General features: G+C 38.3%; 2 long non-coding RNA genes across 5 annotated transcripts; one reads left to right on the top strand and one right to left on the bottom strand.

Annotated features, from left to right (window-relative positions):
* The first annotated feature begins 27,509 nt into the window (after positions 1–27,509).
* Positions 27,510–58,208, top strand: LOC306652567. 4 transcript variants are annotated; one of them, XR_013761470.1, is made up of 8 exons: positions 27,510–28,349; positions 37,928–38,026; positions 39,393–39,422; positions 39,898–39,971; positions 41,133–41,184; positions 43,021–43,119; positions 53,701–53,840; positions 57,202–58,208. It is a non-coding gene; the product is annotated as an uncharacterized lncRNA (long non-coding RNA). The 4 variants fall into 4 exon arrangements; XR_013761469.1 differs by lacking the exon at positions 39,393–39,422; XR_013761472.1 differs by lacking the exons at positions 27,510–28,349; positions 37,928–38,026; positions 39,393–39,422 and having other exon boundaries at positions 39,434–39,971.
* A 3,860-nt stretch (positions 58,209–62,068) lies between these two features.
* Positions 62,069–64,991, bottom strand: LOC306652562. The gene is made up of 3 exons (XR_013761457.1): positions 64,883–64,991; positions 64,138–64,231; positions 62,069–62,168 (listed from the first exon to the last, which is right to left on the bottom strand). It is a non-coding gene; the product is annotated as an uncharacterized lncRNA (long non-coding RNA).
* Between the last annotated feature and the right edge of the window lie 7,098 nt (positions 64,992–72,089).

The following is a 72,089-nucleotide window of genomic DNA, read 5'->3' as shown; positions in this document are numbered from 1 at the left end:
TATTGGGACATAGGAGCGCTTGTGTCAAAAGTCAAAAACAGTAACCTTTAATAGCCTCTTCCTTAGGCAGATAGCGCTATTTAGCTACTGTAATACCATTAGAATATATTATGTATTTAATCATATAACTTAAATGTTTGTCCTATAAGAGCAATTGAGTAAATATATCCACCCTTTCTTTTTAGTACTTTTATGATTATTCTAGTAATTTTATGTTTGTAACACTTGTTACTTTTAGTTCAATGATAAGTGCATTGTTTTTTTGTAAAAATAAAAGTTCATCACAGTGGAAATTATTTTTGATTAGTCAGGTTTTTGTTGTTGTTTCAGTGGTTCTAGTATATCTTGTACTTTTCATATAGTTCAAAATTTATTAAGGCCCTTGCTCAAAGATAGGTAACTTAGCTGTAAGTATGTATTGTATGTTTGAGGAGAAGGTTAAAGACATGCTTGTAGTAACTGGTTGCTCTGCTGCCTCATCTTCTGCCTCTGAGAAATGAAAGTTTTTACAATGCCACTGAACTGAAAAAAAATTAATTTCTGAATGGGTTTCATGAGTACATGACATTCTAGAAGCTGACTTGTCTCTGAATTCTCAAAGATATATTTCCATCCCATATGCCTCTTAGAAACAAAACTTCAGACTGGGGTGAGGCAGTCACCTTCAGAGTCCTCTCTTTAGAAGCTCAACTAGCTAGTTAAACCAGTTTTGTAATGTATTTATCACTGAGGATGACTTTGGAAACTTACTTCATTCATCATACTTTAGGTAACATGTTTTTCCCCAAATACCATTCTTTCCTATTTCAGGTCATCTTAGCAGATTTTCAATATGCTTTCTTACTGTTTCTTTTCTCAAAATGCAATTCAGTGGTTCTTTGCAACTGAGCCTCATACCTCTTTAACAACAAAGGAGTTTTGTTTTGTTTTGTTTTACTCCTTTCAGAGAATGACCTATAAGTCATGTACATATGAGACTACAAAAACCTTTTTTGTTTATTTTTCACACCCAGTGTTTAATTTTTGACTTGGCATTTTTGCTGTAGTGATTTTTAGAATAAGGACAGTGACTTGCCTAAAGCGTTTTTTTTTTTTGTTTGTTTGTTTCTTTGTATTACTTTGGAGCAAAGAATAGCATTCAAGTGAAGAGATACAGGTTCTCCTTCTCACTGTCTTTGCTTTTTTAAAAATTTTGAATTAGGATCTCACTAAGTTGCCAAGGCTGGCCCTAAACCTGTGATCCTCCTGCCTCAGCCTCCCAAGTCATGGGATTACAGATGTGTGCTCCCCACCTGGCCTCTAGCTGCCATTTTAACTGTGTGGGAAAGGTGAAGGGACTCTTCTCTGGCCTCATTTTCCTTATCTATAAAATGAGGGTTGATGGAGCCAGGACTGTGGTAATTATTCTACAGACCCCTTGCGAGTCTATTATTGTTGAAGGACCACTCTGGAAGAATTTACAACTATAATACTCCAATTAGCTGCCTCTTCTGATTTATTCCCTATTAATCACTCAATCAGTTTTAACTATATCACTTTTACAATTTTAATAATGTACTTCTACACAAGAAAAAACCTTTTACACTAATAGAAGGTATTTATAATGCACAGATATATATTCTAAATTTGTCAGATTTTATTCTTTAAGCCAAAATTCTAGCACTATTCCAGAGAAGGAATACAAAGATGAAGACAACCTACAGTCTTTAGCTTCAGGATGCCTGTGGGCTCACACATATTATTAAAAGAATATGCTCTGTGCACTAGGACAAAAGGACTTGCACCATGAGATGGACATAGCTGGAAAGCTGGATTTAGAGAGTTGAGGATAAACAAACTGTACTGAAAGCTCTTGCTGACATTGTAAGGGATCCTCATATATTAGCAACAAGAACATTGCAGATTGTTTTCACAGCATTTTTTTTTTGTGTGTGTGTGTGTGTGTTTCTTTATTATCACAGTGACTGGATACTTCACACTCTTCCACTCAAGTGTCTTGGAGAAATGCTCTGGACATTAATATAACCAACATTAATAGTCAATCTTGCACCATTTTTAGGTTGACCATTTTAGGATGGTAATATAAAGCATATATTTTATAAATTATTTTCACCTTAAACTCTCCCATATCTGAAAAATCCAGATCCCTTCAGTTGAGTGCATATTTATACAGCCTCTGTGTTTCACCAGTGACTGTGCTGGTACTGTCTCTGCCCTCTCAGAACCTACCATCTGAAGTGAGAATTTAATAATAGCCATGGTCGCTGGGTGCAATGATGAATGCCTGTAATCATAGCAACTCAGGAAGCTGAGGCAGGAGGATTGAGAGTTCAAATCAAGCTTCAGAAAAAAGTGAGGTGCTAAGCAAATCAGTGAGACACTTTCACTAAATAAAATACATAATAAGGCTGGGGATGTGGCTCATGGTTGGGTGCCCCTGAGTTCAATCTCCAGTACAACCCACCAGCCCATAAAGCTATTACCTCACTCTCAGAATGGAATGGAAAGTGAAAATGAAAGTTAAAAAGTATCTTTATAAGACAACTTTATAATGTCTTTTAATTATTTCCTGTCTTCTACTACTTTTGGTGGTGTTATGTTCTTCTTTTTCTAGAGCTTTTATGATGTCTTTTAAAACTTTTATTCCTCAAGACCAGTGATTCGTAATCTGGAATTCATGGAGGAACTTCAGTTGACCAGCACTATCCACTGCAGTTCACCTGCCAGACGGGGTGTGTGTGTGTGTGTGTGTGTGTGTGTGTGTGTGTGTGTGTGTGTGTGTGCGCACACGCATTCTTCTTGTGGGAATGATCTGTCGCTTCAGTCAGTCCCTGATTAGGTGAACTCCTTTTACTTAATAAGTTGAACACTGAGTTAATCAAGCTAAATGACCCTACTGTGTTTTTTCCAGGGCTGGGGTGCAGAATACCACTGCCAAGATATCACTAGCACCCCCTGCTGGATTGAAATACATCTGCATGGTCTCCTGCAGTGGCTGGATCAAGTTCTCACCCAGATGGGTTCACCTCATACTCCTATTTCATCAGTGTCTTAAGTGGCCCAAGGTTTCTACCTCTGAAAACAATTGAGCCTTGCATGTACTTGAAGGATGGACCTGATGGAGAGCTGACAAAGAGCCTCAATAATACTTGACCTCTGTGACCAACTGTTGGATTCAATAATTCAAAAACCCTTGATGACATACTGTTGATATCAAGAACCTGTCCACTTTACATTGTAATATTCTCTTGTAAAATAACTAAAATACAGACTTTTAGCAGGACTCTGCATAGTTAAGGATGAGATGGCCAAGCCAGGGACAGATTATGTATCAGAAAAGAGTGGTCCTAAGAGGCCTTTTGTGTTTGGTGCCTTAGGATTTATTTGGCATAAATTTAGCATTACTGGTTGGTCTTTCTGAAGTGTGTTTTTATCAAGGTTAGAGCCCATGTTGAATCTTCTTTCATGGGTTTTTATAATTTTAAAACTATTTGTTTAGTTATGGTTTTTGTTTGTTTTTAAGTAAAGATAAATGTGATATACATAGTAATCTTTCTAAAATTGTATGCTGACCATACTGCTGTCAGAATGATGTTAGGTATGTGCTCTTTGCTAAATATATTTGTACAGAATATTTGAAAGTGAAGAGTTGATTATACTAGTGAATTCAGGAGTATTTGAGATGGGGAGGAAAGGGGAAATGACAATGCAAATGTAGAATATATTGTAAAATTCAGTTTGTTGACTTAAAGAAAAAAAAACTGATGTCTCAATTTGGCTGTGTTTCAATTTTTTTTAGAGATTTTATTTATTTTTTCTTTCTGCATTTAATCCTTTCCCCAGAAAGCATAATGCAGCTGGTTAATCCACATAACTGTGAGAGGAAATGAGTAATTCCTGCTATTCTGAAATTGACAAACTATGTATTTCAATACCAGTTATGTAGAGTGTTTGGATTTAACAAGCAGTTTTATGGAGTTTACAATACAGAAATAGGCTTTCATTGTCAAACAAATTGTCAAACCTAGTAACTGTTAAATATTTGGAGAATTTTAAAGAATATCACTGTTTAAATCCATTTCAAACTTTTTAAATTTTTTGTACTATGGTTTGTTTTTCTTCTGTTATATTTTTTATTCACTTATGCTGTCATACATTGAGTACATTTGTTCCAAAACTAGTGCGTTTTTTCTAATGGAAATTTTAAATAAACTTTCCATTATTCCTTATTTTGATTAAAAATTGGTGATTTCCTTTCACCACATATTAGATTTTAGGGTAAGATTTGCTATTCTTTTGAAAGGTTATTTTTTCTTCCTTAGATATTCTCTGCTAATTAAATCAAACCAGCAAAGTTACTCATAAAGAGGAATCATGTAAAGAGCAAAGATCCTTGAAGTCAGAAAAGACAAGACAGGTAGAACTCAAAAAATTGAGAGAAAACTAGAACTAGCAGAATCTAAATGTACACATCTCTCAATGTGCAGAAATCCAGAAGGAACAGTTATTGGTTGGTGCCATTCTATCGACAGAAGGAACCGATTTCCAACCTCAGATGAAGCTAATGGTGAGAAGGCTGTTATGGGGGGGGTAAGGTGCTGATAATAAAAAAGGCCTACTGACATTTAAAGAAATACTTAAAAAATAGAAATACCTGACTGGAAAGAATGCAAAGGAGCTTGGTTCTACAGGTATTTGTGGAAGGTCCCTGTACCTTTAAAGTTTTTGATGAACACAGTGGAAAATCTTGTCCCCCAGAAGCTTATGAAAGGAAGAAAGCAAGGTATTGATGGGTGTCTACTGGGCTGCAGGCAGGAGCAAGTGGTTGCTAAGCACTGTCTCTCATGCTCACAGAAGCACATGAGATACTACTCTGACCTCCTCTCCTATTAGTCAACTTTATATTACTGCAACATATATTGAGATGATCAGCTTATAAAGAGGAAATGTGCCTTTTAGCTCACAGTTTTGGTGATTGCAGTCCAGGATCAGGCAGACCCTCTGCATTGGGGCCCCTGGTGAGGGGCAAGAACTTATGTGTGTCGTGCAGAAAAACCACTCATTTATGGCCAAGCAGCAAAGAAGAAGGGGAAGTGATAGATGTTCCACTGTCCCCTTCCAGTGCACACTACCACCAGTGACATACACTCATGACGCCCCACCTCTAAGATCCCACCCACCCTAAAAGCACCACCTGGGTACCACAGCTTCCATCACAACAGAACTTCAGGGGGACAGTTATCCAAACTGTAACCATGCCTGTTTTTATTTTTTTAAAACCAACCCAGAAGGTGAATAACTTGTCCAAACTTATTGTGTGGGAATTGGAATATCAGTAGGATTTGACTTTTAAATCCAGGGTTAATTTTATATCCTACATTTATTAATGTGCAGCCATAGAAAATTACAAAATAAGACAGAATAAAGAACAAAGAAGTAGTCCTGACTTGGGTGAGTGGAGATCAGTAAAGTTTTACAAAGAAAGTCATTATCACTGAGCTTTGAAGGATGGGAAGCATTTTGATAATGGGAAATATTTCTGGGCAGAAGGTGGATCTGAGTAAAAGTGTTTACTTTTTTTCAGACAGTATTTCGTTTGCTATTGTCTGTTATGTCTCAGTATATGCACCCCAATTTCTAAAAACTGGTCTCCAATCTGAAATTTATCATACCATGTAGTATGATGTCCCCTCTTTGTGTGGTCAAAGCAGAAGCTGGCTTTTTGAAAATTAGGATTGAAAATGAGGGAGGAAGTTTTGTCTCTGCATGGCTGAAGATATAATAAAATGTGGGAAGTGTCCCCTACCACCACTTTTTATGCCTGGAAAGAAGGAAGAAGGGAAAGGAGTCTTAGGGCAACCAGGTTCCTAGGTCTAGGGTTTAAAAAGAACTCCCCCATGTCTGTTTTTACTTTGCATACACACCAGAATCTTTATTAATAATCCCCTGTTGCTTAATGTAGTTTGATTTAGGTTTTTGATATCGGTAAGCAAATGAGTTTTAAATAATAAAGTATGAAAATATTTGACTTTTTTTTCAAGATAGGTTCTTTTTACTTTTAACTAAAACAATACTTGTTCCCTAAAAGTTTTTAAAGTACCAGATTAACAAAAAGAACACACTAAAAGTTGCCTGCCTATCCCATAGATAAATTGATTTATCCTTAAACTGAGTGAGTATGATGACCTGGCACAAGGTTAGTGTGTTGGGGAGAATGCAGGTGTACAAGTTTCTATCATCTCCTTAGCATAGAGATGGTGATTGCTCCCTTTATTAAATACCGATCCTGTGATCCTCCATGATAAAAGGAGAAAAAAAGGGAACAATTCCTCCATCCTGCCGTCAGGCAGTCTGCACTCTGATGGGAAATAGGCAAGAGAATGAAGTCACAGTGCCATGATAACCAGGGCCACCGAGGGTGCACAACACAGTGGAGAAGAGCAACTGACCAAAGAGCTCACTGGGTGTTGTGCAGGCCAAGGGCTTGTGGGAGAAATGTCTACCAGGCAGAAAATGCAAAGACCCAACCAGGAGACCTGGGTACAGTTGGGTAATGAGTTTAGCTGGAGTGTAGGGCAGTGGGGAAGGAGCCAGGTTGTTTGGGATCTTTGGTATGTTATACTAAGGAATGGAATATTTTTATTTTCCCTTAAGATTTTAGCTCCTAGATGATTGAGACTAAACCAGCCAGGGACCAGGAGAGAACCTGTAGTGAAGCCATCACAGAAGAAGCAGGAAGGATCTGACAGAGCAAGAAAGAGTCATTGCAGAAGCCAAGGGAAGAGTTTCAAATGGAAGTTTTCATCAGCAGCATGACCACCACAGGACAAAGAAGAATGAGAATCTAGAAAAGGTTTCAACTTAATAACTAGGAATAATTTAAGGACCTATAAAATTTTTGAGGGATTTCCCAAAGGCAAATGGCGAGGGTTTGAAAGTCTGGACTGAAATAAATGGAAGTAGAGTGATTTGATGTAGCAGTTCATTGGTGAGAAGAAGATGGAGGATACTCTGTGGTGACTTGCAGAGATGTGTGAAGAGGGAAAGTTGTGTTGGAATCAGGAGCTGTAAACACACCTGTAGCCCACTGGTAACAAGCCAAAACACAGCCCAGCATCTGTAAATGCAGCTGAGGTCAGGTGATGGGCATTGAAGTGGATTCAATGCCCAGAGATATATAGGCTGGAACTGGGGGTCAGACAAAAGGAAAATGTGGTCAAATCCCCAGGGTTGAGGATGGACAAGGTAGTCCTAGGGAAATTCTGTCAGACACATGCCCATTATTGCAATGGTTGCCCATTGTCCAGGCTAAGAGTCAAAGTAGGGTCTCCAAGGCAGAAGGGGTGAGAGCAAAGGGCACATTCACTGTGAGCAGCCACAGCCGTCCACTGCAATTTTCCCTCAGAGACATCTGGGAATGCAAGAACTTCGAAGATAATCAGCTGCATGCCAAACCTTCACAAGAGTTGCTTACATGTAGCAGAATTGTGAAAGTCACTGGAGGAGAAAAAACTCTAGGAACCAAGAGGACAGCTCAGAGGGGTAGAGTGTTGACGTTCATCTCTATACCACTAGATGGCGCCAGGCACTTGGTGAAGAATGAATGAATGATATGGTGTAGTCTGGTGGACACTGAAGCCATTGAGGTCAATACAGAAAACACTGTGAAGGTTTCGGGAGAATCGAGGTAAGAGAGGGACAGCACCAGAGTAGTGAAGAGACAAAAATTAAGCCACCCAAGAATCCAGAAGAACTTGGGTCTGAAAAGGAAGACGAATGGGAAAGAAAGCCAGGGAGAGTAAGTAACAGTCATCAATTCACCTGGGGGTTGGACAGAGGACAATGGGAAATTCTTTCATTGTTCTTCTATCATCTGTGTCTTTTAAAAATCCCCTATACCCCAGGATTTGGAAGGATTTCTGAAGAATTTCTATTTCAGTTAAGTGAGTCTGTAATACTGTTAAATAAAAGGAAGTCAAGAGAAAGGGAGCAGGTGTGCGGAAAGAAAATGAGCTGGATGAAGCACCCTGATGAAGAATTTCCAGGGTGGGGCTGGGGCTCGGGCTTAGTGGTGGAGCACTCACCTGGCATGTGTGAGGCACTGAGTTTGATCATCAGCACCACATAAAAATAAATAATTAAGGGTATTGTGTCCATCTACAATTTAAAAAAGAAAAAAATAGTATTCCAGGCTGTCCAGACTGGGATGAAGGATGTAGGTCAGTGGTAGAGAGCTCACATGAGCCCTGGGTTTCCTCCCAGAACCTCAAAACAAAATAAACCAAAAACCCTCATTAGTTGTTTCCCCAGATATATTAGCATATCCATAATAATGCCCGAATAATGACACACTGAGCAAGAAGGATGAATGAGAGACAGTAAGAGCTTCTGGGAAAAGAGAAGGAGAGAAAGGTGGTGACAGCAAACAAGATCTTTGGCTCATTAGCTCTGGGGTGCAGGGACAGTCCCCTGATCCTCCAAAGCTCATTGAGTTTCTAGCAGCTGTTGAAAGAACGATAAATCTCTGAAAAGCATTGCCAGTTCCTGGGACCATGGACTTGGAATATATGGTGTTTCTTGGGTGGTATAATATCAGTAGACTCTCTTAGAACCATAGGTATTTCTTAAAATATTCTTTAATTTATTGTCTGCCTTTTCTTTTACTAGCAGAATTTAGGAAACAAGTAATTTGCCAAGTGCCTTGAAAATGTGCCACATTGGGGTCACATTACCACACCCTGTCACCCAGCACAGAAGAGGGACTGCCCACCACAAGGGCAATGGGTTCCTTTGTTGCATTTACATCTTTTTTTCTTCTGGGACAAATGGGATTGTATGAACTGTAGGCATTTTTCTACAAATATTATTTTTTACTGAGTCTGATAAATGTGTATCAAGTACAGTTTTGTAATTCTTGAGTCACTTTGAATGCTGCAGTTGCCAAAAGGCAACCTGTGGCCTACAGTTTCCAAGACCTGGAACTGAAAAATATCTTTGGAGATCTGAAAGCTCAGTGTCAGCAACAGAATACAAAAGGCCATAATCCATTCTGCCTAAATGTTGTATGATAAATAGACAGGGACCTGTTACGTTTAAAAGCTTGAGAGTGATGTTTTTAAGGAATGCTTTGTGAAAAGCTGACAATCAGTAAAAGAAAGAAAGAAAAGAAAGAAAGAAAGAAAGAAAGAAAGAGAGGGAGGGAGAGAGAAAATTAGAGGGGGGAGAAGAAAAAAAGAAAAGAAAGGAAAAGAAAAAGAAAAAAAAAAAAAAACCTTGCTGGATGTGGTGGTGTATGCCTGTGATCCCGAGTGGCTTAGGAGGCTGAGGCAGGCAGATCCCTAGTTCAAAAATAGCCTCAGTGGAGGTGAGAAGCTAAGCAACTCAGTGAGACCCTATCTCTAAATAAAATACAAAAAAAGGGCTGGGGATGTGGCTTAGCAGTGGAGTACCACTGAGTTCAATGCCCTGTACCAAAAGATAAAAAAAAAAAAAACCTTGATCCAAAAGATAAAGTGCCATCACTCTCTCTATTTCCATAGACTAAGTTTCAAAAATGGAAAAGAAAGGGAATAAAAAAGAAAAAAAAAAAAACAAAAGAAGTTACATTGGCACTTCTTTTCATTCTAGAGCTAGCCATATTGAGGATATTTCATCTTTCCCTTGGTCTTGGGTCAGATAGAGACTGAAGAATATGTGCCTACACCTGGCTTCCACCCCAGCCCACAGATTTATAATTATGTTGCAGATGTGATGATTCAGAGGAGGCACTTCAATTACACACACTAGCTTTTTAATTCCAGTACTACCACTTTCTAGCTGCACCATCTCAGGCAAATGAATTAATGTCTGTGTTTCAGCCTTGTCTGTAAAATGGAAAAATAATAGTCACCCTCTCATTGGTCATTGTGCGGTTAGACTGGTGTGAGGCACATTGAATACCTGGTCCTGAGCCACATGGTATGCACTCAATATTGGTTTGGCTACAGTGGCAACAATGATCTAGAGGCCCAGCGAGCACTCAGTATATGGAGGTGCTTGGTTCTCAGTATCTGTGGGACATGGAATACAGCTCCCTCAACCGCCCCCAATAGAACTTTCTAAATTGCAAAAATAGCAGTGAAAAGCATTATTGTGAAGGGAGGGAGGGAACAGGCAGTTAAATAAGTATACTTTCAGGGTGCTAATAAATACTGATTTTCATTTATACTACATTCCATACAGACCAGCTGCTTGTTAGGACATCTCTTACCTTTGTCGTTTCCAATATTAAAATCATTTCTTGGTACAGGGTGGACCTCAGTGGTGTGGCAGTTTTCTGGCATGTGCCAGGCTCCAAGTTCCACCCCCATCTCCACACACATACAAAAAGAAAGACAAGGACAAAGAAAGCCCTAAAGTCATTTCTTTATTCCTGGTTTGGTCCTGGGTTGTTCTACCTTGAATGCCACACCTGATCTCACACCCCAAACTGCCACCATCAGTCAAAGGATTCAAGCTGATCTTCAGCTCTCTTATCCCCTTTCCACATCATCTGCTGAAGGATGTACAGATAATCCTGTCAACCCACTGGGAACTGGCAGCCAGAATATCCTTCTTCATCCCACCATCCTTCCCTTTCTGTGTTGTTCCCCATCCCACATTCCTATTTATTACTTTGTAGGCAAGGATTCATTTGTGAGGTGTCCTTTTATCTAAGCTGGTCAGGATGTAGAAGTCTATGCTACTTCTGGAAGTGCATGCTCTGTAACTGGGTGAACTGGCAGCCACTTTGCCTTGGGTCTCTACTTAAATACACAGAACATTCCACTTTCCCTAGTCATCGTGTTTTAATAACTCACTGATATAAAAAAATCCATTAACTCACTTCCCTACCAATTTTCCTACCCCACCCCCTCACTTGCCTACATATATTTAGAAACTTAAATTAGCACAGGTCCTTTTCAGAGGAAGAAGACAAGATAAGCCAATTTAATATTTGTAATGTGTGTGAATCTACTTAAGCATAAGGCAGTAAATGTAAAACCACTAAGATATTTCTTTGAAGCCCATCCACATATGACAGTAAAACATTGTAATATTTGCATTAGCAAGACTAATACTGATGAGTTGTGACATGGATCTAGCTTTAAGATGGGGGAATGGTTCCACATTTATTCTAGATGTCAGTTTCTATCACTAGAGACACTCAACATAAGGAGAGAGAAACAGCTTTGAGTCCAAGGGATCTGTATCTGTGTTCAAATCCTTCCTCCTGTACTTCCTCCCTGGGCAATTTCTGGAAAGTTTTCCTGAAATTTTGAATCCTGACATATACAAATATATGTATGTGTATATATATATATATATATATATATATTTGAAAATTCACTGTAAATCCCTTCAAATTTAAAAATATTAGAAGTGGAGTATAAAAATATCCTTCAATAAACCTGTTTTTTTAATTTAAAAAATGAAGTCTATCAAATTACCTTAGAAAACATGAAAATGATTTCTAAACAAAAATCTAAGTGCCTATGATGTAGGTGACCAATAAAAATTGATTAATGAAATGATCTGTCATTTTTATTGAGAACATGAGCCCAAGAACTCTCTTATGTAGTCTGTCCTTAATTCAAACATTAATTACTATGTTTGCATTGTAAGATTATTATATCTGTGTTCTACAATGGGAAATAATTCAAAACTCATTAAGAAGTACATCTTCATGTTTTGAAAAATGAGTTTAATTAATTCCAAAATTTATTCTCATATACCAAAACTGGAGTTTTTAATAGAATTTGATTTGTTTGTATTTTTGTTTGCTGTTTTTATAAATATAGCTCCACAAAAAAGCTCTTCTGATTTAGACTGATCACCTACATTAAAATATTTCTGATTTTTTCAGGAATAATTTTCTGGTGTATCACAGAATATTTATAGATTCTTCCTACTTCAGCACTACTCCATAAAGCTGTCCTCAGACTCAACTGATGTTCCTTCATGTTTCACAAGATATTGCTATAATGCTTTGTGAACCAGTGTTTCATTATGTAGTGTATATATATATATATATATATGTTATATGTGTATATATATATAGATATATGTTATATATATATATGTTATATGTGTATATATATAGAGATATATGTTATATCTATAATATTGTCAATGGAATATTAACCACTGTACAAAATGCAAAGATGTGCATAACTAGCAATGCACATTTGGATTAGATGATCCAGTTGATATCCAGTTGTGTGGGAGGTAGAGTGAGTGACTTTATTTATTTATTTATTTTTATTTTATTTTTATTTTTTTTATTGTAAACAAATGGGATACATGTTGTTTCTCTGTTTGTACATGGCGTAAAGGCATACCATTTGTGTAATCATAAATTTACATAGAGCAATGTTGTTTGATTCATTCTGTTATTTTTTCCCTTCCCCCACCCCTCCCACCCCTCTTTACCCTCTATACAGTAGTTCCTTCCTCCATACTTGCCCCCCTCCCTAACCCTAACTCTAACCCTAACACTAACCCTTCCCTCCCCCCCATTATGTGTCATCCTCCACTTATCAGCGATATCATTCGTCCTTTGGCTTTTTGAGATTGGCCTATCTCACTTAGCATGATATTCTCCAATTTCATCCATTTGCCTGCAAATGCCATAATTTTATCATTCTTTATGGTTGAGTAATATTCCATTGTATATATATACCACAGTTTCTTTATCCACTCATCAATTGAAGGGCATCTAGGTTGGTTCCACAGTCTGGCTATTGTGAATTGAGCAGGGATACTTACAACCCACTCACTCTTCTTTCAATGTCCCTATTGAGTTAAAAAACCTAATGGTTCTTACCACTTAGTGCAAGATCTTGGCCTCATCAACTCTTCCATTATCCCCATCTACCCCCTAATCCCTAACCCCTACACCCTTCTCTCCCAAATCCCTGCTGCATCCACTCATTTCTCAGTAATAGATCTCAAGGATGCTTTCTTTTCTATTCCCTTTGTACCTGAATCCCAAGACATTTTTGCTTTCACCTGGGCTGACCCAGAAACCAGACATTCTCAACATCTTACATGGATAGTCCTTCCCCAGGGTTTTAGAGATAGTCCCCATCTCTTTGGACAAGTCCTGGCAACAGACCTAAAGGACTTCCACTCAACTTGCCCTGACTCCACTCTCCTTCAATATGTAGATGACTTCCTCCTCTGCAGCCCCTCCATGGAAATCTCAAAGCATGACATCATATTCCTACTCAACTTTCTGGCCTACAAGGGTTACCGTGCCTCCCCTGAAAAGGCCCAACTGTCCTATCCCACCGTTACTTATCTCGGGTTCTCCATCTCTTACGGAAGGAAGGCCATCACTACCAACAGGAAACATTTCATTAGCTCCATTCCCATTCCCAAACTAAAGCCTAAATCTTATCCTTCCTGGACTTAACAGGATATTTTAGGGCATGGATTCCCAATTATTCCCTCCTAGCAAGGCCTTTATATGACATGGCAAAGGGCCCTCAAAATGAGCCGCTACCCTCCACTCCCAACCGGCCTTTCCACATATTAAAAAGGGCACTCCTCCAGGCCCCAGCCCTCCACCTGCTGGACCTAGAAAAAAACTTTTCTTCTCTATGTTCATGAAAAGGGAGGCCAAAGTTTAGGAGTACTTGGACAAAACTATGGGCCAACTTTTGCCTCAGCAGCCTATCTCCCCAGGCAGTTGGACCCTACTTTAGAGGATGGCTCCCTGACTACGCACCTTGGCAGCCAGCCATGATCTTCAAAAGGAAGCTCATAAATTCACCTTTGGGTCTCCCCTCACGATTCTTTCACCACATCACTTGAAAGACCTCCTGACCTACAAAGGGTTGCAATCTCTCCCTGCTTCCAGTATTCTTTCCCTACTGGTATTCTTACAGAACCCCACAATATCTTTCAAACCCTGTCCCCCTTTAAATCCCGCCTCCTTACTCCCTATTACAACTAACTTACCAGAGCCCCGAGTTCGTAACTGTACTGAAGCTCTGGAGGCTTTTCTGCCCTGCCCCACAACGATCTCTGAGGGGACTTTGTTTTGTCCTGATTTCACATGGTTTTCCAATGGCAGTTCCTTTATGCAGGATGGGGTCAGAGTGGCAGGATATGCTGTTGTCTCCCTCTCCTCTATAATCAAAGAAAACCCCTTCCACCAAACACCACTAACCAACAGGCCGAACTCATAGCAGCTACCAGGGTTTGTGAACTAGCTACAGAAAAAAAAAAAAAAAAACTTATCTTTTTACACTGATTCCAAATATGTTTTTCATATTCTATTGTGCCATGCTGGGACTCCTAACAACCAAGGGCACCTCTGTCACTAACTCAAAACTCATTTCTGACCTATTGGAAGCCTCAAAGTTACCATCTAAACTTTGTATCATGCACTGTAAGGCTCACCAAACTGACTCCTCCCCTATCACAGTGGGCAATTCCAAATCTCATCAAGCTGCACAATCAGCCGCCCTCCAACTTCCAATCCCTCTCCAATACTCACACTCACTTCTTCAGAGAGTATGTCTGAACAAGATCATCAATATTTTTCCATTTTCTCCATTCCTTGTTTCACTCTAGCCCCCAAAGTCTTGAAACCTTTCTTCAATCATTTTTCACCCTCTCTGGGGATGTTAAAGCCCTCTTACAACACATCTCCTCAACATGCCACATTTGTCAATGAACCAATTCTAACACACCTCTACAGCCTAAACCCTTCCCTTTCCTTCCCATCAGGCTCAAGGGCACATCCCTGCAGCTGACTGGCAAACTGACTTCACCAATATGCCCAGGGTTAAACACATACTAGTACTACTAGTACTGATGGATACCTTCTCCGGATGGGTCGAGGCTTTTCCTACATCCAACAAAAGGGACTCTACCATCGCTAACATCCTGTTAAGGAAAAATTACTCAGCTCATGGAACTCTTTCCTCACATCCCTTCACCAGAACGCTTGGCTCATTCCACCCGAGGCCACTACAAGGGACATTCACCAACTTAACCCCCCAAGAAACTTTCCCCTTTCGGCCTTGTTATGGGGTCTCCTGACCATATTTCTCCTGAAACCCTCTACCCCTTCCCAGACTTCGCTCCCATCCAGCAGGAAGTAAGCAGATTGAGTGACACTGCATTCCAAAATATTTTTAAAAAGGGAGAAATATAAGATCATTGCTCTTATTTTTCCTATTTGGCGCTTGACCAACATTCTCCTGCCAGCGTGAACTTGCACCCAATCGGTGCTTAACACCCCGCCCAGACCCCTAGCAACAAGGCTCACCCAATCAACTCTCACCCGGTTTCATGCCCCAACCAATCAGCCTCTTCCCAGCCCCATATAAGTGTGTACATTTTTAAAATAAAACAGAACTGCTCCAGCATTTGGATTTGGCTCATGTCTCTGTGTGATTCCTTTCAACTATGCTTCTCCAGTTCTCTTGTGAATCAGCATAAACAAATTTTGCAGAGTTATCTATCAAATGTAAGAACAATTCTTTATTGCCATGATTATGAGTCCTGTTTTCTGGAAGACACACATTCCTATGATTAAGTTGTGATTATATGCAAAATGATCAGTAACATAAACCAACATTACAGCTAATACATTAACTACAAAAAATGTCCAATTTTAGAACTATTCAATATGATACAAGTAAAAGAATATAGTTTTGAAGAAAATGGTGACTTCTTGAACAAAAATGTAAAGGGTAAGCAGTGGTATTGTTTAAAAAGAAACATGCCAGTTTACATACATTCCAAACCTTTTTTCTTGAAGTGTATTGACCTGAATTTAGGAAGCATTCATAATCTGGAGTAGCTGGGATTGCAGGATTGTATGTGTGCATCAATTCACCACATTGAAATGAGAAGTTTTTGTTTTGTTTTGTATCAGGAATTCCTTATTTCTGAGCCTTAACCTCAGCACATTTGCTTTTTCTTAAATTTTGAGACAGGGTCTCACTAAGTTGCTTAGGCCCACAAAGTTGCTGAGGTTGACCTCAAACTTGCAATCCTCCATACTTCTTCTAGAGTCTTTGTAATTATAGTCATGTGCCACTGTGTCTGGCAAAAAGAAGCTTTTTAATGGTTATTACACTAAAATATCTTCTATGCTAAACTAAGTTACTTATAGATATCAAAATTTCAAAATATTCCAACTAAATCCATGTTTTCATCCCCCTACATGAATGGATATTGAGCCCAGGTCTTTGACCACACTAGGCAAGTGCTCTATGGCTGAACCATATCCCCAGCCCTCAACATAAATTTTCTATGTTTTACTATCTACACTGTAGATCTTTTCTAAAATACAGATCCAAGAACTATTTATCATTGGGAAGTTCCTTATTCAGTTTTTTTTTAATTTTTAATTTTAATTAAAAATCATAAATTTACATAGGGCAATGTTGTTTGATTCATTTTGTTATTTTCCCCCTTCCCCTCTCCCCTCCCACCCCTCTTTTCCCTCTATACATTCCTTTCTTCCTCATTCTTACCACCCTCCTTATCCCTAACCCTAAACCTAAACCTAACCCTAACACTAACCCCTCCTACCCCTCACCCCCATATGTCCTCATCCGCTTATCAGCGAGATCATTCGTCCTTTAGTTTTTTGAGATTGGCTTATCTCACTTAGCATGATACCCTCCAATTTCATCCATTTGCCTGCGAATGCCATAATTTTGTCATTCCTCATTGCGGAGTAATATTCCATTGTATATATATGCCACAGTTTCTTTATCCATTCATCAACTGAAGGGCATCTGGGTTGGTTCCACAATCTGGCTATAGTGAATTGAGCAGCTATGAACACTGATGTGGCTGTATCTCTGTAGTATGCTGCTTTTAAGTCCTTTGGGTATAGGCCAAGGAGTGGGATAGCTGGGTCAAATGGTGGGTCCATTCCAAGCTTTCTGAGGAATCTCCATACTGCTTTCCAGAGGGGCTGCACTAGTTTGCAACCCCACCAGCAATGTATGAGTGTACCTTTTTCCCCACATCCTCGCCAACACCTATTGTTGCTTATGTTCTTGATAATCGCCATTCTAATTGGGGTGAGATGAAATCTTAGGGTAGTTTTGATTTGCATTTCTCTTATTACTAGAGATGTTGAACATTTTTTCATATATCTGTTGATTGCTTGTACATCTTCTTCTGTGAAGTGTCTGTTGATTTCCTTAGCCCATTTGTTGATTGGATTATTTGTGTTCTTGGTGTAGAGTTTTTTGAGTTCTTTATAGATTCGGGATATTAGCGCTCTATCTGAAGTATGATTGGCAAAGATATTCTCCCACTCTGTAGGCTCTCCCTTCACATTACTGATTGTTTCCTTTGCTGAGAGAAAGCTTTTTAGTTTGAATCTATCCCAGTTGTTGATTCTTGCTTTTATTTCTTGGGCTATGGGAGTCCTGTTAAGGAAGTCTGCTCCTAAGCCAACAAGTTGAAGGTTTGGGCCTACTTTTTCTTCTATAAGATGCAGGGTCTCTGGTCTGATTCTGAGTTCCTTGATCCATTGTGAGTTGAGTTTTGTGCAGGGTGAGAGATAAGGGTTTAATTTCATTCTGTTGCATAAGGTTTTCCAGTTTTCCCAGCACCATTTGTTGAAGAGGCTATCTTTTCTCCATTGTATATTTTTAGGCCCTTTGTCTAGTATGAGAAAATTGTATTTATTTGGGTTTGTGTCCGTGTCCTCTATTCTGTACCATTGATCAACCTGTCTATTTTGGTACCAATACCATGCCGTTTTTGTTATTATTGCTTTGTAATAGAATTGAAGATCTGGTATTGCGATGCCACCTGCTTCGCTCTTTCTACTGAGGTTGCTTTAGCTATTCTGGCATTCTTATTCTTCCAGATGAATTTCATAATTGCTTGCTCATTTCTGTAAGGTACATCATTGGGATTTTAATTGGAATTGCATTGAATCTATATAGCACTTTTGGTAGTATGGCCATTTTGACAATATTAATTCTTCCTATCCATGAACATGGGAGATCTTTCCATCTTCTAAGGTTTTCTTTAATTTCTTTCTTTAGTGTTCTGTAGTTCTCATTGTAGAGGTCTTTCACCTCTTTTGTGAGATTGATTCCCAAGTATTTTATTTTTTTCGAGGCTATTGTGAATGGGGTAGTTTTCCTAATTTCTCTTTCTGAAGATTCATCACTTATGTATAAAAATGCATTGGATTTATGAACATTGATCTTGTAACCTGCTACTTTACTGAATTCACTTATGAGTTCTGAGAGTTTTCTGGTGGAATTTCCAGGTTCCTCTAAATATATAATCATGTCATCAGCGAACAGGGATTGTTTGAGTTCCTCTTTTCCAATTTGTATCCCTTTAATTTCTTTGGTTTGTCTAATTGCTCTGGCTAGAGTCTCAAGAACAATGTTGAATAGAAGTGGTGAAAGAGGGCATCCCTGCCTTGTTCCAGTTTTTAGGGGAATGCTTTCAGTTTTTCACCATTTAGAATGATATTGGCCATGGGCTTAGCATAGATGGCCTTCACAATGTTAAGGAATGATCCCACTACCCCAATTTTTTCTAGTGTTTTGAGCATGAAGGGATGCTGTATTTTATTGAATGCTTTTTCTGCATCTATTGAAATAATCATGTGATTCTTAACTTTTAGTCTGTTGATATGGTGAATGACATTTATTGATTTCCAGATGTTGAACCAACCTTGCATCCCTGGGATAAAACCCACTTGATCGTGATGCACTATCTTTTTAATATATTTTTGTATGTGATTTGCTAAAATTTTGTTGAGAATTTTTGCGTCGATGTTCATTAAGGATATTGGTCTGAAATTTTCTTTCCTGGATGTATCTCTGTCTGGTTTAGGTATCAGGGTGATATTGGCTTCATAGAATGAGTTTGGGAGGGTTCCCTCCTCTTCTATTTTATGGAATACTTTGAGAAGTATTGGAATGAGCTCTTCTTTAAAGGTTTTGTAGAACTCGGCTGAGAACCCATCTGGTCCCGGACTTTTCTTTGTTGGTAGGCTTTTGATGACCTCTTCTATTTCATTGCTTGAAATTGATTTATTTAAGTTGTGTATATCTTCCTCGTTCAGTTTAGGCAATTCATATGTCTCTAGAAACCTGTTGATGTCTTCGAGGTTTTCTGTTTTGTTGGAGTATAGATTTTCAAAATAGCTTCTAATTATGTTTTGTATTTCACTCATGTCTGTTGTGATATTTCCTTGTTCATTCCGAATTTTAGTAATTTGAGTTTTCTCCCTTTTTCTCTTTGTTAGCGTGGCTAAGGGTTTATCAATTTTGTTTATTTTTTCAAAGAACCAACTATTTATTTTGTTAATTTTTCCGATTGTTTCTTTTGTTTCAATTTCGTTGATTTCAGCTCTGATTTTAACTATTTCCTGTCTTCTACTACTTTTGGTGTTGGTCTGCTCTTCTTTTTCTAGGGCTTTGAGCTGTAGTGTTAAGTCGTTTATTTGTTGATTTCTACTTCTTTTGTTGAATGCGCCCCATGAAATAAATCTTCCTCTCAGTACTGCTTTCATAGTGTCCCAGAGATTTTGATATGATGTGTCTTTGTTCTCATTTACTTCTAAGAATTTTTTAATTTCCCTCCTGATGTCTTCTGTTATCCATTCATTGTATAATAGTGTATTATTTAATCTCCAAGTATTGGAGAAGTTTCTGTTTTTTATTCTGTCATTTATTTCTAATTTCAGTCCATTATGATCTGATAGAGTACAAGGTAGTATCTCTATCTTCTTGTATTTGCTAACAGTAGCTTTGTGGCATAAAACATGGTCTATTTTAGAGAAGGATCCATGTGCTGCTGAGAAGAAAGTGTATTTGTTCTTTGTTGGATGGTATATTCTATATAAGTCGGTTACGTCTAAATTGTTGATTGTGTTATTGAGGTCTATGGTTTCTTTATTCAATTTTTTTTTGGACGATCTATCCAGCGGTGAGAGAGGTGTGTTAAAATCGCCTAGTATTATTGTGTTGTGGTCTATTTGATTTTTGGATTTGAGAAGGATTTGTTTGACGTACATGGATGAGCCAATGTTTGGGGCATAGATATTTATGATTGTTATGTCTTGCTGATTTATGCTTCCCTTAAGCAGTATGTAATGTCCTTCTTTATCCCTTCTGACTAGTTTTGGCTTAAAGTCCACATTATCTGAAATGAGGATGGATACTCCAGCTTTTTTGCTGTGTCCGTGTGCATGGTATGTTTTTTCCCATCCTTTCACCTTCAGTCTATGGGTATCTCTTTCTATGAGATGGGTCTCGTGCAGGCAGCATATTGTTGGATTTTTCTTTTTAGTCCAATCTGCCAGTCTATGTCTTTTGATTGATGAGTTCAGGCCATTAACATTCACAGTTATTATTGTGATATGATTTGTATTCCTATTCATTGAACTCATTTTTGTTTTTTGACATGATTTGGTTTCTCCTTTATTAGGCTATTCCTTTAGGCTAGTTCCTCCCATTGCTGATTTACATCGTTGTTTTTCATCTCTTCCTCATGGAATATTTTGCTGAGAATGTTCTGTAATGCTGACTTTCTTTTAGTAAATTCCTTTAACTTTTGTTTATCATGGAAGGATTTTATCTCATCATCAAATCTGAAAGTAAGTTTTGGTGGGTATAAAATTCTTGGTTGGCATCCATTTTCTTTCAGGGCTTGGTAAATGTTGTTTCAGGCCCTTCTAGCTTTTAGGGTCTGGACTGAAAAATCTGCTGATATTCTTATTGATTTTCCCCTGAAGGTAATCTGATTCTTTTCTCTCACGGCCTTTAAAATTCTGTCTTTATTTTGAATGTTAGGTATTTTCATAATAATGTGCCTTGGTGTAGGTCTGTTGTAATTTTGCATATTTGGAGTCGTATAAGCCTCTTGTACTTGGTTTTCCATTTCATTCTTGAGATTTGGGAAATTTTCTGATATCATTTCATTGAATAGATTGTTCATTCCTTTGGTTTGTTTCTCTAAGCCTTCCTCAATCCCAATTATTCTTAAATTTGGCCTCTTCATGATATCCCATAATTCTTGTAGATTCTGTTCATGATTTCTTACCATCTTCTCTGTTTGGTCAACTTTGTTTTCAAGATTAAATATTTTGTCTTCAATATCTGAAGTTCTGTCTTCCAGGTGATCTATCCTATTGTTTATGCTTTCTATGGCGTTTTTAACTTGGTTTATTGTTTCCTTCATTTCAAGGATTTCCATTTGGTTTTTTTTCAGTATCTCTAACTCTTTATTGAAATGCTCTTTTGCTTCTGTTGTTTGCTCTTTTAACTGTTGATTAGTGCATTCATTTAATGCCTGCATTTGTTCTTTCATCTCCTCGTTTGCTTCCCTGATTGTTTTAATTATGTACATTCTGAACTCCCTTTCGGACATTTCTTCTGCTGTGCTGTCATTGGGTTTTATTGATATAGTATCTAGGTTTGTTTCGGACATTTTCTTCCCTTGTTTTCTCATATTGGTCAGACGTCAATGGGACTCTGTGATATTGTAGATTTCCTCTATTGGCTTATAGTGACCCTGTAGATTTCCAGTGTATCACCTACCAGCCTTCAGTAGCCAGAAGTCTTGGATTAATTTGATAATGCAGTGCTTCCGAAGAATGCTGCCCCTAGCCCACTACCAGTTCCAGGGAGAGAGACCTGGAGAGGTCTCTTGTTGCACAGCCCTGTTTCCAGAGGCTGGTTGTACGTTGGAGGTCTCCACTGGCTTGGGGACTTGTGGCTGGCTCTGTGTCGAGAGGCTCTCACTGGGCGGTCTGCCCCGGGAAGCTAGCCTAGATAGGCGCTTCCCGCCGGAGGGGGCTGGGCTGCTTGGGGGAGTCCCTGCGCCCTGTGCTGGTCACTGAAGCAACCTGCGGGTGGGCTGGAGCTGGCAGCGGGGCGGGCTGGAGCTGGCAGCAGGGCTGGCCGGAGCTGGCCGCGCTGCTTCTGTGCAGAAGGGCTCTCACCTGGGGGCCTGTTCCGAGAGGCTGGAGGATCTGTCCCTGTGGGTGGAGCCACCGCCAGACTGCACCGAGCTGCCTGGGGGAGACGCTATCTGCCCTGTCCCACTCTACTAAGCCACTCGAATCCGGGCCTGCAGACCAGCTGAGCTTCGCTGGGTGGAGGAGACTCACCCCATGGTTCTATCTTAGTCCAAGTCTCTCAATGTCTCCCCTTCTTGAATCCTGGGTTCTGGGGCAACTGAAGATGCAGTCACCCTCTAGTCTGCCATCTTGGATCACCCCGTGGAAAAAGCCTGCAGCTGGAGGGGGACAATGCTGCCTGGAGAGGTCTCTGGCTGCCCAGCCCTGGTCCCAGAAGCTGCTTGCATGTCGAATATCTCCACTGGCTTGGGGACTTGTGGCTGGCTCTGCGTCGAGAGGCTCTCACTGGGCGGTCTGCCCCGGGAAGCTAGCCTAGAGAGGCGCTTCCCGCCGTAGGGGGCTGGGCTGCTTGGGGGAGTCCCTGGCGCCCTGTGCTGGTCACTGAAGCAACCTGCGGGTGGGCCAGAGCTGGCAGCAGGGCGGGCCGGAGCTGGCCGTGCTGCTTCTGTGCAGAAGGGCTCTCACTGGGAGGCCTGTTCCGAGAGGCTGGAGGATCTGTCCCTGTGGGCGGAGCCCACCGCCAGACTGCACCGAGCTGCCTGGGGGAGACGCTATCTGCCCTGTCGCACTCTACTAAGCCACACCCAATGAAATAAATCTTCCTCTAAGTACTGCTTTCATAGTGTCCCAGAGATTTTGATATCATGTGTCTTTGTTCTCTTTACTTCTAATAATTTTTTTTATTCCCTCCTGATGTCTTCTGTTATCCATTCATCATATAATAGCATATTATTTAATACTAGGTATTGGAGAAGTTTCTGTTTTTTTATTCTGTCATTTATTTCTAATTTCAATCCATTATGATCTGATAGAATACAAGGTAGTATCTCTATCGTCTTGTATTTGCTAACAGTAGCTTTGTGGCATAAAATATGGTCTATTTTAGAGAAGGATCCGTGTGCTTCTGAGAAGAAAGTGTATTCGTTCTTTGTTGGATGGTATATTCTGTATATGTCTGTTAAATCGAAATTGTTGATTGTGTTATTGCGATCTATGGTTTCTTTATTCAATTTTTGTTTGGAAGATCTATCCAGTGGTGAGAGAGGTGTGTTAAAATTGCCTAGTATTATTGTGTTGTGGTCTATTTGATTTCTGGACTTGAGAAGGATTTGTTTGATGTACATGGATGAGCCAAAGTTCGGGGCATAGATATTTATGATTGTTATGTCTTGCTGATTTATGCTTCCCTTAAGCAGTGTGAAATGCCCTTCTTTATCCCTTCTGACTAGTTTTGGCTTGAAGTCCACATTATCTGAAATGAGGATAGACACTCCAGCTTTTTTGATGTGTCCATGTGCATGATATGCTTTTTCCCATCCTTTCACCTTTAGTCTGTGGGTATCTCTTTCTATGAGATGAATCTCTTGCAGGTAGCGTATTGTTGGATTTTTCTATTTAATCCAATCTGCCAGTCTATGTCTTTTGATTGATGAGTTCAGGCCATTAACATTCAGGGATATTATTGTGATATGATTTGTATTCCCAGTCATTTAACTCATTTTTGTTTTTTGACATGATTTGGTTTCTCCTTTATTTGGCTATTCCTTTAGCCTAGTTCCTCCCATTGCTGATTTGCATCATTGTTTTTCATTTCTTCCTCATGGGATATTTTGCTGAGAATATCCTGAAATGCTGGCTTTCTTTTTGTAAATTCTTTTAGCTTTTGTTTATCATGGAAGGATCTTATTTCGTCGTCAAATCTGAAAGTAAGTTTTGCTGGGTATAAGATTCTTGGTTGGCATATATTTTCTTTCAGGGCTTGGTAAATGTTGTTCCAGGCCCTTCTACCTTTTAGGATATGGATTGAAAAATCTGCTGATATCTTTATTGGTTTCCCCTTGAATGTAATTTGATTTTTTTCTCTCGCGGCCTTTAAAATTCTGTCTTTATTTTGTATGTTAGATATTTTCATAATAATGTGCCTCTCTGTTTGGTCAACTTTGTTTTCAAGATTAAATATTTTGTCTTCAATATTGGAGGTTCTGTCTTCCAGGTGTTCTATCCTATTGGTTATGCTTTCTATGGAGTTTTTAACTTGGTTTATTGTTTCCTTCATTTCAAGGTTTTCTGTTTGTTTGTTTTTTTCATTATCACTAACTCTTTATTGAAATGATCTCTTGCTTCCCATATTTGCTCTTTTAACTGTTGATTGGTGTGATCATTTAATGCCTGCATTTGCTCTTTCATCTCCTTGTTTGCTTCCCTGACTGTTTTAATTATGTACATTCTGAACTCCCTTTCTGACATTTCTTCTGCTGTGCTGTCATTGGCTTTTATTGATATAGTATCGTTTGTTTGGGACATTTTCTTCCCTTGTTTTCTCATAATGGTCAGATATCAGTGGGACTCTGAGATATTGCACATTTCCTCTTTGGCTTATAGTGTCCCTGTAGATTTCCAGTATATCACCTCCTAGCCTTCAGTAGCCTGAAGTCTTGGAGTAACTTGATAATGCAGTGCTTTCGAAGAAAGCTGCTCGTAGCCCGCTACTGGTTCCAGGGCTTGGGGCTGTCTCTGTGCGCTAAGGCTCTCACTGGCCAGCCTGCTCCAAGAAGCTGGCTGTGGAAGGAGCCTGCCGCCAGAGGGAGCAGGGCTGCTTGGGGAAGTCTCTGGCTGCCCTGCCCTGGTCCCAGAAGCTGCCTGCCGGCCGGGGCTCACCACTGGATCCGGGACATGGAGCTGGCTCTGGGCAGAAAGGCTCTCACTGGACGGCCTGCTCCGAGAAGCTGGCTGTGGAAGGAGCCTGCCACTGGAGGGAGCAGGCTCCTTGGGGAAGACTCTACCTGCCCTGCCCTACTCCAAGAAGCTGCCTCTGTCCGGACCTGCCGCCTGGGCCGAGCTTCACCTAGTGGGAGAGACTCACCCTGCGGCTATATGTTAATCCGAGTCTCTCATTGCCTCCCCTTCTTGAATCCTGGGTTCTGGAGTGACGGAGATGCAGTCACCCTCTAGTCCGCCATCTTGGATCTGCCTGATTTCTAATTTCATTCCTTTATGATCTAATAGAATATAAGGAAGTATCTCTATTTTTTTTTTGTATTTTCTATGAGTTGTTTTGTGACATAACATATGGTCTATTTTAGAGAAGGATCCATGTGCTGCTAAGAAAATGTATTCACTCATAGGTGGATGGAATATTCTACATGTCTGTTAAGTCTAAATTATTGATTGTGTTATTGAGTTCTATGGCTTCTTTGTTCAATTTTTGTTTGGAAGATCTGTCCAATTGTGAGAGAGGTGTGTTAAAGTCACCTAGTATTATTGTGTTGTGGTCTATTTAGTTCCTGGAATTGTGAAGAATTTGTTTAATGTACAAGGATGCACCATTTTGAGGCATAAATATTTATGATTATTATGTCTTGCTGATTTATGCTTCCCTTAAGCAGTATAAAATATCCTTCTTTATCCCTTTTGACTAACTTTGACTTGACGTTCACTTTATCTGATATGAGGATGAAAACCCCTGCTTTTTATACTGAGTCTGTGCATGTGGTGTTTTCTCCCATCCTTTCACCTTTAGTCTGTAGGTATCATTTTCTGAGATAAATCTCTTGGAGGCAGCATTTTGTTGGATCTTTCTTTTTAATCCAATCTGCCAGTCTGTGTATTTTGATTGATCGGTTTAGGTCATTAACATTCAAGGTTATTATTGAGATTTGACTTGTATTCCTGGTCATTTTGGCTTATTTTTGGTTTTTAGCTTGACCTGGTTTCTACTTTAATTGGCTATTTCTTTAGAATAATTTCTCCATTTACTGACATATTTTTGTTTTTCATTTCTTCCTCGTGAAATATTTTGCTGAGAATGTTCTATAGGGCAGGCTTTCTGTAAATTCTTTTAGCTTTTTTTGTAAATTCTTTTAGCTTTTGTTTATCATGGAAGAATTTTATTTTGTCTTCAAATCTGAAGGTTTGTTTGGTGGACAGAAGATTCTTGGTTGGCATCCATTTTCTTTCAGAACTTGAAATATGTTGTTCCAAGCCCTTCTAGCTTTTAGGGTCTGGATTGAGAAATCTGCTGATACCTATGTTGGTTTTTGCCTTTTATGTAATCTGATAATTCTCTCTTGCAGCCTTTAAAATTCTATCTTTATTTTGTACTTTAGGAATTTTCATTATAATGTGCCTTGGTGTGGATCAATTATAATTTTGTACATTTGGTGCCCTGTAAGCCTCTTGTATTTGATTTTCCATTTCTTCAGATTTGGAATATTTTCTGTTATTATTTCATTGCAGAGATTATTCATTCATTTGATTTGTATCTCTGTGCCTTCCTTAATCCCAATAATTCTTAAATTTGGTCTTTTCATGATAGCCCATAATTCTGGAAGTTCTGTCTATGATTTCTTACCATGTTTCTCCTCTGTCAACTTTGTTTTCAAGAATAAATATTTTGTCTTCAATGTCTGAGGTTCTGTCTTCCAAGTGATCTAGCTTGTTGATTATGCTTTCTGTTGAGTTTTTAATTTGGTTTATTGTTTCCTTCATTTCAAGGATTTCAGTTTTTTGTTTCAGAATTTCTCTTTACTGAAATGATTTTTTGCTTCCTGCATTTGCTCTTTGGACTTTATTAGTGTGATCTTTCATTGCCTGCATTTGTTCTGTTATCGCATTGTTTCTGAGATCATTTGAATTTTATACATTCTGAATCCCCTTCTGACATTTCTTCTGCCATGATATCATTGGATTCTATTTATATACTATCTAGGTTTGTTTGGGACACTTTCTTCCCTTGTTTTCTCATGTTGTTCATGTATCTTCCCCTCTAGCAGTGTGAATCCAAGGCATGGCAGTTTTGCCCCTATAGACTTATAGTGTCCCTGTAGGTTTCTAATACCTCACCTTGAAGTGAGAGATCAATATGAGCAGCACACAATACAAACAATATGCATTCTTAACCCAAAGAGTCCCTATTAAGATATTAACCATGTTGTCTTAATAAACAGAGGTGATGAGTTCAATTATTGTTTATGGCATAACCAATAGGTTTGCAATAAGGACCACAATTTCTAATGGTAGACAAAGAAGATGGGGAGGGGTGTAGAATATAACACTAATTAGATAAGAAGTGAGTCTATAGAGGTACTATGTGGTAGTAATAGTGAAAGCAGAATTAAAAGAAATTAGTTGCTAGCCTGAGAAAAGGGAGAAAGAGTCTCCAAGGAAACAGATAGATAAGAGGAAAGTAGAAAGAATAATAAAAATATTAATAAAAGAAAGTAGAAGTAGGAATGATAGGTATACTAGGAATAATCATAATAAGGTTAATAATAAAAAATTCTACAATAAGACTATTCTGTAGTGTTCAAACCTCCTAGTCTTCAGTAGCCTGATGCCTGAGAGGAACTTCATAATACAGTGTCCCAAGAAGGGTGCTGCCCCACTCGGAATGGTGGTCTCCAAGTCAGGAATAAACCATGTTAGCAGGCAGTGGCGAACCCATGTGCTTATAGATGGTCAGCTGCAGCACAGACTGCAGAATGGGGCAGGTGTCAGTGCTGGGCTCCATGGCCATAGAATTCCTTCTAATTCTTTCTTCAATGAAAAGTGTTGCATACTCAAACTGAGTGTGCTCATATGTCCAATTAAAATGTAGATGCATTTCCTGTGCTAAATATACTTTAATGTGTTTTTGACTCAGTAAATATTTTGCTGAAAGTCAGTAAATTTTGGAATGCCCTAATGATTTAAATGAAGCAAGTGAATCAGTGTTTCACTCTTAGATAAAGTGACAGAATTGAAACTTATCACATCAAGTATCATATTTACCTCTAAAAATTTGGTCCTCCAGTGTTTAAAATGTTGAATGCTGTACAACATCAAGTACATTTCACAAAAGAGATTTAAATACATTTTATTGTGTTCATAGACTTTCTGAGGAATGCAAAATGGGCTACTTAAGCACTGATGTAAGATGTTTTAGACATATCCGCTTAAGTGAGTTTGTTATCAGGGAACACTTTTCCTATTTCATCCATCTTGATTTACCCCACCAGTAGCCAGATAAAAAGAGAAACTCAGTTTCATCTGGAGTGTATTAGAAAGTATTTCTTCTGGAAATTATGGTGCAAAAGATATAATGTTATAACTTCTGATTCTCATGATTTCACAAGTAGAAACATGGTGATGTCTAAAGGGTGATGATTAAATCTATATGCATCTAATTATTGCCATTATTTTTACCAGAGTGGCTCTGAGCAACATCCAGAGGTGTGTGCTTCCTATATATCTGGTGAGTTTCATCCAAAAGTAAAGAAGGGAATAAATAGACATGTGTTATATATGAACCATATATGATTAAAAATACTTTAAAGTGAATGTGCCTTAAATAATGAGCAATAGTATGTTGTAATTATTTAAGGAAGGTACCTATCAATTATCATAAGAAAATAGGAGGCAAAACTATTAGGTTTCAGCCACAGGTTAAATTGGTGGTATTGCTAAAGGAACTGAATTTTGAGTTGCATTTGATATATGCTTCCATCACAGGAAAGTTGGAAATAAGGAAAAGGAGAGAAGAGGGAATGAACATTGAGAATCTTAATGAGAACAAGGAGTTGAAAAAGGAAAAAAAAGTAGTGGAACTTAGTAGAGTGTTGAAAATTCAAGCCATGTATGAGAAAGGAAAAGAACAGAGTTTTTAAACTGTGGGAAGAATTTTTGGTTCAAGTTCCAAAGATGAGTGAAGGAGAGAGTCAAACTTTCTCACACTTGGAAATGAATTGAGGAGAGAAGACCTGATCCCAAAAGAGCTAAGTTCATTTACCATAAATGATTAGGAATATATACAATTTAATGATAGACAACATGTTCCTACTACCTAGGACAAAAATATAGGGCAGAAACAGCAAACGGAGTAATAGGAGTATGAATTGTTATGGGGCATTCCCCAAAAAGATTTCTAACATTCTCTTTGGAAAGATTACATATACTTCAACATTTTATTTGAGGGGACAGCCGCAGGAGAAATTCAGAGCTACATTCAAATTAACCTACACAAATTGAAAACTGACAAAGTTCACACTAGAAATCTGAAACTGTGAGAAATCATCCCTTCAAAATGATATTCAAAAGCTCATTCTGACTCAGCAGGTCTTTGAATTACATGTCCATTAAATTCTAAGATGATTTCAAATATACTGTTCACAGACAACATGTTTTGGAGTCAGGGAATGGATGTCCTTTTGGGAAATAAAAAGGAAATGATATCAGTTTCTACAGTTCAGGACACAAGCAGATCAAGTGCAAGCATAAATCTTTCATTCTGAGAATATTTTCTTGGGAATTGGGAAGGACTCAAAAGACAAAGATTGTTGGGGGCTATGCCATGCAGACTATGCCAAGATGGCACCTGGCAGACAGCCAGAAGTTGTTTTGATCACATCAGCGGTGAGGAAGTCGGTTAACATAGACACAATCAGGTTATTTATCATTGGCCGTATTCAAGTGAGTCCACACACACAATGCATGCATATGTGTTCCCAAGTGCTCCTGCTCATGCCTACTCATTTTGATCTTTGCCATGATTGGGCAGCTGGCTCCTTGCCTGATATTTGCTAAACTGGCGTGGCCCTACCCTCTGCCTCCTGGAGGGAATATAAGCAGGCAGTAGGCAGAAGGCAAAAAGCAGCAGCAGCAGTAGGCAAAAAGCAGAAGGCAGATGGCAGATTGCAGAGTAGAGGACTAAGAATACACCTCTAGGTTGCAGATCACAGGTTGCAGTACACGGGATGCACCACTAAGAAGTACCTCTAATAGACAGCACCTTTAGCACGCACCTGTAGCACCTTTAGTTCGCAGGATGCAGGATGCACCTCTAAGAAGCAGCAGCAGAACTCTAAGAAAAAATAGATCTCTGAAAGCGTAGCAAGTCTCTTTTCCTGTAAGCAAAGTCTTTCTTCCTCTCAAAGCCTCTCTTCCTCTAAAATCAAGCAAGCTTCTCTTCCTCTATAAGCTAGAGAATAGGCAAGCAAGCAAGGAAGCAGCTCAGGAATAGAAGTAGTTTATTTCCAGTCCACCTCCGATAAATACCCAGGAGATTGTTGCTGCAGGCGGTAACAAATATCCACAGGGTTGTTGCTACGGGCAGCAACAAAAGATGAAGAAATTATATAGCTAAGATCAGTTTTCTAAGTTGGCAGGCAAGAAAAAGTGGAGCTAATTCAAACAAAGAATGTAAAATTGAAAGAATCAAGTTCCCAACTCTAAAGGTAAAGAGAAAGGAAAATGATGGAGGACTGAAGCAGTTTAGGAAAAATGAGGAAATGGAGATAATGCTATTCAACTCTATTCAGTTTATCTGTGAAACTTTTCCTGGTCCAGAGATGATTAAAACCAGAAGGGGGCTGATTCAAGATGGCGGACTAGAGGGTGGCTGCATTTCGTGTTGCTCCAGGACTCAGGACTCAAGAAGAGGAGATATAGAGAGCCTTGGGACCAACTCAAAGCAGCCGGGCGAGAGTCTCCCACTGGGCAGGCGTCCCGGACCGGGCAGGAGTCCTGGACGGGGCGGTAGCCCCAAAAGCAGGGATCTTTGCAAAGTAGAACGGCCGGCGAGGCGCCCCTCCCCCCGCCGGAGCAGTGATCGCAGACAGCTGGGAGCATTGAAGAGGGGGCTGCCCAGAGGAGAAGGAGAAATACGGGCTCGGCACGTCGCTTGGAATTGGATCAGCTGCGCCAGGGCTCCGGGCGGCTATCCGGAGGAGCAGCGTGGACTCAGGACTCAAGAAAAGGAGATATTGAGAGACTTGGGACCAACTCAAAGCAGCCGGGTGAGTGTTTCCCACTGGGCAGGCATCCCGGACGGGGCGGTAGCCCCCGGACAGGACGGTAGCCCCGAAAGCAGGGATCTTTGCAAAGTAGAACTGCCGGCGAGGCGCCCCTCCCCCCGCCGGAGCAGTGATCGCAGACAGCTGGGAGCATTGAAGAGGTGGCTGTTCACCACAGCGCTTGGACTCGGCGCAACCCACCCGCGCTCTGGGAGGCTGCCCAAAGGAGAAGGTTCTTGGTGAGCTGTTTGGACTGAACGTGACCACCCCTAAACACAGGGGGCTGCCCAGAGGAGAAGGAGAAATACGGGCTCGGCACGTCGCTTGGAATTGGAGCAGCTGTGCCAGGGCTCTGGGCGGCTATCCGGTGGAACAGCGTGGTGAGTGGTTTGGTCCCAGAGCATCCGCTCCTGAACATAGGGGGGTTGTCTGGAGAAGGAGGAGGAGCGCGGCGGGGTGCTTGGGCTCGAAGTGACTGCACCAGGGCTACGGGAGGCAGTCGGGACAAGAAGGTGCACAGTGAGTTCTTGGGACTCGTGACGCACCAGATCTCTGGGTGACTGCCTGGTGGAGAAAGTGGTGCGTGGTGGGTCACTTGGTCTTAGAGCGACCGCACGGAACAACAGGTGGCTGCCGGAGGAAAAGGCGTGTGGCGGGTCACTGGGACTCGGAGCGATTGTAAGGGGCTCCAGGTGGCTGCTCAGAGGAGGGGCCGCATAGCCAGGCGAAAAGTGCAGAGCAGGGTCCTAGACGGCTTCTTGGTGGAAGGGCCCCACAGACAAACTGAGGGGCGGAGCGAAGGCTCCAGGACTGCAGGCAGCTTCTCTGAGGAGAGGCAGCCGAAGGAGATTCGTTTGCGAAGGGTGAGGCTTCCAGGCCCAGGAGGTAGGTCCGGGTCCCTGGGAACATTGCAGAAGAAGGCTGACCAGCCCAGGCAGTAGTTGTGAATTGAACGGAACCTCTGGGAGGAAAACCGACCAGCGAGACCTCCCCACCAGGTGACTCCTCCCTGTTGGGTGAGGTTCTCCCAAAAGGACCGTAAAATCAGAGACACAGGCCCAAACTGGTCTTGCATCAGCCCACAACCTACTTCCCTTCTGGATGACCATTCATCAGCAAGTGAAGGTACCTCTGCCCACTAGCAGGGAATATACCCCACCAGAAGGCCACCACCCCTAGGGAGTCAGCTCCCTTGTGGAGCACTGCATTATTAACTTTCTCCAAGATTTCAGGCTACTGAAGACTACAAGGGGATATAAGAGAAATATTCAGGGATATTATAAGACAATAGAGGAAATCTGCAATATCACAGCGGTCAACTGATACCTGAACAATATGAGAAAACAAGGAAAGAAAATGCTGCAAACAAATCTAGATGTTACATCAATGAAACCCAACGACAGCATGGCAGAAGAAATGACAGAAAGGGAGTTCAGAATGTACATAATTAAAATGCTCAGGGAAGCAAATGACGAGATGCAAGAGCAAATGCAGGCACTGAATGATTGCACCAATTGACAGTTAAAAGAGCAAATACAGGAAGCAAAAGATCACTTCAATAAAGAGTTAGAGATATTGAAAAAAAACCAAACAGAAATCCTTGAAATGAAGGACACAATAAACTAAATTAAGAACTCCATAGAAAGCATAACCAATAGAATAGAACACCTGGAAGACAGAACATCAGACATTGAAGATAAAATATTTAACCTTGAAAACAAAGTTGAACAAACAGAGAAGATGGTAAGAAATCATGAACAGAATCTCCAAGAACTATGGGATATCATGAAGAGGCCAAATTTGAGAATTATTGGAATTGAGGAAGGCTTAGAGAAACAGACCAAAGGAATGAACAATCTATTCAATGAAATACTATCAGAAAATTTCCCAAATCTGAAGAATGAAATGGAAGATCAAGTACAAGAGGCTTATAGGACTCCAAATATACAAAATTACAACAGACCCACACCAAGGCACATTATAATGAAAATGCCCAACATACAAAATAAAGACAGAATTTTAAAGGCCGCAAGAGAGAGGAATCAAATTACATTCAGGGGGAAACCAATACGGATATCAGCAGATTTTTCAATCCAGACCCTAAAAGCTAGAAGGGCCTGGAACAACATTTTTCAAGTCCTGAAAGAAAATGGATGCCAACCAAGAATCTTATACCCAGCAAAACTTACCTTCAAATTTGATGATGAAATAAAATCCTTCCATGATAAACAAAAGCTAAAAGAATTTACAAAAAGAAAGCCAGCATTACAGAACATTCTCAGCAAAATATTCCATGAGGAAGAGATGAAAAACAAAGAAACAAATCAGCAATGGGAGGAACCATCCTAAAGGAATTGTCAAATAAAGGAAGAACCAAGTTGTCTCAAAATAAATAAATAAATAAATAAATAAATAAATAAATAAATAAATAAATAATAAAAAAATGAACCAAATGACCAGGAATACTAATCACATCTCAATAATAACCCTGAATATTAATGGCCTGAACTCATCAATCAAAAGACATAGACTGGCAGATTGGATCAAAAAGAAAGATCCAACAATATGTTACCTGCAAGAGACTCACCTCGTAGAAAGAGATACACATAGACTAAAGGTGAAAGGATGGGGGAAAACATATCATGCACATGGACTCAGCAAAAAAGCTGGGGTATCCATCCTCATTTCAGATAAGGTGGACTTCAAGTCAAAACTAGTCAAAAGGGATAAAGAAGGACATTACATACTGCTTAAGGGAACCATAAATCAGCAAGACATAACAATCATAAACATCTGTGCCCCAAACAGTGGCTCATCCATGTATGTCAAACAAATCCTTCTCAATTTCAGAAACCAAATAGACCATAACACAATAATACTAGGTGATTTTAACACGCCTCTCTCACCACTGGACAGATCTTCCAAACAAAAATTGAACAAAGAAACCATAGATCTCAATAACACAATCAATAATTTAGACTTAACGGACATTTATAGAATATACCATCCAACCAAGAGCGAATACACTTTCTTCTCAGCAGCACATGGATCCTTCTCTAAAATAGACCATATATTATGCCACAAAGCTAATGTAAGCAAATACAAGAAGATAGAGACACTACCTTGTATTCTATCAGATCATAATGGTTTGAAGTTAGAAATAAATGAAAGAGTAAAAAACAGAAGCTACTCCAACACCTGGAGATTAAACAATATGCTATTACATGATGAATGGATAACAGAAGATATTAGGAAGGAAATTAAAAAATTCCTAGAGGTAAATGAGAACAAAGAAACATCATATCAAAATCTTTGGGATACTATGAAAGCAGTACTTAGAGGAAAATTTATTTCATGGAGCGCATTCAATAAAAGAAGTAAAAATCAACAAATAAACAACCTAACACTTCAGCTCAAAGCCCTAGAAAAAGAAGAACAGACCAACACCAAAAGTAGTAGAAGACAGGAAATAGTTAAACTCAGAGCTGAAATCAACGAAATTGAAACAAAAGAAACTATACAAAAAATTGACAAAATAAATAGTTGGTTCTTTGAAAAAATAAACAAAATTGATAAACCCTTAGCCACTCTAACAAAGAGAAGACGAGAGAAAACCCAAATCACCAAAATTCGGAATGAACAAGGAAATATCACAACAGACACGATTGAAATACAAAACATAATTAGAAGCTATTTTGAAAATCTATATTCTAACCAAATAGAAAATTTCGAAGACATCAACAGGTTTCTAGAGACATATGAATTGCCTAAATTGAACGAGGAGGACATACAAAATTTAAATAGATCAATTTCAAGTAATGAAGTAGAAGAGGTCATCAAAAGCCTACCAACAAAGAAAAGTCCAGGGCCAGATGGGTTCTCAGCTGAGTTCTACAAAATCTTTAAAGAAGAGCTCATTCCAATACTTCTCAAAGTATTCCATGAAACAGAAGAGGAGGGTACCCTCCCAAACTCATTCTATGAAACCAATATTACCCTGATACCCAAGCCAGACAGAGATAAATCGAGGAAAGAAAATTTCAGACCGATATCATTAATGAACATTGACGCAAAAATTCTCAATAAAATTTTAGCAAATCGCATACAAAAATATATTAAAAAGATAGTGCACCACGATCAAGTGGGTTTTATCCCAGGGATGCAAGGTTGGTTCAACATCCAGAAATCAATAAATGTAATTCACCATATCAATAGACTTAAAGTCAAGAACCACATGATTATTTCAATAGATGCAGAAAAAGCATTTGATAAAATACAACACCCCTTCATGCTCAAAACACTAGAAAAAATAGGGATAGTGGGAACATTCCTTAACATTGTAAAGGCCATCTATGCTAAGCCCATGGCTAATATCATTCTAAACGGTGAAAAACTGAAAGCATTCCCCCTAAAAACTGGAACAAGACAGGGATGCCCTCTTTCACCACTCCTATTCAATATCGTTCTTGAGACTCTAGCCAGAGCAATTAGACAGACCAAGGAAATTAAAGGAATACGAATAGGAAAAGAAGAACTCAAACTATCCCTATTTGCGGATGATATGATTATATACTTAGAGGAACCAGGAAATTCCACCAGAAAACTGTTAGAACTCATAAGTGAATTCAGTAAAGTGGCAGGTTACAAGATCAATGCTCATAAATCCAATGCATTTTTATACATAAGTGAGGAATCCTCAGAAAGAGAAATTATGAAAACTACCCCATTCACCATAGCATCGAAAAAAATAAAATACTTGGGAATCAATCTCACAAAAGAGGTAAAAGACCTCTACAATGAGAACTACAGAACACTAAAGAAAGAAATCGAAGAAAACCTTAGAAGATGGAAAGATCTCCCATGTTCTTGGATAGGCCGAATTAATATTGTCAAAATGGCCATACTATCAAAAGTGCTATACAGATTCAATGCAATCCCAATTAAAATCCCAATGACGTACCTTACAGAAATAGAGCAAGCAATCATGAAATTCATCTGGAAGAATAAGAAACCCAGAATAGCTAAAGCAATCCTTCGCAGGAAAAATGAAGCAGGGGGTATCGCAATACCCGAACTTCAACTTTATTACAAAGCAATAGTAACAAGGACGGCATGGTACTGGTACCAAAATAGACAGGTAGATCAATGGTACAGAATAGAGGACACGGACACAAACCCAAATAAATACAACTTTCTAATACTAGACAAAGGCGCCAAAAATATGCAATGGAGAAAAGATAGCCTCTTCAACAAATGGTGCTGGGAAAACTGGAAAACCTTATGCAACAGAATGAAACTAAACCCATATCTCTCACCCTGCACAAAACTCAACTCAAAATGGATTAAGGACCTTGGAATCAGACCAGAGACTCTGCAGATTATAGAAGAAAAAGTAGGTCCCGATCTTCAACATGTCGGCCTAGGACCAGACTTCCTCAACAGGACTCCCATAGCACAAGAAATAAAAGCAAGAATCAATAACTGGGATAGATTCAAACTAAAAAGCTTTCTCTCAGCAAAGGAAACTATCAGTAATGTGAAGAAAGAGCCTACAGAGTGGGAGAATATCTTTGCCAATCATACATCAGATAGAGCACTAATCTCCAGAATCTATAAAGAACTCAAAAAACTCTACACCAAGAATACAAATAATCCAATCGACAAATGGGCTAAGGAAATGAACAGACACTTCACAGAAGAAGATGTACAAGCAATCAATAAACATATGAAAAAATGTTCAACATCTCTAGTAAAAAGAGAAATGCAAATCAAAACCACCCTAAGATTCCATCTCACCCCAATTAGAATGGCGATTATCAAAAATACAAGCAACAGGTGTTGGCGAGGATGTGGGGAGAAAGGTACACTCATACATTGCTGGTGGGGCTGCAAATTAGTGCAGCCACTCTGGAAAGCAGTGTGGAGATTCCTTAGAAAACTTGGAATGGACCCTCCATTTGACCCAGCTATCCCACTCCTTGGCCTATACCCAAAGGATCTAAAATCAGCATACTACAGAGATACAGCCACATCAATGTTCATAGCTGCTCAATTCACAATAGCCAGACTATGGAACCAACCTAGATGCCCTTCAATTGACGAGTGGATAAAGAAACTGTGGTATATATACACAATGGAATATTACTCAGCCATAAAGAATGACAAAATTATGGCATTTGCAGGCAAATGGATGAAATTGGAGAATATCATGCTAAGTGAGATAAGCCAATCTCAAAAAGACAAGGGACGAATGATATCGCTAATAAGTGGAGGATGACACATAATGGGGGGAGGGAAGGGTTAGTGTTAGGGTTAGAGTTAGGGTTAGGGAGGGGGGCAAGTATGGAGGAAGAAAGCACTGTATAGAGGGTAAGGAGGGGTGGGAGGGGTGGGGGGAAGGGGAAAAAATAACAGAATGAATCAAACAACATTATTGTATGTGGATTTATGATTACACAAATGGTATGCCTTTGCGCCATGTACAAACAGAGAGGCAACATGTATCCCATTTGTTTACAATAAAATAAAAAAATAAATAAATAAATAAAAAAAAATAAAAACCAGAAGGGACTGGAAGAAGCAGCTACAAATTTCTCCCTTTGATATCTAGTAGGCACCACCATATGTAAGGTGTCAATATGAGTCATTCAGATGAGCAACCTAGAATTTTTGAAGCATTGATTTTTAAAGGCAGCTAATATTTTGTTAGTATTTTAAATATTCTCAATAATATTATTGTATTTGTCTATTAGTGCACTGCAGTGAAACCATGTTCATAGGTGTGTCAGGAAGACATAGTTTACTAGAAAAATTCTGATATATAGGTGGAAAACGGTGTGGTCAACTAGCCCTCTGATGAAAATACTTGAAAAGCTGCCAAGTTATGTCACACTAGATACATTATTCTAAGCAGAATGCTTTATGTAGTTTATCCCTCAAATAACAACACTGTTACTCATAGTGTATATAAAAATTTCTTTGAAACTCAATTTATTGATATCTGATAATTCTGCAAGCTGTTTTCTTGTACATTTTCTTATAGATATGAACACACTATTTTCACACAAGAGAGGAAAAAGGAACTTGATGTTGGATAAAACAGAGAATATAAGAAAAGAAGATGCACCACTTTTTCACTTGGGTATAAACAAACACAAACATGCACATGCATATTTGTTGTTATCCTAAACACATACATCTGAGCTAATTAGTTCAGAAAACTCTCTTTGATGAGCAAATAAATGTACCTTCCCCTGGAATCTTATCACAATTTGGACTTATTGATTGTAAGGGAAATGGGGGACACAATATGTACTTAAAATTAAATGGATTAAATGATTCTGAAGGATTCAATTGAGATATGTGCTGCCACATTTTAATTTTAATTCAGCTTTGACATTGAATTTATAAGGAAACTTCTTTCCTCCTCTGAATACAGATGAGTATGCTCTCCAGCATTCTGCATTTTGACATTGGTATACTTACCAATGTGTTTGTATTAATAGTCATTGCAAAAATCCTTTTGCCAATCGAAACTTAACTGCCTATTTAATCAGATCAATATTCCTCTAGATTTTACCATATACTCAATTAAGGGGAGAGACATGTAGTGTCTCCCCAAGTGTTATTCAGAAGTATTGGACTAGTAAAATTACTCCTGAATGATGTCAATATGTACTGGGTTCAGAGGGGAACACATGTACTTGCATGTACTTGAGAGGCTGAGGCAGGCTTCTGTCAAGTTTCCAGCCACCAAGAAATTTATCGACAACTTTTCTCCAAATTTAATGACATGGGTTTAAATTTTCTATGAATCTTTCCTACTGCAAATTCTGCCTCACTCTGTATCTTGCTCCCCTTCTCTGCTTGAGCCATCCTCTGAAAGTTCTCCTTCCCAATTCATATACCATCAGATAAACCCATTCCATTTAAAAACTTTTCTATATACAGCCTTTCCTACTCTTTGCATTTCCTGCTTCTGGCTGATAATCTCACTTTTGAAGTCTCCATTCATCTTAATCTAGAAAATACTTCATTCCTGGCATTTTTTGTCTACTCTAGCTCTTATCACAAACTCAAATATGAAGGGAAATAAGTAAAATTGTTGACAGCGATATGAAGTAAAATTTGTCCCATCAAGCCCAGGAACTGATAGAGTAGAAAGAAAAAGGAATGTTTACAGGTTCCATCTTTATTACCCAGTATGATAACTGGAAGTATCTGAGATATCCCTATTGAAACCACAAGCAGGTTCTGACAGGAATAAGAGGCTTAATCATGAAAGTTTCACAAGAAAGTAACTTGTAAATATTTAAGATAAAGAAAATCAAAGAAATGTATAAAAAAAAGCAAAAGGAGTTCATTGATAAAGATATAAATGTGATTACTTTTTGGGAACACTATAGATGGGGTTAAATGGATTTTTAAAATTTAATATTTGAAGGAAGAGATAGTAAACTGTGTGATGTTTCATGTTTCACTGGAAATTGAGTATTTTTTCCCTCCAGAATCTTCTTTCACCTTGAGTGGATCAACCTGTGAGTTATAGGTCTTGTACATGGTGACACATAGTGTCTTTCAGTGGTGTTCTAAAGTATTGGATCAGTAGAACTATACCCCTATATGTACTGGGCTCAGAGGGGCACACCTGTAATTGCAGGTCCTTGAGAGGCAGACGTAAGCCCTCTCAAGGTGTAAGTCAGGTTGCCAGCAAACCAGGAAATTAACAGACATTCTGTCCCAAATATGAAGACATGGGGTTTGAAATAATTCCTATAGTGCTTGACAGGACACACATGTTCCTGCATAAAATATAAACGCCCACACACCAGCAATTAAATATTTCAAATAATGGCTATATTCACCTAAACTCGTGCTTAATTTAAAATTATCATTTTAAATTTTATTTAAAATAAAATTTTAGAATTATAGTTACTGTTCCTTTTTATTTGGATAAATTTTCTTTAACATTAATATTATAAGGTAGTTTAAGTAAATCTGTGCATGTTTCAGGAGGGTCACACTTGGACACTTTAACAGTGGAAGTGGAGGAGAGACACCATGGAACTGGATTTAGTCAGCAACAGGTATGCATACATGTCATTTTGAATTCCAGATATCTTCCTTCTTTTGTTTCCAGGAGGTAAATTAGGGCAAATGACATAATCTAATACACTTTGGCCATCCAACATCACATTTTCATATTTAATTGTACAACATTTAAGTGGTCATGAATCTGAAAATAGTTTTAGAAATCAAAGTGGATTAAAGATAAACTTTATTCAAGAAATTGGACCAATACTTTAGAACTCTGTTTTGTTTTGAACTGTGTAACATCCTTAAATAGTGAGAGATAAATAAGAGACTGACAAGTAATCAGTTGACACTAGGAACATACATAAAAGTAATGACCAATGAATACATTCATGTAAAATCATCTTCATTTCCAAAGGATCACCACTGAATTTCACATTATCTGCCATCCATGCCATGGTTAAAAAATCATATTCCAAGATTTCCAGAGTCTTGATTAAAGAAGAGAAAAATGCAAAACAGACATATCTTCTTGTTAATAGAACCAAAACCATTCAGAATACATACTTTACTGATAATTTATGAAAAATATCAGGTTTATGTTCTTTCCCTTTAAGAATGCAAAAGAATTACTAAGCTTATTTAACTTACCTCTTTACACAATGTTAGACTAAAGTACTTTGATGCAATTGTTGGGATGTTATGAAATATTGGAGGTGTCATTTTGCCTCCTGGTTCTCATGTTGTATGTGTCAACAAGTGGAGGATTTGCATGCCTTTGCTTGGATTTCTCTTCCACAGCTACACATGGATTCTTTTAATATGCAGGTTTGTCATGGGGATGGGTCTGATGTACTGTTTATATCTGAGCATCATGTCTGAAAATGAGCATGATACACATGCTAGTTTCATTCAGTATCTCTGCAAGGAGAAAGAATACACTTGAAGAATGATCACAGCTTACAGAAAAATATTTACCACGTGTAAATAAAATGTATTAAATGATCTCAAGAACACCACAAAATAAGGGACTGAGTGGGTTAGCTCAGCTTCATCAAGACTGCATATGCTTGTGTCTCCTGTGCACTTTTGTTGCACATAATTTAATGTTCTTATTTCCAATTCCAATAATTTCACATATATGAGAATGGTGATGCCCAAAGAGTGATGATGAAATCTGTATGCAAGTAATTATCACTATTATTGCTTTCCAGAGTGACTCTGAGCAACATGCAGAGGTGTGTGCTTTTTGTGGACATGCATAAGGTAAGAACCGCATAGGATCCAAAGTACGCTGCAGCGAATATAAGAAAAATATGGGCACTAGTATATAGTAAATGCTCAAAGGGTGTATCTTTTACCTAGCTATTGAACAAAAGGGAAGGTAAGGAGTGGCATAACATATTAGGTTTTAGCCACAGGTTTAATTGTGGGTATTGCTAAAGAAGAGAATGGTGAATTTCCTTTAAGGTATGCTTTTATCTCAGGTAAATTGGAAATAAGAAAAGGAGAGAAAAAAGAGGGTAGGAAGACTGAGAACTGTAGTAAGTACACAGAGTCATAAAGGAAAAAGAATCAGTGGTTCTCAGGAGAGGTTGGGAAATTCAAGCCCCACATGAGAAAGGAAAGGAGCAGTTTTTTCACACTGTTGGAAGAACTTGAGTTTCATGTTCTCAAGATGAATGAAAGTGAACATAGTTGTGTCCCAAACTTGGTGAGTTTTTCAGTTTGAAAATGGATTGAGGCATGAAGACCTGATCCACAAAGCTAAGTTCATTGGCCAACAATGAGTGGGAATATATAATAATGATTGCAACATGGTGCCACTCTCTATGACAAAAAAAATATATGGTAGAAATAGCAACTGGAAAATTAGACATATGAGTAGTCAAGCGGAATCCCTTAAATCCACAGGTATCTAAAATTCACTTTGGAAAGATTACAGATCCTTCAAAGTTTAATTTGAGGGAACCTCCAAGGAAGGAATCTAGAGCTACATTCTCAATAACATAGATGAATTGGAAGCTGACAAATTTCATACTGGAACTGTGAACTGGAATCATCTCTGGAGACCGTGTTCCAAAGCTTCTGACCCAGCAGGTACTGGCTTCAACATGTCCATTACATTCTAAGTGATTCCATTGATTTTGGTCTACAGAAAACACCATTTGTTGCCAGAGAATGGATGTCCTTTTGGGAAATACACAAGAATATCTCCTGGTTCCTACAGTTCAGGACACAAACACATCAAGTGCAAGCATAAATCTGATTTTTATTCTGAGCAGGTCTCTTGAGAACTGAGAGTGACTCCGAAGATCAGATGGCAAAAGTATATGACTAAGATATATTTGTCAGTTTGGCAGGCAAGAAGGACTGGCAAAAAATTATACAAAGAATGAAAGATGCAAAGACACAAGCTCCCACCTCAGATTTTCCTTTGGAAAACCTGAAGGGGAGGGGAAATGAGAGAGGAACCAGGAATTATGATGAAATGGAGAAAATGTTCCTCAGCTCTTTTCACTTTGTCTGCTTTCAAATGCAAATTTGTTGCAGAGATGATTGTTACCCATGGGGACTGCAAGAATCAGGGCAACCCACCACTCCCAATTTGTCCCCTCCTTATATAGTAGGCACCACAATGTGTGAAGATTCCATACGTGTCATTGAGGTGAGCAAACTTGGATTTTTGAAGCATTTGTTGTTTAAAAGAAGGCTAATTTTCCTTTGGTACTCTTCTTACAATCATTATTAATTGTTTTGTTTCCATCGGTACTTTATTGGTGTGCTGTTGGAAAACCGGGTCTTTGGCATGCCAGAATAACAGGATATTAGTGAGATATCTTTGGAACTCAAGAAAGCAAATGTTGTGATCACCTGAGAGACTTGAACAAATACATGAAATACCACTCCAGATTTATTTTTAACCAGAAGCCAAGAAGCAGGTTATTCCTAAAACACCATCACAGTTACTCTTAGTGAATTTACCATTTACTATGAAATATAAGGGTTTATTGATATCTGATAATTCTGCAGGCTTTCAGAACACTTTTTTTGGACTGCTTTTCTGAACTCTTTATGCATTATAAAACTGTTTTTTCACAGATATGGAACCACACACTTCACATAAAAGAGCAACAAGATACTTGATGGTGGTGAAATGAGGGGACACAGGAAAAGGAGATGCATCTGTTGCCAGCATGGGTATGAACAAACACAAACAACCAAATGTGTATTAGCAGTTATTCTAAACACATATCTAAGCTGAGTAGCTCAGAAAACTGTCTCAGATGAATAAACAAGTGAACTTTCCCCTGGAATCTCATCACAACTTTGGACTTAGCAATTATAAGGCAAATGACAAACAGGAAATGTATTTATCATAAATAGATTAAATGACTCTGAGAAGATTCCCTCAAGATGCCAGCTGCCACATTTTCATACTCCTTTGACATTGATATTTTCCGGGTCCCTCTTTCCTCCTCTGAATACAGATCACTCTTCTCTCCAGCATTCTCTATCTTGTCATTGGTATATATGCTAATATCTTTGTGTTAATGGTCATTGCAGGCTGTTTTTTAACCATTGGATACTTCACTGCAAATTTTTCAAAACATCTCTGCCTGATTGATTCAGAACATTTGAGTCTTGTGACTTTTTTCAACACATATATAATTTATTTATTGCTTTCCTATAAATTGTATCTCTTATTTAGTGAAGCACTATCTAACCAGAAATTTTCTAAATTTATAAATCGAGAATATCCTTGCATAGAGCAATGAAATGTTTGCTCATATTTCTTTGATGTGTTTTGTTTATCTTCTCAATGGTGAACAATGAGGGAGATTCTATTGCATGCTAATCAGTTGTTCTCCCACTGAGCCTCTTCCACAGATCTAATTCTCATGTGTGCTGTTAATATGCTAGTTGCACAAAAGTGCTCACCAAGATCCTAAATGAGTTTTCTCAACATAAAAATATATTGCCCTAGAAGATACTAGATGTTAAATGAAAGCAACATTCACAATTGTTCCATTTTTTTTAACATGATAAAGTGGAAACTTTGAGATATGATCAGAAGCAGCATCTCACATTCCTGTAGCCCAGATTCTTTTTTTGTTCTTTAATTAGACTTTATTCTATACTGGTCACTGAAAGTTTTCTATTCTCTGTATTTTGGAAACATTCCCTCCAATCAATCTAGCATCTACTTCATAGATTACTGATTTCTTCTCATTATTTGTCACCATTCATTCATATGGTCTTGATATCTACCTGCTGGTGGTTTTTAGGACGATCCTGGTCTCATGATTTTACTGCATATAGTACTATCAGGTCTGTTTAGAACATGAAAGTTTCTGCACCTTCACTTCTATAGGTAATTTCATAATGAAAATTCTGCCTCATTTGTATTTTTATCCCTCTCTCTCTGCCTGCAACATCCTCTCTCAATTCTCCTTGCCATTCCCTATATGAATGGACTCTGTCCATTTTAACCCTGTCTCTGTGCAATCTTTCATGGTTTCAGCATTCCTTGTCACTAGCTGACCACCTCACTATTGAAGTATCCATACATGTCAGTATCTAGAAAAAAGTGCATCTCTGTCTCCTTGCATCGCCACTGGCTCTTAGTACAAATAAATTATGAGATACTTAGTGTCTCTCAAGTGCTTTTCTGAATTATTGTTTCAGTAAAATTACTTCTCAGTGATATCAGTATGTCCTTGGTCCAGAGGGACACACCTGTAATTCTAGCTCCCTTAGGGCTGAGACAGTCTCCTCTGAGATTTCCAGCCAGCTAGGGAATTTACAGACACTCTTTCTTCAAATACAAAAGAGTTGTTTTTGAAAGAATAGCTACCAAACTTGCAAAGGAAACATGTCTCTGGGTAAATACACAATAAAAAAATTTCAAACATTAGATGTATTCACCTAAATCTTACCTTAATTTAAATCTTGCACATTCACTAAAATTTTTCTATGCTCTATATTTCTGGAGACATTATCTTCAACCAGTAATGCATCAACATCGTAGATCATTGATGCCTTCTCATTATTCATCTCCATTCATGCACATGGCCCGATGTCCACCTGCTTGTAGCATTGAGGTTGATCCTGCTCTTCAGGCATATGTTGCACCATCAGCTCTCATTGGAACTTGGATGTCCAAGTATCTTACACTTCCTATGAATCTTTCTTAATACAAATTGTGCCTCACTCTGCATCTTGTTCATTCTCTCCCTGCACCATCCTCTGGAAATTTGTTTTCTGATCCCCATAAGATCAGATAAAAACATTGCATTTAAAAACTTTTCTGTGCACAGGCTTTCATTCTCTCACCATTTCCTATCTCCGGCTGATAACCTCACTTTTGAAAGCTCCATTCATCTCCATCTAGAACAGAATCATCCCTGGCACCATTTACCTTCTCTACTCTTTCCATAAACTCAAATATGAGGGGAAAGAAAGAAAACTCTTGAGAGAAACATAATGTAAAAGTGATCCCCTCAAGTCCAGAAAATGATGGACTAGACAGAAAAAGGAAAGTTTACTGGTCCTATGTTTATCATCCAGTATGGAAACTTAAAAATGTCTGAGGTAACCCTAGGGAAAATACAAGCAAATTATACCCAGAATGATGGACAGAATCATGGAAGATTCACAAGACTGATTACTTGTAGAAAAAAGACAATCAAAGGAATGTAAGAATAAACAACATGGATTTCATTTATAATGGCGTAAATGTGATCATTTATTTGAGATACCACATGTGATGTCCAAGATTTTTAAAGTTTAATGTTTGAATAAGAAATAGTAAACGGTGTGGTGTTTTTGTTCCCTTGAAATTAATTTTTTTTTGAGAAATTTTCTTTCACCTTGAGCAGATTGACTTGTGAGTGATTATAGGTCTGTACATGATGACACCTAGTGTCTGCCAATGGTGTTCTGAAGCATTGGGTCAGTAATGCTGCACCTCAATGATGTCGATATGTACTGGATTCAGAGGGGTATACGTGTAAATTGTGGGTGCTTGAGAGGCAGAGACAAACCTGTTAGGTTGCCAGCAAACCATGGAATTTAAAGATCCTCTGTCCCCAAATATGAAGATATGAGGTTGAAATAATTTCTTTTGTTATTGCCAAGGATACACATTCAGTACATAAAATACACAGACCCACACGCATACACTAATAAAATATTTCAAATAATAGATATATTATCCTAAAATTGTGATCAATTTATTTTATTTTTATTGTAAACAAATGGGATATATGTTGTTTCTGTTTGTACATGGACTAACAGCATACCATTTGCATATTCATACATTTACATAGGATAATGATGTTTGATTCATTCTGTTATTTATTCCTTCCCCCAACCCCTTCCACCTCTCTTTTCTCTCTATACAGTACCTCCTTCCTCCATTCTTGCCCCCCTTCCACCCCCCATTATGTGTCATCATCCGCTTATCAGCGAGATCATTCGTCCTTTGGTTTTTTGAGATTGGCTTATCTCACTTAGCATGATATTATTCAATTTCATCCATTTGCCTGCAAATGCCATAATTTTATTATTCTGAGTAATATTCCATTGTGTATATACATGACAGTTTCTTTATCCACTCATCAATTGAAGGACATCTAGGTTGGATCCACAATAGGGCTTTTGTGAATTGAGCAGCTATGAACATTGATGTGGCTGTATCTCTGTAGTATACTGATCTTCAGTCCTTTGGGTATAGGCCGAGGAGTGGGATAGCTGGGTCAAATGGTAGGTCTATTCCAAGTTTTCAAGGAATCTCCACACTGCTTTCCAGAGTGGCTGGAAATTTTCAGCTCCACCAGCAATGTATGAGTGTACCTTTTTCCCCACATCCTCTCCAACACCTATTGTTGCTTGTATTCTTGATAATTGCCATTCTAATTGGGGTGAGATGGAATCTTAGTATAGTTTTGATTTGCATTTCTCTTATTACTAAAGATGGTGAACACTTTTTCATAAATCTGTTGATTGCTTGTAGATCTTCTTTGAAGTGTCTGTTCATATCCTTAGCCCATTTGTTGATTGGGTTATTTGTATTCTTGGTATAGAGTTTTTTGAGTTCTTTATATATTCTGGAAATTAGTGCTCTATCTGAAGTATGAGTGGCAAAGATTTTCTCCCACTCTGTAGGCTCTCTCTTCACATTGCTGATAGTTTCCTTTGCTGAGAGAAAGCTATTTAGTTTGAATCTATCCCAGTTATTGATTCTTGTTTTTATTTCTTGTGCTATGGGAGTCCTATTAAGGGAGTCTGATCCTATGCCAACGAGTTGAAGATTTGGACCTACTTTTTCTTCTAAAAAGATGCAGAGTTTCTGGTCTGTTTTCAAGGTCCTTGATCCATTCTGAGTTGAGTTTTGTGCAGGGTGAGAGATAGGGGTTTAGTTTCTTTCTGTTGCATATGGATTTCCAGTTTTCCCAGCAGCACTTGTTGAAAAGGCTATATTTTCTCCATTGCATATTTTTGGCCCCTTTGTCTAGTATGAGAAAATTGTATTTATTTGGGTTTGTGTACGTGTCTGTACCATTGATATACTTGTCTATTTTGGTGCCAATACCATGCTGTTTTTGTTAGTATTGCTTTGTAGTATAGTTGAAGGTCTGGTATTGCAATACCCCTGTTTCATTCTTCCTGCTAAGGATTGCTTTAGCTATTCTGGGTTTCTTATTCTTCCAGATGAATTTCATGATTGCTTGCTCTATTTCTGTGAGGTACATCATTGGGATTTTAATTGGAATTGCATTGAATCTGTATAGCACTTTTTGTAGTATGGCCATTTTGAGAATATTAATTCTGCTTATCCAAGAACATGGGAGATCTTTCCATCTTCTAAGGTCTTCCTTAATTTCTTTCTTCAATGTTTTCTAATTTTCATTCTAGAGATCTTTTCCTTTTTGGTTAGATTGATTTTTTTTTTTTTTTTGAGGCTATTGCAAATGGAGTTTTTTTCCTCATTTCCATTTCAGATGTTTCATCACTTGTGATAAAAATGCTTTAGATTTATGCATGTTGATTTTATATCCTGTTATCAATCAGGTCAAGAAGTTTCCTAGAGGAGTTTTTTGGATCCTCTAAATAATCATGTCATCAGCAAATAGTGACAGTTTAAGTTCCTCTTTTCCAATTCATATCCCTTTAATTTCTTCAGTCTGTCTAATTGCTCTAGCTAGAGATTCAAGGACAATGTTGCATAGAAGTGGTGAAAGAGGACATCTCTGTCTTGTTTCAGTTTTTAAAGGGAATGGTTTCAGTTTTCCTCCATTAAGAATGATGTTGGCCATGGGCTTTGCATAAATAGCCTTTACAATGTTCAAGTATGTTCCTACTATCCCTATTTTTTCTAGTGTTTTGAGCATGAAGGGGTGTTGTATTTTATTGAATGCTTTTCCTGCATCAATGTAAATAACCATATGATCTTTATCCTTATGTCTATTGACATGATGGATCACATTTATTGATTTATGGATGTTAAACCATCCTTACATTTCAGGGATGAACCCCACTTGATCGTGGTACACGATTTTCCTAATGTTTTTGGATATGGTTTGCCAATATTTTGTTAAGGATATTTGCATCTATATTCATCAAAGATATTGGTCTAAAATTTTCTTTCCTTGATGTGCCTTTTCCTGGTTTGGGTATGAGGGTGATATTAGCTTCATGGAATGAGTTTGGTAGGGTACCTTCCTTTTCTATTTCCTGGAATACCTTGAGAAGTATTGGAATGAGTTCTTCTTTGAAGGTCTTGTAGAACTCAGCTGTGAATCCGTCTGGTCCTGGGACTTTTTGGATGGTAGGTTTTTAATGACTTCTTCTATTTCATTGCTTGACATTGGTCTGTTTAAATTGTGTATGTCCTCCTGGTTCATTTTGGGAGGAGCATATGTCTCTACAAATATGTCAATGTCTTTGGTAGTTTCTATTTTGTTGGACTACAGATTTTCAAAGTAGCTACTCATTATGTTATGTATCTCAGTGCTGTTTGTCATGATATATCCTTTTTCATCACAAATTTTAGTAATTTGAATTTTCTCTCTCCTCCTTGTTAGTGTGGCTAAGGGTTCGTCTATTTTGTTTACTTTTTTAAAGAACCAACTTTTTATTTTGTCAGTTTTTTGAATTGCTTCTTTTGTTTCAATTTCATTGATTTCAGCTCTGATTTTAATTATTTCCTATCTTCTACTACTTTTGCTGTTATTCTGTTCTTCTTTTTCTAGGGCTTTGAGCTGTAATGTTAGGTCATTTAGTTGTTGACGTTTCATTCTTTTCTTTCCAGAAAGCACATTGCATGTGCTCCATGCAATGAATTTTCCTCTTATTACTGCTTTCATAGATTCCCAGAGATTTTGATATGTTGTTTCTTCATTCTCATTGACATCTAAGATTTTTTAAATCTCCTCCCTGATGTCCTGATGTTTTCTGTTATCCATGTTTCATTCAATAGAATATTATTTAGGCTCCAGGTGTTGGAGTAATTTCTGTTTTTTATTTTGTCATGGATTTCTACTCTCAGTCCATTATGATCTGATAGAACACAAGGCAGGATCTCTATTCTTTTGCATTTCCTAAGGGCTGCTTTGTGGCATAACATATGGTCTATTTTCGAGAAGGTTCCATGTGCTGCTGAGAAGAAAGTGAATCCACTCATTGATGGATGGAATATTCTATATACATCTATTAAATCTAGGTTATTGATTGTGGTATTGAGTTCTGCGATTTCTTTGATTGGTTTTTGTTTGGAAGATCTATCTAGTGGTGACAGCGGTGCATTAAAGTCACCCAGAATTATTGTGTTGTGGTCTATGTGATTCCTGAAGATGAGAAGTATTTGTTTGATGTACAGGGATGCACCATTGTTGGGGGCATAAATATTTACTATCATTTTTCTTCTTCATTTATGGTTCTCTTAAGCAGTATGAAATGTCCTTCTTTATCCATTGTAACTAACTTTGGCTTGAAGTCCACTTTATCTGATATAAGGATGGAAACCCCCACATTTTTAGTGAGTTCATGTCCGTGGTAGGTTTTTTCCCATCCTTTCACATTTAGTCTGTGGATGTCTTTTTCTATGAGATGAGTCTCTTGCAGGCACATATTGTTGGGTCTTTTTTTAAAATCCATTCTACCAATCTGTGTCTTTTGATTGATGAGTTTAGGCCATTAACGTTCAGGGTTATTATTGAGAGATGATTTGTATTCCCAGTCATTTGGGCTTATTTTTGGTTTTTAATTTGGTTTGGTGTCTACTTTGAGTGGTTTTTCTCTAAGATAGTTCCCCCCTTTGCTGACCTCCACTGTTGTTTTTAATTTCCTCCTCATGGAATATTTGGTTTAGAACACTCTGTAGTGCAGGCTTCCTATTTGTAAATTCTTTTAACTTTTATCATGGATGGATTTTATTTCATCTCAAATCTGAAGATGTATTTTGCTGGGTATAGGATTCTCGGTTGGCAACCGTGTTTTTTCAGAGCTTGAAATATATTGTTCCAAGTCCTTCTAGCTTTGAGTCTGGGTTGAGAAGTTTGCTGCTATCCCTATTGGTTTCCCCCTATATGTAATCTGATGCTTTTCTCTCACGGCCTTCAACATACTATCTTTATCTTGAATGTTAGGCATTTTCATTATAATGTGCCTTGATGTGGATCTGTTGTGATTTTGTGCATTTGGTGTTCTGTAAGCCTCTTGTATTTGATTTTCCATTTCATTCTTCAGGTTTGGGAAATTTTCTGATATTATTTCATTGAATAGGTTGTTCATTCCTTTGGTTTGTATCTCTGTGCCTTCCTCAATCCCATTAATTTTTACATTTGGTCTTTTAATGATGTCCCATAGTTCTTGGAGATTCTGTTCATGATTTCTTACCATCTTCTCTGTTTGGGCAACTTTATTTTCAAAATTAAGTATTTTGTCTTCATTGTCTGAGGTTCTGTCTTCCAAGTGGTCTAGTCTTTTGGTGATGCTTTCCAATGAATTTTTTATTTGGTTTATTCTTTCCTTCATTTCAAGAATTTCCATTTGTCTTTTTTTTTTTTTTTTTTGAGAATCTCTATCTCTTTGCTGAAATGACCATTTGCTTCCTGATGTTGCTCTTTCAGTTTATTTTTATTATCATTCAGTGCCTGCATTTGCTCTCTTATCTCATCCTTTGCTTGGCGAATCATCTTAATCATGTATAATCTGAAGTCCTTTTCTGATATTTCTTCTAACATCCTGTCATTGGATTCTATGAATATAGAATCTAGGTTTGTTTGGATCATTTTCTTCCCTTGTTTTTTCCTGTTGTTCATGTATCTTCCCCTCTAGCAGTGCAGATCTGGGATATTTGCAGATTTCCCCCTGTAGGCTTATAGTGGCCCTATAGGTTTCCAAAACCCTTTGTTTAAGGGGAGATCAATATTATCATTGCCCAATTCAGACACTATACAATCCTAGACCAAATAGCCCCTATGAGAATAATAACAATATTGCCATAATAAACAGAATGTATTCAAATATTATCTTTAGTGAAACAAACAGATTTGCAATAAGGTCTGCAGTTTCTAATGGAGGACAAAGAGGATGCAGAGGCATGTAGAATGAAGCTGTTAATGGGATAAGAAAAGAATATACAGAAGTTCTAGAAAATAGGGTGAGAGTGTAATCAAAAGAAATTGGATGTTAGCATGCAAAAAAGGGAGAAAGAGATTCCTAGGGAACAGGTAAATAAACGGAAATGAAAGCAAGAAAATTAAAGAAATAAAAACTTAAAATTTTTCAATAAGGAGAAAAAAAGAAAATCTACAGTATAACAGTCATATAGTAATGAAATTTTCCAGTCTTAGTAGCCTGATGTATGAGAGGTACCTGACAATGAGCTTCAAGCCTCCAGCAGGTGTCTCAGGATGGGATTTGACCCACCTAAAGATCGGAGCTATGACTTCCCGGATTATCTGAGATGGCCACTCTGGCTTCCAAATGTGTTGGCAAATGGGGAGCTGCCGCTCAGGGTGTGGACGTGGTCAGCTTGAGGTCCTGGAGGTGTGGTGCGGTTGGTCAGGCAGGGTTCTTGGAGATCAGGTGTGTTTGGTATGGTTGCAGGATCCTGGAGGCCGGGTGCAATCAGTTGGTCTGGGGTCCCTGGTATAGTGCTCAGGCAGTTGGTCTGGGGGTCCTGGCGGCAGGGAGCAGTCAGTCGATGTGAGGGCCCCAGAGGCTGGGAGTGATTGGTCGGGCTGAGGGATCCTGGAGATGGGGCTCAATCTGTCCAGCCAGGGGTCCTACAGGACCTGGCTGTTTTCTGAAAATGGCGGCAGCCATGCGTAATCAAACCTGTAGGTACTGTAACAGTGAAATCGCAGGCAACAGCAGGCAGCTGGTGCTCTACTGGCAGTGGGTGATCAGTTTGCTGACTGTTGTCGGATGATGAGGAGGTGAACCTCGTGTGTTGGGTGATGGACAGGTGAGAACAAGACCTCATCTGCTCTTGGAGTGGCCTTTGCTCAACAGGAACTAAAGCAGAAGACCAGTTGGCAAAAACAGCTCAAACCCATTATATCCAAGGCCACTTGAGGGTGCCTTGTGGAAAAGGCTTAATTTATTTTTTAATTTTTTTTCATATTTACAGACTGCATTTTGATTCAGTATACATAAATGGGGTGCATTTCTACGGTTATACATGATGGAGATTCACACCATTCATGTAATCATACATGTACATAGGGTAATGATGTCTGTCTCATTCCACCATCTTTCATATGCCCACCCCCTCCCACCTCTCATTTACCTCTATATAATCCAATATTCCTCCATTCATCCCTTACCCCCCAACCCCATTATGTAACATCATCCACTTATCATGGAAAACATTGGGATTGGCTAGTTTCACTTTCTATGATTAGCTTAGTTTACAGCTATTATTTGAAAAATAATATTTTAGGATTATATCTACTATTCCCTTTTATTTGGATAAATTGTCATTCACACTATATTTTTAGTTATTTTAAGTACATCTGTGCATTTTTCAGCAGAGTCACTGTTGGACATGTCATCAAAGGGAAGAGAAGGAGATACTTTATTGAGAGAAATAGAGCCCAAATCAAGTAAATGTACATGAAGCACACTGAATCTTTAGAGTAGAAAAGAAATTTGTCAAAATTTTGGATAAAAACAGTTCAGGTAAGGAATGGGGTGTTCACAATAAAGGTGTAAAAATTATTACTCATTTTGGAAACCATTAATGATGAAAAGGAATTGCTTAAAAGTTAGTTTTTTGGGGTAGAAAATAGTGAACAGTATGAATTTCTGCTTTTATGTATTTTTAAATTTTGTGTATGAGAATGTTCCATTTATATTGTCTAGGATTTTGGATGAATCTTTGAGGCATTTCTTTGCATTGAACCTGGTGACATCCTCTTTCCCCAACAAGTGGATTTTTAAAGTTTTGGGTAATCAAAAGTATTATCTAAAGAAGGTAAGATTTACTGTGCACAATGGAGCACATCCACAAGACTTCAAGCTGAACAAGAGAAGGGGTCTTATACCCTCTCTTTGATCTGTAGAACATAGTACACACGTTTTAGGCACTCTACATTTTTTTCAGCATATGAATAATGCTTGTGAAAATATATAGTCAATCGTATATGTAAATTACTCACATATCCTTTTTGTTTCCTTCCTGATATAGATTCTATGATCCAATTGAGACAACTGAATGCAGATTCTTCATTTCACGTAACAAAACTTAAAAATATTCACTGCTCACAGTGTTCACTACATGTAGAAAAAATGGCAAAACTGGAAAGTTGAGCTTTGCAAACTTACAAAGGAGTATTGTGAAAAAAAATAGTGATATCAAAGGTTACACAGGAAAATGTAGTTTTAAAAGAAGAACTCCAAAATTTGAGGTATGTGTAAGCTAGAACTCTTTCATTTATACTACTGGTCCGTGGGGAAATATTTGTAACATTTGTAACTGCTGACTTATTTCTTTGCAAGAAATAAAACATTTTAATCATGTGAAATATAAAATTCTAATGAATAAGATAACACACTGTTAGTCATCATTACTTCTAAAACTTAAATGAATATTCTTGCCAATCACAGTTTAATGGGTGTACAGACTCCTATCTTATAGGAATTTATTTATTTATATAATTTTTTGAGACACTAAGTTGCTTAGGGCCTTGATAAGTTGCTAAGGATAGCTTTCAATTTGAGATACTCTTGCCTCAGCTTCCCTAGTTGCTGAAATTAGAGACCTGTGCCACCACACCTGACGAGAAATCTATTTATATAACAATTAGAAATTTGGATTTTTTAAATTTATACTTTTGCTTTTTATAATACAATGTTTCAAGGAATGCCATTTAGAAAAATTATTTCTCTATTTTACTCTGAATATATTTTCAGTGTGGAATTACTTGATTATAGAAATTTTTTAAAAGATATTTGATCAAGATTTCTAAATTGCTCTCAAGAAAGCTTATGTTAATTTAAATTTATCTCAAAGATAATGAAATGGGCATTTTTCATTGCCCAGAAACATGTTTTTAAACATTTATAGTTTGTATTCTGATGTTTGGGATCAAACCCAAGGGTTAGTTTAGCTAAGTAGATATGGGAATGCTGAGCTAGGCCCTCAGCTAGTTTTAAAAATTAAATGGAAAGTGATTACTGATTATTTTATTCAAATTCACTCTAGTTTAAAAATAAAATTTCTTCTTTATTGAAAAATTCATACTGTTAATTATTGGTTTGAATATTAAGTTTGGTCTTGTCCCAAAGGGGATTTTGAGTTGTTTATAAAATACATACTGCTCAACAAGGTAAGTCAAAAGTGCTACCATAAAATAAACATAAAAAGTTGAATAAAGTTACTTTTATCTGGAAAAGAAAATTTAAAGATAAACATTTTGTTATAGATGGGCCTTAGAAAAAGAAAAGATTGTTATTTGAAGAAAATAAGGACCAATTAAAAGAAAATGAATATAATAAAGAAGTGAAAAAGAAACTTGAAATATCTGTTACAAAATCTGATGCAGAATTAAGTACTACAAGAAATAAGTTTAATCAGGTAAATGAGCTTTCAGTAAAGTTTTGAATTTTTTATTTTATTTCAATGAACTTATTTATAATATTTATTTAACATACTCTATGCAGCCATGTTTCACTTCATGATGGAGATATGATCTGAGAAATATGCTGTCTGGCAAATTCACCAGCATGAAATCTCCATGTGTGTACTTCCACAAAATTCAGACATCTCCCACAGTGCCAGGCATTATGAACTTCCAGTATCTCCACTGTATATACAGTGCATTTTTCCCACAGCCTTGGAATGTGGGTGTGAGATTATTATTTAGGTTTAAAACAAAATGTTATCTCACCCTATAATTAAGTGATGACATTTGTGGCAAAATTAATTATTACACATTTTGGTATCTAGTAGATGTTCAGCATTTGTTTCCTGAATGAAAATGTTAGGTTTAATCACTGACATAAATATCAATTTGAGGCTTTTTATGTGAAGATACAGAGTAAATAGATTTGAAACTAGTTAAATATTTAATTATTACCTCATGTACATATATAACTGCATGACTGATTTGATCCTAGAATGTAATCAGAAAAAAATTAGGGTTTACATTCTATTTATGTATGATCTATCAAAACGTATAAAGGTATTCTACTGTCAGGCATGGCAGATTAGAACAAATAAAATTTTTTTAAAACTTCTTTTTCACAATTTCATCTCTGCCTGTATTTATGAAACATTTTTACTACTTGAGAATTTGTTTTCCTGTCATTTATGCAGTTGAAATTTGAGTAATTAATGTATAATAAAGATTTATGTGTTTTAATAATCTACTTGTTTTCAAAGGTTATTTATTTTGAACATATCATTCTTAATTAAAGTTTTTGACTTTCTATCCACGCTGGGATGAGGCCAAAACCTTCTAAAAAGAATCTCTAGATTTCATCAGAACAGGTCCTTGAGAACAGATTGCCAGAATTTACAGGATGGGAAACCAGAAAATCATCTTTGCAAACAGAAACCTATAGACATCGCAAAAACTGAAATGATTTCTGAATTATTTTCCTCTGTCATTCCCAAGTGTGTGTGTGTGTGTGTGTGTGTGTGTGTGTGTGTGTGTGTGTGTTTAAAAATTAACTATTTGTATCATGGAGAATTATAGAGTATTTAAAACCCATATATGAATTATAATCGTAAGTTGCATATTTGGGGAGTGCGGGTGGCATTTTTGTCCCATTGGATTAACTAATGTTTTTAATTCAACTCCATTTATCTGCAGAAGTCCAGTCATGGCTTTCACAGTGGCCTCATTCAGAGAAAAGACATTTAATATATTTCATAATTGATGATTTTTCAAGGATTTCAAAACCCTTGGTTCTAAAACAGATCTTCTAGTTTGAGGAGGTGAAATCACTTCCTTGATGTGTTAATGTAGTGGTGTGCTTATTATTCCCATTGTTAAGTAACAAGAAACATTGTGGCCAGCACAGACCCTGGATTTGAATATCATTTTCTTACTTTTGAGGAAAGGAAATCCTTTGCAACAAGCAATCTCCTGTTTTATATACAGAACACTTTTGGAAATCATGATGCACCATAAAATGTAATCTACTGGTACTTGTTCCTAATAAGTTGGTCAGTTTATTTTCATATTTCACACTTACATTTCAAACTTCACTAAGAAGAAATAGATTATAATGAGCAGAAACAGGAATTTTTTGCAGTAGAGCTTTATATATTTTACCTTATTTACCATTAGTATTTTGCAGCACAAGCCTTCTCTGATGTTTACACATTCACAGGATAGAAATAACTGGTTTGGTGGGTGAGCACTAGAAGCAGAGGTGGAAGACCTAGAGACAATCTCACAACTTGCCTATATTTTTTGCCTCACCCTACTTCCCAGAATTGTGCTCATTGATGAACATGGATATGCTTAGTGTTCTTCCTAGTTTTATCACATATTAATGTGTGCAATTCTCATAACTACAAAATTTTAAAACAGAATATGCATAGAATATTTTCAGGGAAAGAAACTTAAGAAAATTCTGTGTGACCAAGTACATGTAGAGCTATGGACTGGTCATATGCATAAGATGTCAGTGAACAAACTTTTCTTTTACATCCAAACTTAGTAATCACTTATTTTATGACTTGTATCTAATGTGCTTTAGAACTTTTCAATTTTGAGATCGTTATTTGGTAGCTAAATGTATCCTTGATTTTATTAGGTTTCTACTAGTGATATGACAGAGAACAAGCTATGGCATGAATATAATGGGATGAAGAATAGCTCCATGATGAGACTGGAAAGAGAAATAAATATTAAAATAAAATATCAGAACCAGAAAAGGAAATACCTTGATACTACTGGAACTTTAAGAGAAAAGAGCAATGACCCTCAAAGGATACACAAACTGAATGAGGAAACACTTACAAAAATAACATTCCAGCATAATGAACAGTTTGATATTCCAAAAGTGGAAAATCCAATGCAGAATTTTACACTGGAGAGTGAGAAAAAAATGCAGAAAAAATGGAAACAGAAGTCAAATCATACCCTGCCTCACTGGCTGCTGCCCCATATCATTGTGTTGAAAGTCAAACACCAAAAACATATCTAGAACTTGCTTTCCAAGAGCAAGAAATAGGGGCTTTACTTCACAGAAAAAGAAGAATTTTGATGTATTAACTTAAAAGATAGTAGTGATATTCCTTCCCAACAAGATTTGAAGTCTGAAATAAACAGTGACCTCGAAAATGAGATTGATCAGAAAAGAGATACCCTCAGAGTAAGGACTTTGATTTCAGAACAAGAAAAAAGACTCCTAAAACAAAGTGCCAAATGAAGGGGATGGAACACAAGTGTCAAAATGAACAAAGGGAAATGAGTGAATACATCAGAGAGCAGAAATCTTATAGAAAGGAGAGATTATCTAAAATCCAAAGTAAAATTACACTGCTTCAGCAGCAATTGCATGACCTTCATAAGAGATGAAAATCAAAACAATGCAGTGATTAATTTCCAAAATGAATTTCATGAAATTATAAAATGATTTCAAGCTCAGATTGAAAGACAAAAGCTCTTGCTAAAAGTAGAGATATGTAATTATTCAATGAAAATAATCACTTTAAGGAAAAATGTCAATGTGAAAATAAAAACAAAAAAGTGTCAAGCAAGTAAGCTGTTTCAAGTATCTTTGAAGGAATACTCAGTGATATTTGGTTATGGTTAAATGCATGTAGATGAAAATAAAAATTCATATAAATGTTTTCTGTCTCAACACAGAAACATAACCTGGTTTCCCCTCAATACAACATAGACCCAATTTCTAACACAAATAAATGATCTGTGTTTGAAGTAAGAAGCCTTCCAATTTTTCTGCTCTGATTCTTATACATCATGTACATATTTCAAAAGTAACACTCTGCCTCATAAATGTGTACAGTTACATGCCAATTAAACACAGAAACTTAGTGCTACATAGAACTGATTTTAAAATTTAATAAGGAAAAATATCAAAAACCTTGGACCTAATAGATGCTTCATTTTGAGTATAGAATTGTGAAGTTTTAAGAGGTTGAATTACAGATTTTTAGTAGCCATATGTGCTGACCTTAGTAAAATATTCTCAGCAATATCTATTTTTGGTGCTGGTAATTGAATCCAAAGATTTGCACATGGTAAGCATGTGCTCAACTACTGGAATATACACCATCTCCATGAATTCCTGTTGCCATATTTCAAAATCATGATATAACAGATACATACAAATGCTTATACCCACTTTCACTTAAAATTTCTTCACAGATTTCCCACTGAACTGAAATGCAGATGCTGTGTTTTATAATAGATTTCCTTCACTAAAATTTTATATATTTCTAGTTGGTAATTTTAATTATATTCATGTCAATTTGATTTAAATGAGAAAATAACTGTCCAAAATAGCTGTTGACCTCTCAACTATTCAAAAGGATCTACTTGTTATTATCATAAATTGGGACAAATGTGATGAATTGCAGCAACACCACAATTTATTCAATCTAGTTCATTGCATCTGTCCATGATAACTTGCTCATACTTTTCTTCAAAACTCAATTACTATTATGAAAAGGATATAAACTTCTAGCACAAAGATAGTTGTCCTCATCTATATTCATTAATTTGGCAGTGAATTCCTATTTCCAGACTAATGAGAGTGGCAGGATTTATGTACAGCAGAAACAGTGTGAGGATGGGTGGTTGTTTTTTTGTTTTTTATAAATGCATGTTATTCAGGGAAAAAAATGAAATACTAATTGTGCAATTCTCAAAGAATCAAAAACCCTATGAGAGGGTTATACTAGCAGACTCCTGATGGAGAAACAGCAGAGCCAAATTTCATATGGTCTTCTGTGTACAAGTTCTGCCCCAAGTCAGCCTTGGAATACATAAAATTGGGCACCCAACAAAAGTTTTATTAAAAGAAAATCTAGTAAACCCTACCTCAAACTGTGAGCCTGCATGTCAAAGCATTGAAGTCAACTGGCTGAGATTAGTTACATTATGCTTCCCTTTTGGATTTCAGATTGATTTCTTATCATCCTGTTTTGACTTTGGTGAAATAGTGAGCTGTTTGAGTTGTGAAAGTTAAGGAAAGGTCACAATATCTATATTGAGAAAACAAACACATTTTAATTTCTAAAAATCGCTGAACATCTCACTGGGGATCTCATTTTTAAGAGATTCTTGTTAACTGTGTGAAATAAATAAAACCGAAGTGATAATTTGAACTTTCCTTTAATTCTGCATTTAAATTAGATTTCAAAATGAATATCACTGTCTATAATTGAAGATAGATGTTGATGTGATTTGGGCCCTGGCTCTGTGCTCTATGCTCTGACTCTAGGCTCTCTCTCTGTACTCTATGCAGTGTGCTCAGTCTCTGTGCTCTTTGCTCTGTGCCTCTGTGCACTCTGTTCTCTGGGCTCTGTGTTATGGGCTCTGGCTCTAATCTGTTCTCTTCATTCTGCATTCTGGGCTCTGGTTCTGGCTCTGGCTGTGTGCTCTGTGGTCTTTGCTGTGGCTCTGATCTATCTCTGTATTCTGGGTCTGGGCTCTGGGCTCTGTGCTCTCTGTTCTGAGTTCTGGGCTGCAGGCTCTGTGTTCTGTCTCTGTCATCTGGATCTGGGCTCTGTTCTCTGAGATCTGGGCTAGGGTCACTGTGCTCTTGTCTCTGTGCTTTGTGCTCTGCATTCTGTGTTCTGAGCTCTGGACTCTGTGCTCGGGGCACTGGGCTCTGGGCTCTGTGTCTGGGCTCCATCTCTGTGCTCTGCATTCTGTGCTCTGTGTGCTGTCTGTGTGTTCTGTCTCTGGGCTAGGTGCACTGTGCTCTGTGCTCTGGGCTCGGCAATCTGTGCTCTGTTCTCTGGGCCCTGTACTCTGTTTTCTGTGCTTTGTGCTGTGGTCTGTGCACTGGGATCTGTCATCTGGGCTCCATCTCTATTCTGTGCTCGGTGCTCTGGTTTTGTGCTCTCTCTGTACTTTGTGCTTTTTTCTGTACTCTGTGCAATGTGCTCAGTCTCTTTGGTCTTTGCTTGGTGCTCTGCACTCTGTTCTCTGGACTCTGGGCTCTGTTCTGTGCTCTGGCTCTGTACTCTGTGCTCTGCATTCTGCATTCTGGGCTCTGGCACTGACTCTGGCTGTGTGCTCTGTGGTCTTTGCTCTGGGCTCTGGATCTGAGCTCTGTGTTCTATCTCTGCATTCTGGGTCTGGGCTCTGGGTTCTATGCTCTTTGCTAGTCACTGTGCTCTGTTCTCTGTGTTCTGAGCTCTGAGTTAGGGTCTCTGTGCTCTTGTCTCTGAGCTTTCTGCTCTGTGCACCGTGCTCTGACTCTACTCTCTGCTGTGGGCTCAGATTCTGTGCTCTGTGCTCTGTGCTCTGATCTCTGTGCTCTGTACTCTGTGTTCTAGTCTCTGTGTTCTCTGTACTGTGCATCCATGCTTTGGGATCTGGCTCTGGCTTTGTGCTCTGGGCTCTGTGATCTCTGCTCTTTGCTCTGGCTTTGTGCTCTGGGCTCTGTGATCTCTGCTCTTTGCTCTGGCTTTGTGCTCTGGGCTCTGTGATCTCTGCTCTTTGCTCTGGCTTTGTGCTCTGGGCTCTGTGATCTCTGCTCTTTGCTCTGGCTTTGTGCTCTGGGCTCTGTGATCTCTGCTCTTTGCTCTGGCTTTGTGCTCTGTTCTCTGGGCTCTGTGCTCTACACTCTACATTCTACATTTGGGAGTCTGGAGTCTGGGCTCTGGCTCTGTGCTCTGATCTCTGTGCTCTGGCTGTGTCCTCTAAGCTCTGTGATCTGTGATCTGGAATAGGCTCTGTGCCTTGGGTTCTGGGCTCTGTGTTCTGTCTCTGTATTCTGCTCTGGTCTCTGGTCTCTGTGCTCTGTACTCTCTGCTCTGAGCTCTGAGCTCTGGGTATATTGCAGGAAGCATGTAAGTCATTAGAAATTGACAAGAAAATTAGATATATACTCACAAAAAATGGCAAGGATTAATTCCTACTGAATGAGTATGAATTTCAGCCTGAGTGATAAGAAAGTTAGATAGCATTGATAAAGTTTTCATTAGCTTTAGGTTTTCTCTTTTTTTTTGTTTGGGGATTTCTGTTGAATACAACCACAGGACTGATATAGACTAAATGGATATCAGCATTACCGCTTTACTAAAACTTGCTGTTAAGTTTACAAAGGTAAGAACACCTTTGTGATGACCATAAGTACTTAGGCAAACGTACAAGTACCAATGTGAAGACGCAGAATGCTAGAGAACTCAGTAAGGTGTATGCAGAGGAGCAAGCAAGGAACCTGAGAAGTTCAACGTCAAAGCTGAAGTAATAACATGGCAGCATATATGAGGAGTGACCTGTCAGAATGGTTTCGTCCATGTTATGGTAAGCATGCAATCCGTCCCTCTTTTGTCTCATGGTCTAAAAGTCCAAAGGTTTGATGAGAATCCAGGGGAAGATAGAGATTATTTCTCATCAGAAAGGATGTTCTGAACTAACTGGATCAGATATATGCTTTCAGAATCAAAGCTAATATATGTAGGGTTGTTTGTTTCATACCCATGTGGGACAGTGGCACATCTTCTTTGACTAAATACTCTATTTTCGGCCATTCCATGTATCTTTTTCCACCTTTGTGCACAGATGCAGGTTCCACATCTGAAAAGAAAAATCAAAAAAAAGCACATGATAAAGAATAAAGAATTCAGATAAGCCAATCCTAAGCAAAGTGAGTTCTGAAAGCCTCACATATTAGACAGATTGCAGAGAAGGATTTTGCATCAAAGGCTTTGGTGTATACGCAGTCAGTATCAGTCTACATGTTTGAGGAATAAAGAAATGAATTTCATCACGAATCCTGGTTCAAAATGAATCTACCAGAACATAGCTAAAAGTGATTTCAAATATTTTCAGAAAGGGCTGGCTGTGCAGAAAACTATGTATCTAGAGATCAGAATTTAGCACCCCAAGAGACCGCACATTTGCCATACCCAGGGATATGGATTCTTTCCAATGCAGCAGTAGATTAGTACTATTGGTAGGGGTGGTAGTAGTAGTAATAGTAGTAGTAGTAGTAGTTGAAGTAGTAGTAATAGTCAAAGAAGCCCACATAATAATGAAATAATCACTGCCTTTCAAACAACAAAAGCTTCAAAATGCTAGGCCTCACATCTGATCCACTGATATGCTTGCCACACCTATGAGTGTGGGCCTGTTAGCTATGGAGGAGAAATTCGTATCTGCTGGTTGAACTGATTCTTCCAGTCCATGCTGGTTTCAATCACCTGTGCTCCATGATCATCTCACCTTTGGTTTTAAGGCACCTACCCTGACAGAAGCTGAACTGCATTCTTTCAGATTCCTCACTTATCCCCTCCACAATTACCTAGCTAATGTCTTTGGTTTTTCCCTCATTTCCCCTTCCCTTTAGCTTTTTCAAAAGACCCTTTAGAGCTAGGTACAAGATCCTTTTCATTTCAGATTCTTTTTATGCCGTATGCCAACTCCTTGCCTACCAAAGGACAAAATTTATCTCAAAAATGTCATTTCTAAATCTGTCTTTTGCACTCTTCACATTACTCAAGAGACATGCTCAGAATTACAGTAATCCTTATGCTGGCATGTCAGCTGCTTTGTATTCTGATGTGTGGGATCCACTACTATTATTCAAAATACACCAAAGGGACCTTCTTATTCAGGCTACCAAAAAAAAAGTTTCTGCACAACCAGATCATTGCAAACACCTTCAAATATAAAGAAATCATGAAAGCAAAGACCTGTTGAGTCAGAATGAGATTGTGAACATGGCCACATCACATGATTCATCACAGTTTGAGAATTCCTGTAACAACTTCCTTACCTTTCAGGACCTCTACCTTAATTTGAACATAGTTCTGGGTTACTCCCTAGGATGTCCTCCTCCAATCAAACTTTAAAACAAGCTGTAAGCTTTCCAAATTGAATTGGACTTACCTGTGGTTTTGGGGACACTTCATGATCATTCAAATTGTTTTCTACTTTCATAACTGATGTTTTTCCCTACAAATGTTTTCACAGGTAGTAGCAACATATTTGTTGTCTCTAGATTGTACACATGGACAATCATTTGTGGTAAATAAACGTAGCAATGTGGGATCATCCCTTCTCTTCTCAATTCCTTTCCAACTGCCACTCAGTCAGGAAGGTTTGGTATATAGTACTCTATCGCTCTTTCAAATTTAGACATGGAAACTCACACATGCTTCCAACACTTTGAAAGCTCTGCTCTTTCCCCTGCTCAAATGTGACCTGAATGACCTTCCAGCTGCTCAGTACAACTGCTCCATCTTCTGTCATTAACTCCTGGGAATCAGCACCTTCCCCACTCTTTGATCCCCATTCCTCCCTCCCTTTATTTTAACTTGACCTTGGTTGTCGAATGTATCAAAATGCAACTCACAATTCACTTTCTTCCGCACTACCACCTGTATAAACTGTGGCACAAACCTAATAATGTATGACTCATTCTATTATTTTGTCCTTGCTAGCCTTCGCATCAGTACAACCTTGGAACAGATAAAATATAGTAATGCTCATGTTTGAAGGCCACAGTCTCACCAAGGTAGTGTGCGTCATCTGTGGTTCTTACCTTCTACATGTCCACTTATGATACTCTTTGCTCCTCGATCAGATCCTCCAGATATGTCAGAAGCACACACCTCTGGATGTTGTTCCCAAATACTCTGTGTAACAGAAATGTCAATAATGAGGAGAGTAAAGATTTCATCAACGATCTTATCTCATCACCATATATGTCAGCGTGAAATCACTGCAACTGGAAATAACATGAGTGCCTTCTGAACAAGAAAATCTCCTGAAACATTCACTACTCTAGGCACTGCTGCACGGTATGAGCTCTCATGTTCTTCTGACTACTGTTGGAGTACATGAGGATGAGGAACCTAGGAAATGTCTTTAATCTCAACAAACACACTGATATATATAACCAAAACAAGTAGCATGGATATCCATTCCGTCCATTTTGTAGTGCCCCGACAAATCTACAAACACTGTATAAATCTTCTCTGAAATGTTTTGAGAATTGCACTTGACATTATACACCTTCAAATTTGTAAACACCGAACGGCCAAAATTTTACCTTCAAGAATGATACTTCATTGTAGGAGAGTTTCAATTCCGTCACCGTGCTTAGACGCAGTATACTGTGAAACTTACATTACTTCTGAAGCTATTCCCAACTTGGGTGCACTTAAAATTGCTCAGATTAGAAGAGTATATTATGATGCCTGCTTTCCAAATGGATACTGCCTAATTTCCCTCCTGGATGCAAAGAAGGTCAGTTGACAAGAAATTTAAATGGACACTTCACTCACCCGTTGCTGGCTCTATCCCATGTCATCAAGCTGCTCCTGCTTTTCTGCTGGTACCATGTCCCAGTGTGACTCTGCTGATAAACATAAAGATGTATGTAAGTTACTTTAAACCCTTAGAATAAGAAAAATCTGGCCAACTAGGAAGGGGTAAAGGTAATCCTTCTATAATTTTAGTTTCACATTTACAATTTTCAATTGAGCTTAATTTTAGGTGCATCTTTATGGTGTTTGAAACTCTTGGATTGTTGTGCATGGGGCCCTGAAGATTATATACAGGCCCAGGTGGATCCTTCCAAAAAACTGTTTTCACTACTTCAAATCCCAAGCCTTTTGTGTTTGGAGATGGGGGTGTGCAAATTCCCTGGCTGGCTGAGAAACTGTCAATAGCATGCCTCAGCCTCCCAGGAATCTGCAAATGCAGATGGGCCGCTCTTCACCAAGTCGGGACAATGAGTTATTTAGGGAATAATTAGGCTGATCCAAAACTCCTGAGGCACTACACTTCATCAAGTTCAATGCATAGGATGACGCAAAGGTTCACCCACTCGAGGAAAACGGATATTTTGAAGAAAAATATAAAAATTACAAGGGAAACAGAGCAAAACTAGACGCCCTTCAACAGATGAATGGATAAAGAATCGGTCAGATAAATACATACACAATGGAATTCCATTCAGTCATACAATGAATCAAAACGCAGTCTCTAATAAGTTGAAGATAGTAAATGAAAGAAAATGAAACTTCACATTCTTTACTAGGTCTTTAATGGAATAATAACTTTTCAGGCACCACTGAACATCATTTCTGGAATTCAACATCAACAACAACAGCAGCAACATCTGGTCACTGTTGCACTTTTACCAATGAACTGCATGTTCCTTTCCTTTCCTTTATCTTCATTTCCTCTATTAGTATTCAATCCACCTCTGCAAGCAGCAATCATGGTGCCTGCTATTCCTGACATAAACTGGTTTTGCTTCCCTGGTGCTACCTCACTCATGCATCCTCATTTCTACTGTGGAATAACCACTTTTCCTCTAAATTATTCCCTTTCCTCTCTATTCCACTAGGTCCTGGCCTTCCAGGGGCTACTTTCATAGCAAATGTGGGTGAACACTTTATATACTGGCAACCATAATTGAGTGTGAGGTCAGAATCTGCGGCCATGACAGGTTCATGGATGGTGCCTTTTTCGAGGTAGGAATGAATGCAGACTTGAAGAGTGAGGGTATCACGCAGAGGCACAAAATGTCACAGTGTGGAAGACTGTACCACGGCATAGACAAGAGTCTTAAATCAGTCTTTGTCTGATTATCTAGGAACTGTTGAAAACTGCCAGAGAAGGGTGCAGACAGTGAAAAGGCTAAAGATGCACATTAGGCACAAGTGTACAGTGAAAGAGGCCTAGAAATGTTGAGGTGCTTGGAAATCCACATTCCAAAGATGGTAACATATGCCTGAAAGGAGGGCATGTCTCCAAAAGGACCTGGATTCTGTCATCACCGTGGAGAGGTTAACAAACAGCAAGTCAATGAGTGATGAGCCAACACTCCCTGGCAGTGTGCAAGTTTTATGTGTACACTGCTCTGGGTCAAAATTTCAGGAAGGAGTATTCACCAGCAAATGTTCATTTTACAAAAAAGCGATAAATTAGAGTACACATGATCATACATTTTATCATTTCCTGCTACAAGCTGACCACAAAGCTTGGGGCAATCATGAAATAAAGTGGAATATGAACCATAGCAAAAGTTAAATGCATTCAGTCAGTACACTGGGTGTCACAGCAGAGTGGACACTGTCTTATGAATGAGTCTGTCCTATGTTTCACAGACTGGCCTTGACATTCTGGTCTCAAGAAAATAAAGGTCCTCCTGTTGCAGGATTCTGGACTCTAGCACTGCTCCTCTGGACCTACATGCAAAATGTGGATGGCAAGGGAATCAGCCACATAATCCACGTAACTGGTGCAATGACTCCAATTTGGGAAGCTTACTTGTACCAATGTCTATGATACGATATTTGTAAACACCATCTCTTCGGGCACTTACAGAAATATTTTGAAACCTGGATGAAAACAAATACACAGTCATGATGGGGCAAATCCTATCAATGCATTGCAGGAAACACATAAATCATGAGTGAGAAGTTGCCTATCATTTCAGACATCTTAATAGAGCTGTTTACATAGATGTTGCACTGCAAAAGTTGACTGATTTCAGTTTCCTTGTTCCCTCCATCTAGTTTCCATTTTGGGGAACTCTATGTTTCCTGTTGGTGGCAGGCTTTATGTCCCTGGAGACAAGTCACTTTGCAATGTTTCCTGTTTCACCCACCATTCACTCATTAATGAAACACAAAAGCAGACAACGATTTACCTTGCAGGAAGCATGTAAGACCTTAGAAACTGACAAGAAAATTAGATATATACTCACAAAAAATGGCAAGGATTAATACCACCTCATATTCCTACTGAATGAGTATGAATTTCAGCCTGAGTGATAAGAATGTTAGATAGCATTGATGAAGTTTTCATTAGCTTTGGGTTTTCTCTTTTTTTGTTTGGGGATTTTTGTTGAATACAACCACAGGACTGATATAGACTAAATCGATATCAGCATTACCGCTTTACTAAAACTTGCTGTTAAGTTTACAAAGGTAAGAACATCTTTCCGAAGACCATAAGTACTTAGGCAAGGATACAAGTACTAATGTGAAGACGCAGAATGCTAGAGAACTCAGTAAGGTGTATGCAGAGGAGCAAGCAAGGAACCTGAGAAGTTCAATGTCAAAGCTGAAGTAATAACATGGCAGCACATATGAGGAGTGACCTGTCAGAATGGTTTCATCCATGTTATGGTAAGCATGCAACCCGTCCCTCATTTGTCTTATGGTCTAAAAGTCCAAAGGTTTAATGAGAATCCAGGGGAAGATATAGATAATTTCTCATCAGAAAGGATTTTCTGAACTAACTGGATCAGATATATATTTTCAGAATCAAAGCTAATATATGTACGGTTGTTTGTTTCATACCCATGTGGGAGAGTGGCACATCTTCATTGAGTGAACATTCTGGTTTTGGCCATTTCATGTATCTTTTTCCACTCTTGTGTACAGATGCAGGCTCCACATCTGAAAAGAAATATCAAACAAAACCACATGATAAAGTATAAAGAATTCAGATAAGCCAATCCTAAGCAAAGTGAGTTCTGAAAGCCTCACATATTGGACAGATTGCAGAGAAGGATTTTGCGTCAAAGGCTTTGGTATATATGTAGGCAGTATCAGTCTACTGATACTGTTTGAGGAATAAAGAAATGAATTTAATCACGAATCCTGGTTCAAAATGAATCTACCAGAGCATGGCTAAAAGTGATTTCAAATATTTTCAGAAAGGGCTGGCTGTGTAGAAAACTGTGTATCTAGAGATCAGAATTTAGCACCCCAAGAGACCGCACATTTGCCATACCCAGGGATATGGATTCTTTCCAATGCAGCATGGGTTAGTACTAGCGCTAGGGGTGGTAGTAGTAGTAGTAGTAGTAGTAGTACTAGTAGTAGTTGAAGTAGTAGTAATAGTCAAAGAAGCCCACATAATAATGAAATAATCTCTGCCTTTCAAACAACTACAGCTTCAATATTCTAGGACTCTCCTCTGATCCACTGATATGCTAGCTACACACATGAGTGTGGGCCTGTTAGCTATGGAGGAGAAATTCATATCTGCTGTTTGAACTGATTCTTCCAGTCCATGCTGGTTTCAATCATCTGTGCTCCATGATCATCTCACCTTTGGTTTTAAGGCACCTACCCTGACAGAAGCTGAACTGCATTCTTTCAGATTCCTCACTTATCCCCTCCACAATTACCTAGCTAACGTCTTTGGTTTTTCCCTCATTTCCCCTTCCCTTTAGCTTTTTCAAAAGACCCTTTAGAGCTGGGTACAAGATCCTTTCCATTTCAGATTCTTTCTATGCCGTATGCCAACTCCTTGCCTGCCAAAGGACAAAATTTATCTCAATAACATCATTTCTAAATCTGTCTCTTGCACTCTTCATGTTACTCAAGAGACATGCTCAGAATTATAGTAATCCTTATGCTAGCATGTCAGCTGCTTTGTATTCTGATGTGTGGGATCCACTACTATTATTCAAAATACACCAAGGAACCTTCTTATTCAGGCTACCAAAAAAAAAAAAAATTGTCTGCACAACAGATCATTGCAAACACCTTCGAATATAAAGAAATCATGAAAGCAAAGATCTGCTGAGTCAGAATGAGATTGTGAACATGGCCACATCACATGATTCATCACAGTTTGAGAATTCCTGTAACAACTTTCTTGCCTTCCAGGACCTCTACCTTAATTTGAACATAGTTCTGGGTTTCTCCCTAGGATGTCCTCCTCCAATCAAAGTTTAGAACAAGCTGTAAGCTTTCCAAATTGAATTGGACATACCTGTGGTTTTGGGGCCCCTTCATGATCATTCAAAATGTTTTCTACTTTCATAACTGATGTTTCTCCCCTACAAATGTTTTCACAGGTAGTAGCAACATATTTGGTGTCACTAGATTGTATACATGGACAATCATTTGTGGTAAATAAACGTAGCAATGTGGGATCATCCCTTCTCTTCTCAATTCCTTTCCAACTGCCACTCAGTCAGGAAGGTTTGGTATGTAGTACTCTATCCCTCTTTCAAATTTGGACATGGAAACTCACACATGCTTCCCACACTTTGAAAGCACTGCTCTTTCCCTTGCTCAAATGTGACCTGAATGACCTTCCAGCTGCTCAGTACAACTGCTCCATCTTCCGTCCTTAACTCCTGTTACTCAGCGCCTTCCCCACTCTTTGGTCCCCCTTCCTCTCTCCCTTTCTTTATTTCAACTTGACCTTGGTTGACGAATGTATCAAAATGCAACTCACAATTCATTTTCTTCCGCACTACCACCTGTATGAACTGTGGCACAAAGCTAATAATGTATGACTCATTCTATTTTCTTTACTTGATATTGATTTGTTTAAATCATGTATGTCCTCCTGGTTCAGTTTGGGAGGAGCCTATGTCTGTAGAAATTTGTCAATATCTTCGGTACTTACTATTTTGTTGGAATATAGATTTTCAAAGTAGCTTCTCATTATGTTCTGTATCTCAGTGGTGTCTGTTGTGATATTTCCTTTTGCATCATGTATTTTAGTAATTTGAGTCTTCTCTCTCCTTGTCTTTGTTAGTGTGACTAAGGGTTATCTATTTTGTTTACTTTCTCAAAGAACCAACTTTTTGTTATGTCAATTTTTTGAATAGTTTCTCTTGTTTCAATTTTATTGATTTCAGCTCTGATTTTAAGTATTTCCACTCTTCTCCTACTTTGCTGTTATTCTGTTCTTCTTTTTCTAGGGCTTTGAGCTGTAATGTTAGATTTGATTACACGTGGCTGCCGCCATTTTGAGACAATAGCCAGGCCCTGGAAGACCCCTGGCAGGACTGACTGAGTCCGGTCTCCAGGATCCCTCAGCCCAACCAATCACTCCCCGCCTCTGGGGCCCTCTCATCAACTTACTGCTCCCTGCCGCCAGGACCCCCAGACCAACTGACTGTGCCCTGTCACTGGGAACCCAGTGCGACTGATTGCACCCGGCCTCCTGGATCCCACACACACCAAACACACCCGACCTCCAGGACCACTGCCAGAACAACTGCACCCTGACTCCAGGACCTCCAGCTGACCACGTCCACCCTGAGCTGCAGCTCCCCATTTGCCAACACATTTGGAAGCGAGAGCAGCCATCTTGGATAATCCTGAAATCCGTAGCTCTGATCTTCGGGTGGGGCAAATCCCATCCTGAGACACCTGCTGGTGGCTTGAAGCTCATTGTCAGGTACCTCTCATACATCAGGCTACTGAATACTGGGAGGTTTCATTAGTATATGACTATTATACAGTACATTTTCTTTTTCCTCCTTTTTTAAAAAAATATTTAAGTTTTTAATTCTTTACGTTTCTTGCTTTCTTTTCCTTCTGTTTACCTGTTCCCTCAGAGTCGCTTTCTCCCTTATTTACATGATGTTATTTACCCCATAGGGGCTATTTGGTCTAGGATTGCATAGTGTCTGATTTGGGTACAGCTAATATTAATCTCCTCTTCAAGAAAGGGTTTTGGACACCTATAGGGCCACTATAAGCCTATAGGGGGAAATCTGCAATACCCCAGATCTGCAGCGCTAGAGGGGAAGATACATGAACAACATGAAAAAACAAGGGAAGAAAATGATCCAAACAAATCTAGATTCTATAGTAATGGAATCAAATGACAGTATGTTAGAAGAAATGTCAGAAAAGGACTTCAGATTATACATGATTAAGATGATTCATGAAGCAAAGAATGAGATAAGAGAGCAAATGGAGGCAATGAATGATAATACCAATAAGCTGAAAGAGCACCTGCAGGAAGCAAAAGATCATTTCAACAAAGAGATAGAGATTCTCAAAAAAACCAAATGGAAATCCTTGAAATGAAGGAGACAATAAACCAAATAAAAAACTCAATGGAAAGCATCACCAACAGACTAGACCACTTGGAAGACAGAACCTCAGACAATGAAGACAAAAGATTTCATCTTGAAAATAAAGTCGCCCAAACAGAGAAGATGGTAAGAAATCATGAACAGAATCTCCAAGAACTATGGGACATCATTAAAAGACCAAATTTAAGAATTAGTGGGATTGAGGAAGGCACAGAGATATAAACCAAAGGAATGAACAACCTGTTCAATGAAATAATATCAGAAAATATCCCAAACCTGAAGAATGAAATGGAAAATCAAATACAAGAGGCTTACAGAACACCAAATGCACAGAATCACAACAGATCCACACCAAGGCACATTACAATGAAAATGCCTAACATTCAAAATAAAGATAGGATTTTGAAGGCCGCAAGAGAAAAGCATCAGATTACATATAGGGGGAGACCAATACAGATAGCAGACTTCTCAACCCAGACTCTAAAAGCTAGAAGGGCCTGGACCAACATTTTTCAAGCTCTGAAAGAACATGGTTGCCAACCAAGAATCCTATACCCAACAAAACTAACCTTCAGATTTGAAGATGAAATAAAATCCTTCCATGATAAACAAAAGCTAAAAGAATTTACAAATAGAAAGCCTGCACTACAGAAGGTTCTCAAAAAATATTCCATGAG

This window comes from Sciurus vulgaris, assembly GCF_902686455.1.
Source record: "Sciurus vulgaris genome assembly, contig: HiC_scaffold_289_arrow_ctg1, whole genome shotgun sequence".
Classification (NCBI taxonomy): domain Eukaryota; kingdom Metazoa; phylum Chordata; class Mammalia; order Rodentia; family Sciuridae; genus Sciurus; species Sciurus vulgaris.
The sequence above is the reverse complement of the archived record's forward strand: the minus strand, read 5'-3'. Positions and strand labels throughout refer to the sequence as shown.